The sequence below is a fragment of the Mus caroli genome, unplaced genomic scaffold (genome assembly GCF_978045245.1).
Source record: "Mus caroli unplaced genomic scaffold, Mus_caroli_1 scaffold_6, whole genome shotgun sequence".
Lineage (NCBI taxonomy): Eukaryota > Metazoa > Chordata > Mammalia > Rodentia > Muridae > Mus > Mus caroli.
The window spans coordinates 75672970-75745058 of NW_028227261.1; positions in this window are offsets into that span (position 1 = coordinate 75672970).

Here is a 72089-nt window from a genome sequence, read left to right on the forward strand (position 1 = left end):
TTTGAATTGCATAATGCAAAGCTTTGGGTGTTGAGACAGGTAAGAATACAGGTAGGAATGATATAAACTTAGTTTGGAAAAAATGTAAAATGATGCCTGTAATTTCAATGAACAATTTAATAACAATAGTTTTATAAAATGACTATCAAAAATATAATGTTTATCCTTTCCAAATGATAAAAATATTTCAATATTGATTTTAAGTTTATATATTGTTATAATTTGATTGAAAAACTAACATAAACTAAACTCATTTTTTCTAAAGTAATTATTAAAGATCTAGAAATGTCCTGAGGCTGAAATAAGATATATTTGGTGTAAAGTACCATGAAATGTGAGCATGTTGAACTGAATGTCCACTGTTTAATGGTAACAATATGCCAAAGGTAAAAGGATATACAAACACATGCGACTGAAAACATCCTAGAAGACCGTAAGACTGCTGCTATTTTTTTTACTCGGGATAAGTAATGTTTTGTTGTTGGTATACTTCCAACTTTGCTTAAAATTAAAATTTACTAAACTGAGAGAAAATTAATAATCAAATCCTTATTTTCAAAGTATAGTGAATCAAAATCAGGCTTTCTTTTTTTAAAAACATTCTTTTTTTTTTTTTTTTTTTTAGCTCTGCATGTGTTGGGGCCTCTTTCCAGCCCGTGTATGATCCTTGGTTTGTGGCTCAGCTTCTTTGAGAATCAGCTTTTTTTTTTTTTTTCCTTTTATCCAGTCTCTGCTCCATCACTGCATTTGTTTTAGACAGGAGAAATTTTGGTTGGAAAATTTAGTTGATGAGTTGGTGTACTTAACCCTTTACTGGGGTCCTGGTTGGATACAAAAGGTGGTTGGTTTCTTCAGGTTCTGTGGTCCACTTTTAGGCATCTAGGTTAAGGTTATTTACATTGACTCCAGTGAGCCTCCTCTGTCCTATGTCTCTGGAATTTCTCCCCTCCCAATTTCACTAGACAGTAGCATCTTTATTTATTTATTTATTTATTTATTTATTTATTTATTTATTTATTTATTTATTTATTTTTATTAGATATTTTCTTCATTTGCATTTCAAATGCTATCTCAAAAGTTCTCTATACCCTCCCCCCGCCCTGTTCCCCTACCCACTCACTCCCACTTCTTGGCTGTGGTGTTCTCCAGTACTGGGGCATATAAAGTTTGCAAGACCAAAAGGCCTCTCTTCCCAATGATGGCCGACTAGGCCATCTTCTGCTACATATGCAGCTAGAAACAGGAGCGCTGGGGGTACTGATTAGCATCTTTCTATTTATTCCCATGGTACTCTGGACCTCTCTCTTGTCTCTCCCCTCATCTGATCCTGGCTTCCCTTTCCATTCCATCCTTCCCTAGTTACCTACCTCAGCTTATGAATATTTGTCTCCCCTTCTAAGTGTGATTCAAGCATCCATCTTGCTGGGACCTTCATTCTTCTTTAATTTCTTTTGATCTGTGGTGGGTATCGTGGAAATTTTGTACTCTATGACTAATATCCACTTATCACTGAGTACATACCATGAATGTCCTTTTGGGTCTGGATTACCTCACTCAGGATATTTTCTAGTTTCCTCCATTTGCCCGCAAATTTATGTTCTTGTTTTTAATAGCTAGATAGTATTCCATTGTGTAAATGAACTACATTTTCTGTATCCATTCTTGGTTAATTGACATCTGGGTTGTTTTCTGTTTATGGCTATTATGATTAAAGATGCTATGAACATAGAACACTTTTCCTTGGGATATGGTAGACTTTCTTTTGGGTATATGCTCAAGAGTGGTATAGCTGGGTCTTTTGGTAGAACTATTCTAATTTTCTGATAAACCATTGTGCTAGTTTGACTTTCAGAGTGGTTATATAAGTTTGAATTTCCAGCAGAAATAGAGGAGTGCTAACCCATCACCACATCCTTGTCAGCATGGACTGTCAGGTTTTGATCTTAGACATTCTTATTGATGTAAGGTGGAATCTCATGGTTGTCTTGATTTTCATTCCACTGATGACTAAGGATGCTTTGAATTTTCTTTTTAGTTCTGTGCCAAATTTTTTAATTAGGTTATTTGGTTTGTTAGAGTTTAACTTCTAGAGATCTTTATATATTGTGGATATTGGTACTCTCTCAGTATAGATTGGGTTCATGAAGAACTTTTCCCAATCTATAGGCAGCTGTTTTCTCTTCTTGACAGTAAGTATCCTTTCTATTACAGAAACTTTTCAGTTTCATGAGATTCCTTTTATCAATTGTTGATCTTACAGGCTGAGCACTTGATGTTATGTTCAGAAAACTATCTCCTGTACCAATGAATTCAAGGCTCTTTCCTATTATCTCTTCTACTAGGTTCAGTGTATCTGGTTTTTGATTGAGGTTCTTGATCCACTTAAACTTAGGTTTTGTGCTGGGTGCTAAAATATGGACATATTTCTATTCCTCTACAAGCAGATATCAAGTTAGACTAGCACCATTTGTTGAACATGCTTTCCCTATTCTATAGTATGACTTTAGCTTTTTGTCAAAAATTAGTATCCATAAGTGTGTGTGTGTGTGTGTGTGTGTGTGTGTGTGTGTGTGCACGCGCGCACATGTGTGTGAGTTAGTGTTTATTTCTGGGTCTTTAATTCTATTTCATTGATTGACCTGTTAGTGTACCAATACCATGCAGGTTTTTATCAGTATTGCTCTGCAGTACAGCTTGGATCTAGGGATGGTGATTCCTCCAGAGGTTCCTTTATTGTTCAGAATTATTATAACTATCCTGGAACTTTTTCTTTTCAGTATGAAGTTGTGAATTGCTCTTTCCATGTCTGTGAAGAATTTTGTTGGAATTTTGATGGGGACTGCATTAAATCTAGAGATTGCTTTTGGTAAGATAGTCATTTTCACTATGTTGATCCTACTGATCCATGAGAATGGGAGATCTTTCGATCTTCTGCTTTCTTCTTTAATTTCCTTTTTTCACGGACAGAAAATTCTTGTACAAATCTATTATGTGATTCATTAGAGTTGCACCATGATATTTTATATTATTTGGGGGCTATTGTGAAGGACGTTGTTTCCCTAATTTCTTCCCACACCATTCACCATTTCTATAAAGGGGGGATATTTCTTTTTTGATTCAGTCTTATATCTAGACACTTTGATGAAATTGTATATCAGCTTTAGGAGTTCTCTAGTAGAATTTTGCAGGACACTTATGCATATTATCATATCTCCTGGTAATAGTAATACCTTGACTTCTACATTTCCAATTTGTATTTCTTTGATTTCCTTTTGCTGTCCTATGGCTCTTGGTAGATCTTCGAGAACTATATTGAGTACATAGGGAGAGTGGGCATTCTTGTCTTTTCTCTGATTTTAATGGAATTGCTTTAAGCTTTCTGCTATTTAATTTGGTGTTGGCTACTGACTTGCTGTATATGGCTTTTATTTTGTTTAGGTATATGCCTTAAATTTCTGATCTCTCCAAGACTTATTTTTTTATTTTTTTTATTACGTATTTTCCTCAATTACATTTCCAATGCTATCCCAAAAGTCCCCCATACCCTACCTCCACTTCCCTACCCACCCATTCCCACTTTTTGGCCCTGGCATTCCCCTGTACTGGGGCATATAAAGTTTGCATGTCCAATGGGCCTCTCTTTCCAGTGATGGCCTACTAGGCCATCTTTTGATACATATGCAGCTAGAGTCAAGCGCTCCGGGGTACTGGTTAGACTTTTAACATGAAAGAATGTTTGATTTTGTTCAGGGATTTTTCTGCATAATTGAGATGTTGATGTGAGTTTTTTCCTTTGTGTTTGGTTATATAGTGGATTACTTTGATGATTTTTTATGTATTAAACCATTCCTCCATCCCTTGGATGAAGCATACTTGGTCCTGCTGAATGATGTTTTCAATGTGTTCTTGCATTAGGCTTCCAAGTATTTTATTGAATATTTTTGAATAGATGTTCATAAGTGAAATTAGTCTTAGCTTCTCTTTGTTGAGCCTTTGTGTGGTTTTGGTATCAGCCTAAATGTGGCCTCATAGCTCTCTGAGAAAATTAAAAATATATATAAATAATTTGGTGAACTAAAGAAATGGCAGAAGACTAAATTAACAAAATCAGAAATTATAAGAAAGACGGAACAGCAGAAATTGAGGAAACTCCAAAAATTTATTTGGTCTTATTTCAAAAGTCTAAAATCCATAAAACTCAAAACCTAACTTAAATGGATGAATTTCTAGACCAATAGCACATACTAAAGTTAAATCAAGATAAGATAAACTATATAAGCAGATTCATAACCCCTAAGCGAATTGAAGTAGCAATTACGTTCCCAAGCAAAATCTAGGTCCAGTAGGTTTTAGTGCAGAATTTTACCAGGCATTCAAAGAAGAGCTAATACCAATACTCCTCAAATTATTTTAGAAAATAGAGATAGAAGCACCACTACTCAATTCATTCTACAAGTCCTGGAATGCAGCTTTTAAACATGAGTAAGCTCTTTCCTCCATTTCTCCTTGGCTGAGGAAGAGCCTAAGCTCAGGAGGCTACTGTATGACAATTGTCTGACATTTTGTCTGTTTGCTGCATGTATTTGTTTCACCCTTCTCTGCTCTGTCCCCCTCCCCTGCCAGGAAAACTATGCTTGTCTTCATGTCTTCATTTTACTTCTGTTTAATTTTAAAGTGTATCAGACATAGGATCATATTTTCAGATGGTTAGGTAAGCTTGGGTGTTGGTCATTTCTAATCCAAATTTATAGTTTGGCTGTTGCTTATAAGATGGCAGGAGTTTGTGGGAGATCATTATACTACTAGGCTATAACTGGGGTCCAGTTTTCTACTTATCGCTATTCAGACCTACCGTTTCCTGGAATACATTTGAAAAGAAACCACCAAATTTTATACCTCTAAATATAGATCATTTTAAAAAGACATTGAACCATTATTATTAATTCTGAACTACAGAATTGTGAATTTCTCATTTTGGTCTTCTAGGATCTGAATTAATCCAGTCTCCCCAATTCATGACCTTTGACTTTCTTTCTTTAACTTACATGGGAAATTTCTCAGTGACACAAATATGAAAGTAACTGAAATGATTCCATACCCACGGGAGGAAGCTACTATAAATCAGGATCCTGGTATATGGATGACAAATCTTTCTGTTGGCAGCAGTAGAGTTTTGATGCTGTCAGGTTCCCCTGAGTAAACGTGTCAGTGAGATAATCTACTAGTTTGCTATAAAATGCAATTGTGAAACCTGATTTTGGACTTTATCCCTAACTGTCTAGCTAACTTCATGTATCAGTTATGCACGTGAGAATTTTATAAATGGATTTCTCTCTTTTCTTTTTATCCTTTATTTAATTCTTATAATCCATCACCTCATTGTGCTTTAAGATTTATTTATTTTATAATCAAGTTAATGAGAAATAGACTTGTTCTATATTTATGAAACTGGAGACTTACTCAGAGATCAACACATAGCATATCCCTCAGGCCTGAAGGGATATTTTAATGGAAACAGCTTAGGCTGTCAGTAATGATGTGTACTACAGTGGTAGAAGTTATCAGCATGCCTTGTGCAGCTATTCACCATAAAGAATGCCAACAGCTTCCCTTTGAACAACTCTTTACTGAATACCAAAACAGAAACTTCAAGCTCAGAGCCTCCAGGTTCCCACTGACAATAACAGCTCAACCTCTGAGACCATGGGAGCAAATACTCTAAGGAGCACCTCCTTTTCTTTTCCCAGTTGCTGCATAAGTACTCGTTTCTAATGTGCGGAAACATGTACCGACTCTTGTCCAAGTAACTCCTTCCATAATTCTTTTTACATCCACATAAACTGTTACATTGTGAGTGGGATCAAATTTGTAATGGTGACTAAAACTAAAAGAATAGAAAACAAAGAAAAAAGTATTACACACTCTTTTTTCACCCACACAAGCTGTCATGTCCCATGTGTGGGACCTACTGACTTAATATCTGGTCGTAACATTTTGAAGTCTGGACTATCTGAGCACAAATATATAGTTGCCCTTACTCCACTTTCCACTTGATATAGGTGTATTTTACATTGTGAGTTTAAAAGAATTTAAATGAAAGCTAAAAAACTCCCACAAGCTTTTCATCTCAGATTCTCCTGGTTGAGGTCAAGAGTATGAAAACTTTGGCCACTTAGGAAAATTCACAGCCTGTCTCCCAGTGTGCAAAGGCCACATGAAGTCTACTGACATGAGAAATCCTTGTAAAATTTACACAGTTTAGAAATAATTAAAACATTTCATAATCACAGTTTTGACTACTAATAATTGTCACTTAAAGCAATCTTCTGAATATAACCTAAATGGGTCTTCTTTCATAATGAGTACAGAAAAACACAGTTGCAAGGACTAATCGTCTTAGAAACAAAGTTGAAGAATAACAGGCAGAAAACTTCTTAACTGGTAATAAAATTTGATTTTCAATTCTGCATTGTGTAATTTTAGTAATCATGTTCATAAGAAATATGAAATCATCTTGTTTCACATGAAGGTGTCTTATAAAGTGCTGAATCATATCATACATACTTAAATTGTTGGTAACTTCATGTCAGGAACTCTGGCTTTTTCTCTACTTTAAGATAGACTCTGTAGTTCATCCTCTTAGGACAAACTGTATCTCAGTCTAACTAAAAGAAATTTGGTAGAGCCCCACCTCCAGTTGTTGGGAGAACCACATGAAGACTGATCCGTACATCTGCTACATATGTGAAAGAAGCCTTGCTCCACCCCAGGTATGTTCTTTGTTTGGTGGCTCAGTCTCTGAGAGCTCCCATGAATGCATCCAGATTAGGTGACTCTGTTGATCTTCCTGTAGGGTTCTAATCTGCTTCAGTGGTTTTAATCCTTCCCCCCAACTCTTCCATAACAGTCCCTGACATCTGTACAAAGTTTGACTGTGGGTCTCTGCATCTATCAGCCAGCTGCTGGGTAGAGTCTTTGAGAGGACAGTTATGTCTACAGGTATAACAACTGGAGCAGAGGCTCTCCTAAAGCATCCTCCCTAAAGCTGACTCTGGTTTCTATTGCCCAAGAGGACCGACTTATCTCAGTGGAAAGAATGCTTCTAATGCCTCAGTGGAAGAGAATGCTTCTAATCTGAAAGAGACTTGATTGACCAGGTTCTGTGTATACCTAGGGGATGACCAACCCTGTCAGATGTGAGGGTAAGAGAGGATAGATTGCCAGACACTTTAAGGAGAGCACCGGGAGGCAGGTCAGCATATGGAACATAAATAAATAAATAAATAAATAAATAAATAAATAAATAAATAAATACGTTTAAATTTTAAAAATTGGACAGAGGCATAAGGTAGTTTCTTAGGACAATGTGACCGCAGTTCTACAGATACAAATCTCAGGAGGGTCAAAGATTTGTGGATCTCTACATAACTCTGAGAAAATAGTTTATTTTCTTTGTAACTTTTAAAATTATGATTCTTGGCTTCGGAAATTCTCACAAACCAATGATTAAATTCATAAAATGACCTGAAATAAATTAGTTTTTTTTTTCTTTTTAGTACAACTATAGTGGTTAAGTATCGCTATTATTGTGAATTTTCTTTCCTTTTTTTTTTAACAAGAACTTACTATTTTCATTTTCTTTTTTTCTTTTTAGATATGTACCCCACTTTTAGTTTTATTAGATATATTCTTTATTTACATTCAAATGTTATCCCTTTTCCTAATTCCTCCTCGCAAAGCCCCTATCCCCTCTCCTCCTGTCCTCCGCTCCCCAACCCACCTATTCCTGCTTCCTGGTCCTGGCATTCCCCTATACTGTGACACAGTACCAAGGGCCTCTCCTCCCAATGTTAACAAACTAGGTTAGTTCATATTGTTGTTCCTACTATGGGGCTGCAAACCCCTTCAGCTCCTTGGGTACTTTCTCTAGCTCCTTCATTGGGGACTATCCCAAGCTACTGAGCTACCGTTCTCGCCAGCAAGAACACACTCGGGACAACCGGAATATTCTGCAGCAAAAGCTTTATTGCTTCTTCAAGAGGGAAGACCCTGACCCTGGAAAATGCGGTCGCTTATATAGCCCTCAGCCATGGCGTTTCAGCACCTGATGTGGCGTGTCAGCTCCTGATTTGTTGCTCGCCCATCACCCCACTACTACGCCCTGAGATAGGCAGTGACCATGAGTAAGTACACTCTTGCACCTGCATACAAGGCTTGTTTACTAGTTAGGCACAGCGGAGGCCAGCGCCATCTTATAATGGCGATTGCTCGCGGCTCGCAATTGCTCGCAGCATGGCTCTCCACAGGGGACCATGTGCTCTGTCCAGTGGATGATTGTGAGCATCCACCTCTGTACTTATCAGGCACTGGCAGAACCTTTCAGGACACAGCTTTATCAGGCTCCTGTCAGCAAGCTCTAATTGGCATCTGCAATAGTGTCTGAGTTTGGTGGTTGTTTATGGGATGGATCCCTAGGTGGGGCAGTCTCTGGATGGTCATTCCTTCAGTCTCTACTCCAAACTTTGTCTCTGTAACTTCTTCCATGGGTATTTTGTTCCACCTTCTAAGAAGGATCAAAGTATCCACACTTTGGTCTTTCTTCTTCTTGAGTTTCATGTGTTTTGCAAATTGTATCTTGGGAATTCTGAGCTTCTGGGCTAATATCCACTTATCAGTGAGTGCATATCATGTGTGAGTGTGTGTGTGTTTTTTTTTTTTTTTGTTTTTTTTTGGTTTTTTTTTTTGTGATTTGGTTACCTCACTTAGGATGATATCCTCCAGGTCCATCCATTTGTCTAAGAATTTCATGAATTCATTGTTTTTAATAGCTACATAGTACTCCATTGTGTAAGTGTACCATATTTTCTGTATCCATTCCTCTGTTGATGAACATCTGGGTTCTTTCCAGCTTCTGGCTATTATAAATAAGCTGCTATGAACATAGTGGAGCATGTGTCCTTTTTACATGTTGGAGCATCTTCTGGGTATATATCAAGGAGTGATAGTACTGGATCTTCCAGTAGTACTATGTCACTGTCAATAACACAAAAAGGCAACCAACATATTGGAAAAAAATCTTTACCAATCCTAAATCTGATAGAGGGCTCATATCCAAAATATACAAAGAACTCATTAAGTTAGACTCCAGAAAACCAAATAACCCTATTAAAAATGGGGTACAGAGCTAAACAAAGAATTCTCACCTGAGGAGTAATGAATGGCTAAGAAATGAACACCTAAAAAATGTTCAACATCCTTATTCATCAGGGAAATGCAAATCAAAACAATCCTGAGGTTCCACCTCACACCAGTCAGAATGGCTAAGATCAAATACGCAGATGCTGGTGAGGATGTGGAGCAAGAGGAACACTCTTCCATTGCTGATGGGATTATAAGCTGATACAACCACTCTGGAAATCAGTTTGGCAGTTCCTCAGAAAATTGGACATAGTTTGTGAATTTTCATAAGTACAAATAAGTATGATTCCTAACAATTACCATTATAATAAAATGATAGACTCTGGTGAGGAAGCTCACCAGAGGTAAGGTACTTACTGCTGTGACTGATACCCAATTGAGTCCTCCGCATCCACATAGTGGATGGAGAGAAGCTATTCCTGTGAGTGATTCCCTGATATCCTCTGAACTCAATAGATAGCTGGCTGCATAAGGAATACTGATGAGTTCTCCTACTGCAGAACACACTATCACTAACAGATTAAGATGCTCCAATTCAAACACTTTGTCAAGCCTTGGGCATATCCTATGTGTTGGCATCTGAATTCTCATAACAGATTTCCACACTGGCTATTGGATTGGTTTACACAGTAGGAACTGGATTGTCTAGTATTGAAAATCTGGAAAGAATAAGAACATAGCAGCCACTATAAGCAATACACTGGAAGCATCAAGAGCTCCAATCTAGTGTTAAACTTCTGGAATATCTTTTGATGTTGGTGAGCTATGTGGGAAGGTTGATGAAGCTGTTGTCTTCTATCAATGGAAGATGATATCTTTAGTATGGAAGCAAAGACAAACAGATGGTACTTTTCGTTTTTCCTTGTATCTGTCTATGTCTGGGCTGTACATTAGGAAGTACCACCTACTCTGATGGAATGTACTTCCCTACACTTTTAATGTTTGAAAACATCCTCAACAGACTTGTTCAGAGATGTGTCTGTTAGTTGGTTCCATATCCCATGAAGTTGTCAATCACTATTAACCATCACAGGTTCATCTTTTGCAAACCTGATATCACCTTTTTTTATGTCATACTTAATTTCAAAAATAAAGATAATGAAGTTCACAAAGAAGATTAACACACAGGACAAACTTACTCTGTAAAGCTGTGGGTCTATGTCTGAATATGGATATTTATGACAAATCCGTTTGTAGGTCCCAATGATAAAGGCAGAAAAGATTATATAACAATTTTTAAAAGAACTATCCCTAGGGCTTATTTGAATATTACTGTTTTTGGATTGTTACTTTTTCTTACCAGGCAATACTTATATATGTATTTACTTATGTATGTGACAATAATAAAGGACAAATGGGCATGAATTTGAGAGAGAGAAGGGGTGGAGAACAATGACAACATGAGAGAGGTTGGAGAGGGGAAATGTCATCTTTCAATTAAAAAACAAGCAAAATACGTAAAAGATAGAACAGCAGATATTTAAATAATTGCATAGATCATTTGAGAGATTTTTTTTAACATGCTGCATGAACTAAATGTGTAATCATCATCATTAATATTGTGAAATTTTTCTCCAGTGTGATATTTTTGCTGGTTGGGATTTCAGATGGTGATTAGTCCATGAAAGCTAGTCACCTTACCTCATTAAAGGTACGTCTGAGAGTTTCTTTATTTTTCCATCATGTGAGGAATAAATTAAGATGTCCCTCTATGAGGTAGGTAGCAAGTTCCCACCAGATTCTTCTGGTATCTTGATCTTGGATATTCCAGTTTCCATAAATGAGAAAAGTAAACCCTTTCAGTGTGTGTTATTTTTAAATCAAGCCTAAATGTACATATAATATAGATATCATAGGGATATAGTGTTATAGTCTTCATCTCATCAAATTTCTAAAGAAAGTTATATAAAATATCTGATCATAAACATTGATATTCTGAACAAATACAATATCCCTTAAAGAAATCTTGGCCTGTCAGGAAGTATATTATAATGCCCAATAACACATATGCAGTCTAAATTACATAACTGATTTTGGAAGGGGGAATAATCTAATAGGTATCCACAACAAAAAATGAAAGTATCGTATGTTTAAAATTTAGAGACACAAAATGAACTAATGTCCCATGATATTTTGTATATTTAAAATTACTCATCTCCACTAGGATTATTCTTATCTGTTTTTTATTGAAATATAAATAAAATAAAAGTAAAAACAAACCAAATAAAGTGTAAAGCAAAGAAGGTGAAAAGACATATAGAAATGAATATATAGTAAAATGTTCATTATTGCATTTGATACTCAGCTTATGTAATATTGGTCTTATTTTGGTTAGTGAATCTAAAGAGTCCAGCCTGAGCTCAGGTGGTTACAGTGCTCTAGGCATCTGATGAGAAAGACAGGGGATTCTTCCAACTTTCTTTCAGGATAAAATGTAAATGACATAAGGACCATCCAATAAATACTATCTTCAAAACATTTTATCATCTTTCAATAAAGACACATTCACATTTTTCCTTTTTGTTATTAACCATTGAGTGACTCTAAATTAAACCACAGCAGATATCAAGTATTTGTATACTCATTATTCTAATATTTGCTTTTTTTCACATTGCAAAGGTCATTAAATGTTTCATGGAATAAATGTATTTCACTGAAAACCCAGAGCTAATGCAACATCCAACACATGTATGCCCTCTCATTTTTAAGGAAAATATAAAATGTACATTCCTTTTCATACATTTTTGACTTCTAAACTCTGAGAAAAATTTAGTTTACGATTATTTTTGTGGCATACAGTTCTCAGACCTTGCATGGTTGTTGCGGTTATTCACAGTAGATAATCACAAAAGATATTTTTAAAAAAATCCTTGTGGAAAGATAAATTCACAGGTCAAAAGAGTGACTGACGGTGTGTTACAATAGCAGCTTACACATTAACACAGGGTATGATTACAGTGCTGCACAGGAGGCCTTTACTCTTCACAGAGTACGTGGGCAGTTAATCAATAGATGAGGAAGGAGATGCTTCTTTGGTGGTATTGCCAACTATAAGTTTTCCATGAACCTATAACCCCAATCTAACTCAACAGGACGGACTTAAGTGAAATCATTTTCTTCATCTGTTGTTGATGTTCTATCTGGAATGAATAGTCATTCATTCATGTCTCTTGAGAAACAGTTTTTTCAAAACTTACTTCCCAGACAGGAACAGAAAAAAGTAAAAAGTAAGATTGAGAGTAGCAGTTGCATTGCCTTTGCTGGAGTGATGAAATTGGTAATGGAAAACAAGGTATTTGAGGGTAGGTGGGGAATAGGAGGGCTTCAAAGGTTGGCCATATTCCTCTGTGATATGTGACCTATTCTGTAAGTTATGAGGATCCCTATAAAATGGCAGACGGAATGTAAATAAAGAAAATATCTAATAACAATAAATAAAAACTGGCAGACATGAAAATCTAATAGCTGAAAGGAACTGGTACACTATGAGCTCATAAAAGGCTTTGTCAATTGTGTGGCTTTTGCTTTAATCAGAACGATAGGCAGTTGAGACTCAACTGTCCTCTTACAAAGAACTTATTCTTGTTAGGGTGTAATTCCAATCAGAAAAGCACATGAGGGCACAGTCTCTCATACTAGTTTATTGTTTATTAGCAGTAGAAAAGGAGGAGAGGAAGTTTTGACTTGCCGTTTCTTGAAGTGGGCAGGGTTTAAGTTAAAAACATTTTAAATTAGTGTTTTGCTAGAGAATACGTGCCAGACTCTCAAAACCATGTGAAGAATCAATGATGAGAAAGAGAATGTGGTATAAATATTGAAAAAAATATCTCTATACTTCAGATTTGGTAAAGAAGATGGAAAAATTCCATGATTTACTATGCAAATTGCAGCCTTAATAATGAAAGAAACAGGGAAAAAATGTTAAACATGGAATGGGCTGCTTCATTGATTCCATTGGGAAAGACTTAAGTACTGAGATATCTTCAAAACCTGGGTTCATAGGCTATAAGACATGAGAACAGATGGGATTAGTTTTAGTTCTGTGAAAGCGAGAAGACTCAGTAACTTAGCTACAATATTCTCTGCCTGAACACATTAAAACTATGTTTAAACTTAGAAGGAAGATCTCTTATATGTATAGATAAAAGTTTTTTTTTTTTTTAAGCTACAAAGACCCAGTGTCTGTGTTGAGTTACCTCTAAGTGTTTCTGTTCAGAGAAGGTCTTGAAGCTACCAAAAATACAATCCCTTGTCATCATATTTTTCTGTGTACTAGATGAAAATAGCCTATTGATGAGGAGTACATACTTTGGTATAAATCATGAACAAATATATCAGGCCTAAAGTATGCAATTTTTCTGTGATGTCTTTTTTTTTTTACTAACTAAAAGATGCTATTGGTGTTGCAGAAGGAGAATTACCCTGCTTAATTATGTACATTGTATGTTATACTTGACATACAAGGTAAGATGTACCAACCGTTGAAATAATGGCACAGTTACAACGGATTTAAGAGGATCTCAAGTCTCTGATACACAAAAGGGGACTCCTGTTTGATACAATAACAAAACTGTGGCTAAGAAAGCCATAGAACTTGTTTATTCTAAATGGATGAAATATGCTAATAAAATTTTAAAATTGTTTATGTTTGCATGGTATTATCATTCATGGAGAGAAATGTTGCTTGAGGTAACTGAAGTCAATGATTTAAAAATCATTGACAATTAAACCCTCAGTCTTAAATAGCATATCAATATTATCCCTTTCAATGCTAAATGAACATTTGGGGAAAGTAGGTAGAATGAATGTAAGAGCAGGAAGAAGAGTATAGAGTGTTATAAGACCCAATATTTCAAGCAGTAATTGCTACTGCTATCTTGAATTTATGGTTATGTAAGAAATACCAACCCTACACAAGGTTTAGCCCCTAGTCATTCTCTTATTGAAAGGAAGGGGGGTTCATAGGTTGTCTCATAAGGCTATCCGTGAGATCTACCCCTTATTAAACATATAGAAGCAGTTAAAGTTTGCTTATTTCTGGAGAGGAAGATTCTTCTTTGATGATATAATCTTCCATAAAGTGTAAATAATTGCTCATCCATGATTCCATAGATAAACACATTTATAATTATGAGTTCACCCAGATAGACTTGGGTGGAATAAATTTTCGGTCTGTTACTGGTACCCTGTATAAGATGAATAGGTAATTATATCCCTAAGAAAAACTGTTGTGCAAAAATTTTAAATCATATTAAAATTTCCTTTAAAAATCTGTAATTATATGAACACCATAAAAAAATTCACAAACGTTTCAAAAAAACCCATTTTACTAACAACTTATATTTAATGTTTGGTTTTTTTTTTTTTAACTCAAGGCATTTCTGACTAAAATATTCTCTAACGTTACCTCAAATGCTAAACACATCTAATTGGATATGGTATGAAATTTATTATTCTTTGATTTCTATATAAATTACAGAATGTTTACTTTCATTTTGTTTGTATTAAGTCATTTATCTCTTCAAAAAATTCCAAAAATTTAGGGACAAATCTGTAGGACAGAGGTACATTGCAGAACTTGGGTATAAAATGTTAAATATTGAGGGTTTGTGAACATCTTATTGTATTTCCACAGTGTCCACAAATATGTTTCAGAAAAATAAAAAATGAAGCAAAATCTAGTCATAAATTAAAATAAAAATGAGTTTGTATTGACAGTATCTTTAACAACTCAGAAAACTCATTTTCAATACATACCAGAGATAACCTGAAGATCAAGTTTATAGTAGTGAGAAATAATGATATATTCTGCATCCATAAGCTTGTCTGAACAGTCGTATGATCTTGGTAACATTGAGCTCTAACCAAAATTTAAGATTCTACTTTTATAATTCAGAATTTTTCATCATGGAAGACTTCTTTTAATGTCATGGCTTCCATTGATAAATAGGAAATATCAAAAACTAAATGAAAAAAATCAAATACTTCACATACAAATTCATTCTTACTAGTGTTATACATTCTGGAAATTTTCACATGCTTCATACAGAATTATCATAAAATTCTCTTAGATAACTAATTTGGGTTGTCTTCATCACTCCAAAGATGAAAGAATCACAATATGTATTTCTATGTCTTAAACTGAGAAGGTGATAGACTGACACTCAAGTATTTCCAGGCATCCTGAACCATATTTTTACCTGCAAGAACAGATGGGAATTCCAATTCTCAATATATACGCCAAACTCATAATGTAATTTAAGCTTAATGTTTTATTCCAAAAAAAATGTGTATTTTCCCACAGGAAGCAGTAAAGTCTGAGGGGAAAATAAAAATAACATAGTAATGGTCTCAATGTACAAATAGCTTGTGAATAAGCTGGATTCTGAGCTCACATTATGAGTAACTGCATCCCACCTTCCCTGCTGCAAATTTCAAAATTTCTCACATCCAAAGTCATAAATCTCTGCAAATTGATGCTGCATTAGTTTTATTTAACTTTTGGCTCTCTTCTCATTGTAGCTGTAGTTTGAAACTGCTACACATAGACTATTGATTTTTAAGGAGAAGGAATGAATAGTTGAAAGTAAAGTCAGTGAAAGTGTCTGATACCACCTTTAGCAATAACAGCATGTCTACTGCTTGCTGGATTCTTCCAGTGTAAGAAAACTATTTAAACATACATTTAATTCACTTATAGATTTTGAGGAGACCAAAATGTCACCTGTGTAGCCAACTCTGGAATCCAATTTATGATTCAACAGCTTCAATCTTATGATTTCTAGAATTGTGGTAATGAACAACCATTCCCAATTTTATTTCCCAGAAAGTAAGTCATTCAGTATCAATCTAAAGTAAGCATTTAGCCTCATTTTACATATACGAAAATTACATTTTTTCATATGTGATCTACAGTCAGGATATAAACACTCTGAGTTAATGAAGGTTCATGGTGCAGATAACCACCCTTAAAATTTTTTATAGTCCTATAAAGTACATCTGTGAAGTAACATGGGCTACAGTTCACTTCATGGTACTACTTTCATTAAATATTTATGTTGTAGTTATACCTATTGATACTTAAGAGTCCACAGTCATTTATTCTCTGTGATTTGACCAGTCGTCGTTCCTATAACTGCCTGCATCTGCTGCAAAAAGAAACAACTTTTATAGTAAGTGGAAGCTACACTTACCTTGGGGTATAAAAGTAAATATTCATATTGCAGTTAAAAATTATATTGATTTAAGGAGATGGAACTTACAGGTTCTCCTTTCCATTCTGAAATCTCAAGCCATGAGTAGTTAACTATGTTTAGAGTTCCAGGAAAAAAAAAAAAAGAATCCCTCCAATTGATCAGGTCTTAAGTCCAGTTTGACAGTTCTTGGCTATCTTCAAGATATAAGACTACTGCCATACCACTGGGTATATCTTGCTGTTCTTGAATAGGTTTTATATCTGGGTAGACTATTGATTGCTTTTCACTCTTGGCAGATTCTATAGCACCTTCTCATTCTGTGAGAGGTATTCTTTGGAAAGGGGCTTCTAGGTATATCACAGTCCAATTACTCTAAATCATGTGCCTTTAGATTACTCACTCACACATGCACACACACACACACACACACACACAGAGAGAGAGAGAGAGAGAGAGAGAGAGAGAGAGAGAGAGAGAGAGAGAGAGGGAGATACAGAGACAGAGAGACAGAGAGAGACAGGGGCAGAGACAGAGACAGATAGAGACCTAGATACAGAGAAACAGACAGAGACACAGAGACACAGAGACACAGAGATGCAGAAAAACAGAAAGACAGATCCCGAAAGACAGAGAGAGACAGAGAATAACTGATATGTATTTTTAGAAAGCTTTTAACATTTATGGCCTTTCAGCACTATAAATGTTATGTAAATCTCTCCCTTCTCTTCCTCCTTTTATCCTCTCCCTTTCCCAGTTTACATTCATATCAGCACATGTACTAATATTTAATTTTAAGATTATGAAAATAAGGAAAAGTAGACATGTATAGATGAGCTAACTGACTATACATTTCATTTCTATTTTTTCCATGGTAAGTGTTGAAGTCTGGAACTTTAACATCTTCTATGACTGAATTCTAGTCTTGTTATTTTTCTTAGGTCCAGGTTTTCATACATTGATGTTTAATTTCTCCCTAAAAATCTTAATACTTATGAAATAATTTAAGAGATGATTATTTTCAGACAGGTAGATCTCTGTGAGTTTGAGGTAGATGGATTTCTGTTCAGCTTGATCTACTAAGCAAGGTTTAGCTGTTACATAGTGAAAATAACACTCAAAAAAATCTTTTTGACTGATGGTTCTATTCTGGTTATTTCTGTTAATATAATACCAAGGCTATTGGCTTACCTTCTGTGTCTAATATACTGTTAACCACTTTTCACCTCACATATTGTATTTTTTTCTCTTGGAAAGGAATTCATATCTCACAAACACACCACACACACACACTCACACACAATCAAAACCACACATGTACACCAAAACAGATATACTGTGCCTCTTCTTAAATTTAGAACATAAGGAACATAGAGTCATAATAACTCTATCTAAGGTAGGCAGTGGTGATGCACACCTTTAACTCCAGCACTTAGGAGGCAGAGGCAAGTGGATTTCTGAGTTCGAGGCCAGCCTGGTCTATAGAGTAGTGCCAGGACAGTCAGGGCTATAGAGAGAAACCCTGTCTCAAAAAAAAAAAAAAACCCAAATAATAATAATGATAATCTAAGGTATTCCCTTCTAATTCCAACAACTGTGATAGTTATGTTGATTTTAATTTATTAGAGTCCAGGTTTCCTTTTGGATCTTTAGAAGTCTGATTAATTTGTAGAGTTAGTCAACACTGGGGATTTTATTTCTCTGCATACTAGATACTAGGAGTATTCTATAGAAAACTTTCAGGTTTTTTGTGAATAAGTTTCAGGTAAAAAGACTTATCTTTAGGGTCCTGATATTTTAAAATATTAGACAATTCCCAAACACTATGCACTCTAGGCAAACAGAAGGCCAGACCCCATGGAGTATGTTCCCTAAGGCTCTAAAAATATTTCAAGTCTGTCTGGTAGAATTAACCCTGTTCTTGGCTCTATTCCTGCCCCCTAAGGGCACATGTATCACTATTCTCTAATATTTGAGATGACTTCCACTGGCCTATGAATTTCCTAACCCTTATTCAATATCATTTTCTTCTGCTGAGGTGCCCTGATCTAGAGAGACCTTTATTTTCAGTTCCTTACTTTCCTCAGATTCCTTCTTGAAGGATAAATATTTTGACTGCTCTAGATTATTGCCTTCAGTTTCCCTCCTCACTTTATGTACCAGGCCGCCCCTTGTTTTCCTTTCCACATTGAATCCTCTCTCACTATGCTAACCCGTGAACATAATAGCATAATCTCTACTGCTTTTTTTCACATCATCTAAGAAACATTTATTATGTCTGATATTATTAAAGATTACTATTACAGATACATACATATGTGGCCTGTTTTAGCTGGTTTAACCATGACCGTGCAATCCCACCTGGTAAGAAACTAGAATTCTTTAAAAATAAATAAATCATTTTTCATGCAAATTTAAAGTATGAAAGAACTCATTCTGACATTTTAAAATTTCATAATAAATCAACTAAAATTTATCCAGGCTATAAAATGTACTTAGTAAGTTATGGCTTAGTTTGTATTCCTTTTATCATTTATGAACATTCATGGACATCTACAAATGTTTATACAAAGGAGAAGAAATGAGAGGTGACATTAGACAATGGCATTAACATATCACAAGATATTTTTAAAATTTAATAGGAGTACAAGATTTAGCATGTTGATAGTCATAATCAATTCTAAATTAAATTAATGATGCTGTGCAGTTGAGACCTATGGTTTTCTGACTTTTTTTTAAGACAGGGTTGCTCTGTGTTACAGACCTAGCTGTCCTTCAACTCACTTCTTATACCAGGATGGCTTCAGACTCATAAAGATCCACCTGTCTCTGACTATGGAGAGCTGTGATCAGAGGCATGCACCACGACTGCCTTGCTTAGTTGGTACACTTTAGAACTGGGTACGGGGGTTGGGGTTTAGCTCAGTGGTAACTAGAACCCGGCAAAAGTGGCTGAAGTATACTGCTCACTATCAGGTAAAATGAGGTACATGAGTAATCCATGGATACCCAGGTCTCCTATAAGTCAATCACATCTTAAATAGATGCTATGTATGTTACACAAAATTTCAAGTTAGTGCTTGATGGATCTGTCGAAATTCAGTTCTTCACTTTTTAGGCAGACTGTAGTGATCACAGTCTCAAAAGCCAATTTTAAAAAGCAATTAGAGGACACAAGACAGAGCGAGCTGAGCAAGCAAGCTCAAGACATGCCTGCTGCACTCCATCTCCATTAGTGATCCTTCCATAGGCCAAAAGCTCGGACTACCCAAAATACAATACACAGACCACATGAAGCTCAAGAAGAAGGACGAACACAGTGCTGATTCTTTGGTCCTTCTTAGAAGGGGGAATAAAATACAGAAGCAAATATGGAGACAAAATGTGGAACAGAGACTGAAGGAAAGATCATCCAGAGATTTCCCCACCTGAGGATCAATCCCATATAAAGTCACCAAACCCAGACACTATTGTGGATGCCAAGAAGTGCTTGCTGACAGGAACCTGATATAGCTGTCTCCTGAGAGGCTCTGCCATAGCCTGACAAAGAGGTGGATGCTCTCAAGCAACCATTGGAATGAGCACAGGGTCCCTAATGGAGGAGCTAGAGAAAGGACGCTAGGAGCTGAAGGGGTTTGCAGCCCCATAGGAAGAACAAAAATATCAACCAACCAGACCCCCCAGAGCTCCCAGGATCTAAACCACCAACCAGAGTAGTCATGGAGAGACCCATGTCTCCAGCTGCATATGTAGCAGAGAATGGTCTAATCAGGCATCAATGGGAGGAGTGGCCTTTGCTCCTGTGAAGGCTCAATGCTCCAGTGAGTGTAGGGGAATGCCAGGGCTGGGGGGCAGGAATGGGTGGGTGCGGGTGGAACACCCTCCCTGAAGGAGGAGGAGGAGGAATAGGATAGGGGATTCCTGAGGGGGAGACCTGGGAAGGGGAAAACAATTGAAACGTAAATAAAGAAAATATCCAATAAAAAAGAAATAGAAAAAAATACTGGCAAAAAAACCAAAAAACAAAAAACCCCCTCATTTTTGCTAAAATATGCCCTTTAAATCACTCCCTCTTCACCTCACATAGACTTTGCATGAGAATACAATAGTTTACATTTGTTGAGTCATCAATTAGTTTCACAGCAATACATAGCTGACTTGAGCTAAGAGAGAATGCCATCTTACAAAAGTGTAATTTTTATCATGGATAAAGTGACAGGATTAGTATGCAAAAGTGTGAAATATATTTATAATTAGTAAAAGTAATGGATCAAGATCTTTACACTGAAGATCATACAGAATTAGAAATGTTTTTATTTGCTTTTCTATGGAGAAAATGGCTAAAAAAACCTCTATACTCTTCTGGGAATTTTTATTTCACACTTCACAAAGTTTTTTTGGTAACATGCGCAATGTCATGACATTATTTACATTGTCAGTGCAAGATGCCACTGCCATATATCTATCACAGTTTCTGCTAAGTGTTGGACATCACTCGTGTTTGTTAATTGGGAAAGTGATAATGTTATCATTCTTGAGAGAGATCTTGTTTCTCTGGGAAAGCAATATTGACATTAGTCATTTTATCGAGTTGACTGTACACAATATAAAATTATTCTTAGAATGTTTTAAATAAACCTTATTTATTTTGATGCATATCAAAAGTTTGCAATTAATTAACTATAATACACTTAATGTCATGCAGATTGGATCTCTGTGATGCTAATTGGCCCTTCAATTTTTATTACAACTATGCCACTTGATAATTGAGGCATGATTTTAGACACAGATGCAAATAAAATCACATAGAGTACAAGAATCAGCTAGATTCTTCCATACAAGATGTTTTAAAACATCTTATTTGGCTTACTCCCTAAACTTAAATACTATTATGTGTTATAGTATCACACATCTAATTTCAAATGAAGCAATATTTGAAATAATTTGTATTAATACGTCTCTCTTTTAAAATCAAGTAAGGGAGAATTGGTTAAAAAACTGAACTTTGAACATTTGAACTCAGTGGACTGTTTTGCTTCCCATTTTTATCATTAATTTGCTTTAACTGTCATTAATTCCCACTGAAACTCATATGTAGAAGAGCACTCCCCAATGTGGTAGTATAGAGAGTTCATGGGACTATCAAGCAATAATTAAGTAACGGCGTTACACTTTGTAGAGAAATTAGTATAAGACCCAAATGAGATTGATTAGTTCTCGTAAGAGTTGACCAATATAATGTGAGCCAGGCATATCTTCCCTTTTTAACTTATGCTCTCCTTCATCCTTCCTAGTTAGGCCTTTGGCCATTCTTTATCTATGTTATAATATAGAACCCTCACAAGAATTTAACTAGGTATTAGTGCCATCATTTCAGACATCCATAACTGTGAGCTAAACCATATGTTTTTGTTAAAAATACCTCATCTCAGATACTTTGTTTTAGCAATAGAAAAATTTTATAGTCAAGAAAAAATGAGAGAGTAAAATTATATATGATAAAGATATTCAGTAAAGGAAGGTAGGTTAAATTTAAGTTGTTAGAATATGCTTGCCTGAATATATTACTAGAGTTTCCATTCCTGTGGTAATGTACCATGACCAATATCAACTTTGAGAGGATGGAATAAAAGGGATTATTTCTGTCATAACTCTATCTCTGAGGGAAATGAGGGCATGAACTGAGGATAGTAGACTGAAAGGGGGAAATGGAACTCTTTATTGGCTTGTTCTTAATGCCTTCTTGAGCCTGTGAGCCTCCTTTCTTACAACATATTACAACTTTCCCACAGTTGGCATCACTCACAGTAGGCTGGGCCCTCCCATAGCAATCATTATTCACAAAAATGCCCAACATACTTGGCTATACACCAATATTATGAAAGCATTTTCTCAAATAATGTCCTTTGTTCCTTAGTGAGTCTAGTTTGTTCCTAGTGTTAATGAACCTTTAGTCAGAACAACTGACCTCTTGACAACTTGACCCACAAACACATTACAGTTAAACCAAAGCCTTTCCTTTCTTGTTCCTTCCCAGCGTGTTATATTCATATTAATATGACAATTTAATATTTACTCTCATATTTACTCTCTCATTTCTCCTATTTTAAGAACTCCCAGTCTTTAAAAGTTCAATTTCTTTCAAAATATCAAAAATCTATTTCTAAGTTCAAAGGCTTTCCTAAATTCCAAAGGTTCTCTGAAATTTCAAAGTTCTATAAAGTAACTACAGTTCTCTAAAATATACCATCTTTCTTAAGTCCTGTTAAATTCTGTAAAATCCCAAACTCTATGAAATTCCAAAGTGTCTCGAAGTTGTAAAGTCTCTTAACTCTGGGCTACTATAGAATAAAAAATAAATTGGATACTATTCTCATTCCAAGAGGGAAGTACAAGTACACACTCACAATCAAGTCAACACAAAATCAAAGCCCAACAGTGTGAAGCACAGGAATTGTAGGATTCTCTCTGGATCTTATAATTTCTCTCATAGTGCTCAAACAGCCATCTACATAAGACACAGCTTGTCTCCTAGGCGCAACCCAGCTTTAATCCCAAGGTGTTCCTGTTCTTAGCAGTGATCTCATGGTACTAAAATCTTCAACATTCTTGGTTTCTACTAAAAATGTGCTTCAATTTCACCAAAAAACTCATGTGGGCTTTTAGGGGATTCTAATTCTGCCACATGCTGCCATTCCTGAACTTTTCTCCAGGCCTCCTTTGTCCCTGAGGCTTCAATTGTACCTGAGGCTGCCCCTTTGCCAATGACTCCGCCCCAATAAACACTGAAAAGCTTTAGTTTCTTTCCATGCCTCTTTCATGTCTTCACAACCATTACCATCTAGAAAAATCTTAAACATCACCAACTTCAGCTGCCAGAATAAGGTCTACCATAATCACATCTGAACCACAGCTTTTGTGTGTTGATCCTAAAGAAACAATTCCATGAACATTTTAACTCAGTGATGATGTTCTTAATCATAGCTGACATTTTGTCCCCAGTTAACAAGTATCAATTTTCTCAACACTACAAAGTTGTCACTTTACTGGTATTGGCCATTTGTATTTTACCAGAACCATGTCTTCAGCCACAAGTGACCAGAAGCACATATTCAGAATTCAAAACATTGTATGGTGCAGGAAAAGTCTTTAAGCACGCTAATCTACCCCCCCTAAAAATTCAAATTTCCACTTCCATCATCTGTATTACTCTCAGCAAAAACAATGGAGAAAGAGTTTAGAGTTCCCATTCATTGCTGATCTCTTATTCCTATGGGTCTTCTATTATTTTCAGCTTGGTTTAGAGTTTGTCTATCTTCTTTATCACCTAAAAAACCAGAGCTTTTTGTTCCTTCATTGTTTTCTTCAAAATTTCACTAATTTCCTTGCTGTTTATATTCACTTAGTGTTGTCTGCTTTTTTGGATTTGTTTATTTGTCCTTACTTTTCTAAGATATTAAGTTGCACTTTTAGATTACTTTTTTCGATTTTTTAAATTTTTAGAGTAAGCAATCTCACTACAAACATCAATTAAAACAGACTTAGGTATAACCCCCAAATTTTGTACTTTCTTTTTTCTTTTCTTTGTTTCTCTATTCTTTATCCTCCCTCCCTCCCTCCCTCCATCCCTCCCTCCCTCCCACCCTCTCTTCCTTCCTTCCTTCCTTCCTTCCTTCCTTCCTTCCTTCCTTCCTTCCTTCCTGTTTATCATTTTCTTTTTGATTCTAGGATCTCTTCTGTTTCTCCAATGGCATATTTTTTTATGTGTGTATTGTTTAGTTTACAAGTATTTGAGTCGTTTCTAAGTTTTTCTTGCTATTAAATACTAGCTTTATTTTACTGTAGCTTGATAAGTGTCAAGGCTTACTTTTTATAGACTTATTACTTATTATTATGCTTAGTAATATTTTAAGTGACTTATTATTACACTTTTTTAATACTTATTCTGTAACACAGACTGTGTTTTATCTTAGAAACTGTTTTAAGGGATTCTGAGATGCATACAGATTTCATTTCTGTTGCCATATGACTTTGTAGATATCCAATAGATCCATTTGTTCTATGGTTTGATTTAACCTTGATTTTTCTTTGTTAGATTTTGGTTTGAATGACCTATGCAAGTACAGCAGCGGTTTTTGCAATCATCCAACATTATTTAAACAGGTTTCTCTGACACTTAATGATCACCTATTTTGGCCTGTGACACTGTAGGCCCAAGCATTGAGTTTATATATTTTTGTAGTTTTATAAGCTATCTTTTGTGTTAATATGCAGTAGTTGCTATCAATACTAGCTACTATTATCCTCTATGTTAATGCAGATCAACTGAATGATGCAAGTTTTGTTTGAGCTTCATTTTCCATGACAGTTTGACTTTATCCATTACCCTCTGTCAGTGAGTTACATTAGAAAGAGATATATTTCTCGGAGATAATAGATCATGGAGAAAACAAAAGTCTCTCTGCAACTGAGTTGAAGTTATTTATATTTCTGACATTTACTATGCAATGTTTACTAATTTGCTTAGTTTACTGGCTATATTTTAGGTGGCTATATAGAATATTTTTCTTTTCTATCAGTATTAGAGGGTTTGTTTTTTAACAGTTTTGGATATAAAGGATTCCTATTTCATTCTTCTGTCTTCATTGGTTTTGCTCATAATAGCACTTCTTACCTATGCTGTTATAAATTAAACATTTGTCATCTATTCATAATATTCCTTTAAACATCATACTGCCATGCCAGTTTATTTTATGGTATCTTTAGTTTGTGCTTATTTTGAAATGCTTTAATTTTGTTGTTAATTTAAAAATATATTCTGAATATAATACTCTTGGCTGTCAGTTACTTACACTTAGGGCTTAAATATGGTTATGTGCTTCTGTGATTTGTAGCTCTATTCAAGAAAGGCCTAAAGTTATTTTGATGTGCTTGTCTGTGTCATGAGAGTCAACACTGGAACAGAATGCTATTTCCACCCTTATTGAGAATTACTTAAAATTCTTCATATATACTTTACTATTTTCATTTAAAAATAAATCTTGCTCTTACTTAACAGCAATAGCAATTACTGCAGTAAAAATATTTTGAGATTATTGTTGCATTTGTTGAAAATATCAAACTCTCAATAACTTTTAATTCTTGTTTTAATTCAATTTGAAACATTTACTTCTAAACATCAAATTATTCATACATTTATGTGCTATAGTTTCATTGGCTGTATACTTTATTGCTTTCATTTGTCTCAGCTCCACCTTCTTTCCTATGCCTTGTTGGCTTTTGCCTTTTGCCAGTACCTGAGTGTGATGGTGCTTGTGGATTTTGTTTTTCTCATTTATGTGTAGCTGTAGTATTTCTGCAGAGGAGTCCTCCTTCTCTGATATTCTTTCTTCTGTTTGGTTGAATTTATAGATGATCTCTCTCTCGATCTCTCTCTCTCTCACTCTCACTCTGTGTGTGTGTGTGTGTGTGTGTGTGTGTGTGTGTGTGTGTGTGTGTGTGTGTGCATGTGGTGGTATTAATTGATTTATACAGTTTTTCATTTCTAAGATTTCTACTTAGTCAAAAATTTCTGGATTTTTGCTATACTGTATTTTTTTCTTCCATATTGGTAAAACATTGAGCTCTCGTTTTTTTATACATGTTCTTGATTTTTTTTCCTGCATCATCAACCATCCTCTCAAAATCTGACTAAATTGTCTTCTTATTTGTATTTCTTTTGTTATCGTGGATCGTTTTTATTAGACTTTTTCCATTATTTATATTATTGGAATCCAGAATATATTAGAATACTTTTGCTTTGTGTTTCAAGCAAATTGTGTTTTGTGCAGTATTTTATATATCTGTTCAGTTAGACATCTCTTTTGACTTGCTGGCTCTGTGCATAGTCACTGTTGGAAGAGTTATAAGTGTCCTCTCTCTGACTACAGATATGTAGCTTGAGCTGTTTTCAGTGCATCCATTTGTGTGAATCATCTGTTCTTCCCTCTGCATGTCTCAGGCATCCTGTCACTGACTTTTGAAGCTCTTCCTCTCTTTTTCTGTTGGGAATAGAGTTTGATTTTACTTACTATGACTCTTGCTTCCACGTTGTTAAATAGAGAAACTCTCTACTCTGTCAACTTGTCTCCTGTGGTTTATTATCTCAAAAACACACAAACAAACCAAAACCACTTTTTGTTTTGTTTTTGTTTTTGTTTTTCGATATTTGAGTGTTTTGCCTGCCTATGTGTGCGTGTTACCCCATACATGCCTGGCATTCTAGGGAGACCAGGGAAGACTATAAGAATTCCTCAATCTGAGTGACAGATGGGTACAATCCACTAGATTGATGCTGAACCAGACTCGGGGTCTTATGAAAGAACAGCCAAAGGCTTTAACCACTGAGCAATATATTTGGCTTTAATATTATCAATTTTGTGGTGGATTTCTTTTTTATTCCTTCAGTGGTAGAGTTAAAACCAGGTCTCTTGTCATGAGAGTCAACACTGGAAAAGAAGAATGCTATTTCTATCCTTATTGGGGATTTCTTAAAATTCTTCATATATGCTCTACAATTTTCATTTAAAAATAAATCTTGCTTTTACATAACATCAATGGCAATTACTGCAGACAAAAATATTTTGAGATTATTGTTGTATCTGTTGAAAAATATCAAACTCTCAAGAATTAGTATATTTATTGGAACCACCCCTAATGTTACAAACTTCATACTCATCACAGCACTTTTTTCAAAGACTTGAATGTTTAATTAACTCCCTGATTCTCCATATGCAATATTTTACACACACACACACAAATGAAATTGCTAACTACTTCAGTTTATTTCCTTAATGGTGTAATTATATGTAGCCTTGAAATACTCCAGTCATCATCTTTCACTTTTCCTTATTGGATCATTTTTATAGCACATCACAGTTTCTGATTAGTACCTTTGATATATATGTTCTCTCCACACAAACTATAACATCAGAATCCCAAGAACAGATTCAACACATTTCTGATTCATTACTGTTGTGCCAAGCAGAATAAATCAGGACCTATTCCAAGTTAAGGTTTCCTTACCATCAGTTTTTCATCTCTGAAGAAAACATTCGTTTCAGCAGGTGGCCACCTAAGCATCAGTGCAACACCATCTTTGCAAAGGATACACCAGGAAACTTTGCCCATATTGTAAAATTGTGTTAGTATAAGAACAAGAAAGAAACCTTAGTCTAGAAAGTAGAGTGATTGTGAAACAGTGTCATTTTATCTGTGAGCTGCAGAAGCAAAGGCCACCCATTTTGCACAAATTGTTTTGATGTGCCTAGAACAGGCACATGCGAAAGGAATGGCTTTTTCCTAGTCCTTTTTTTGGTTTTTGTTTTTTTGTGAAGCTGAATCAATATCAGAATAACTGAATGTCTATAGTTCTAACACTAGACATTCATCTTCTCCCAAAGATCCTAGTACCACCCCTCAAGTGTTTGCATTCATATTGGTGTCTGTCTGTCACGAGGGAACTATGTATCAGCCATATGTGTCTTACCCTTGTTTCCTTGTGTTTCTCCAGGTAGTAAACTGGTGGCTGTGTCTTGCAGTTATATCATCCAAGTATATAAGAGTACCTACATCCAAGAGACCCATTTCCTGACTCTTGTTTTGTTTTGTTTTGTTTTGTTTTGTTTTGTTTTGTTTTGTTTTGTTTTGTTTTGTTTTGTTGTGTTTTGTTTTGTTTTGTTTTGTAAGACAGGGTTTCTCAGTGTAGCCCTGGCTGTCCTGGAACTCACTCTGTAGACCAGGCTGCTCTCCAACTCAGAAATCCACCTGCCTCTGCCTCCCAAGTGCTGGTATTAAAGAAGTGTGCCACCACTGCCCTGTCCATTACCTGACTCTTGAAAGCAATAATAACTCACACAGAGTAAGCACAGAAGGCACACAGGAAACTCTAGGTTTGTGTGTGAATTTTGCCTAGGTCCTGGCAGGTAGAAGCAAACACTCTCTTTGGAATAGTGTGATAGATTCTATGTATCTAAAATCCATCAAGGAAAACACAATGGTGTAGACAGAAAGTCTGTCTTTAGGAAAATCACCAGCCCACAATACAGCTCATTTACTCCAGGCTTGATGCACACAGCAAAGGAGGACATGAATTCTATAGCAATTTTTTAAATTTTATTTAATTTTATTTTATTATTGTTGTTGCACAGGAAATAAAGTATATGCTTCCAGTAATTGAGAAGGTAGTAGAATTAATGACTGAATAAAGGGATTAAATTATTCCACTTCAGCTCAAAACTTTGTGAAGTTTTAGTTGGTAAGAATAATTGACTTCCTTAAGGCACCTTGCTGGGTGTGTCTGCTTCTGGGGACTAGGTAGTTTTGAGATCAACAGTTTTACCTTCCACAAGCCATCAACCCTTCAGCAGTTGTTTCAGATTCTGATCTCCTTAAGAAGTTAGAAAGAAACCCACATATGTATGTCTACATTTCTGCATTAACAAGACAGCAAAAGTCAGTGAGAGAAGATCTTACATAAGAAATGGATTTGATATGCAAATGAGACTAAGATAAAAACAAAGATACAAGGGACAAGAACAAAGTCAGTGAGACTGCTTAGTACATTAGAGGGCATTTCACATAGAACTTCCTTTTTTATTAGGTATTTATTTCATTTACATTTCCAATGCTATCTCAAGTCCCCCACCCGCTCCCCCACCCACTCCCCCACCCAGCCACTCCCACTTCTTGGCCCTGGCATTCCCCTGTACTGAGGCAGATAAAGTTTGCATGAACAATGGGCCTCTCTTTCCATTGTTGGCGGATTAGGCCATCTTCTGATACATATGCAGCTAGAGACATGAGCTCCTGGGTACTGGTTAGTTCATATTGTTGTTCCACCTATAGGGTTGCAGATCCCTTTAGCTCCTTGGTTACTTTCTCTAGCTCCTCCATTGGGGGCCCTGTGATCCATCCAATAGTTGACTGTGGGCATCCACTTCTGTGTTTGCTAGGCCCCAACATTTTCTCACAAGAGACAGCTATATCTGGGTCCTTTCAGCAAAAACTTGCTATTGTATGCAATGGTGTCAGCGTTTGGAGGCTGATTATGGGATGGATCGCCGGGTATGGCAGTCTCTAGATGGTCCATCCTTTTGTCTCAGCTCCAAACTGTGTCTCTGTAACTCCTTCCATGGGTGTTTTGTTCCCAATTCTAAGAAGGGGCAAAGTGTCCACACGTTGGTCTTCCTTCTTCTTGAGTTTCATGTTTTTAGCAAATTGTATCTCATATCTTGGGTATTCTAAGTTTCTGGGCTAATATCCACTTATCAGTGAGTACATATTGTGTGAATTCTTTTGTGACTGGGTTACCTCACTCAGGATTGAAAGACCCACAACGTGAGGACTCCCTCACGTTCTGACTCAGGAGAGGCGACACCCCAAAATCACCCACAAGAAACGGTCTTGCTGCAACTTGCAAGAGGATTTTTATTCGAGAGCGTTCTCGGGCCCATGGTCATACACCACGCAGGGGTAGAGGACCATGGCGCCCCGAGTAGTTGAGTAAGGGGGTATTTAAAGGAAGAAACCACAATTCATGGAGGTGGGGAGGGTGTTGTTGGAAAATACCAAAAATACCAGTTAAGAGTCACAAGGAAGTATAAAGTCACAAGTGTCAGGTTATCTCTCAAGACAGTTTCTAAGAGCCCCTAACAATCTAAGAGCCCCTAAAGATAGCACATTTGCATTGCAGGTTCCAGTAATGGTCAGGGTGCCATTCTTTGAATTGAACCCAGGAAGCGGGTAGGTGGAGGAAGGAATGTCGCTATCTGTTTTATGACCAGTACCTGGAGCACTAAGCCACAAAGGCTACACTCCCAAGCCTGGGCCCAAAAGCCTCGAATTTTGTTTTTACTTTGCTATACTTTTTTAATACTTCTTCAGGATGATGCTCTCCAGGTTCATCCATTTGCCTAGGAATTTCATAAATTCATTGTTTTTAATAGCTGAGTAGTATTTCATTGTGTAAATGTACCACATTTTCTGTATCCATTCCTCTGTTGAGGGGCATCTGGGTTCTTTCCAGGCTGCTATGAACATAGTGCTGTTAAAGGCTAGGCTCGCAACCAAAAATGTAAGAGTCACATAGAACTTCTTAAGGAAAACAAGCAGGATGCTGTACAGGATATCACAGGGTGGATGGACTGATGGAGTTTAATGTATTTTATATTTGTAATAAAAGTGTAGAAAGTGCCTCAAAGAAATAGAATCATGCTACTAGCCTTTACAACTCACAAATAATAGTGACCTTTCAGAAAACATAATAATAGAATCCAAAAAGATGTAATAGTAAGAAAACAATTTATTCCCAAGACAAGGTCAAAGTCTTAGTCATGAAGAAAAAAAAAAAAAAAAAAAACCAACCAACAACAAAAACATCCCAGGGTTATTTGCTTAGTAACAATGCAAATCATTCAGCAATATCAAATGAAGAATTACCTTAATGAATTAGGCACATACAGTACACAAAATGGAATCAGGATCAGACTCAAGCAATAATAAAAATGATATTAATTTTTGCAGCCTTGTCCCAACAGTTATGCATTCTTAGATATGTTTATTAAGTAATTTCATAATTACACAAGCATCACAGAATATATCCACTATAACCTAGATACTATATTGTATTGCACATCTAGGCTCTCCACCATGGCCTATTGCTGTGCCTGCTTTGTCTCTAGCATATTTCTTGTTACAGATCTGCTATGCTCAGCAGGGGTCCTTCCTAGAAACCAAAGAAGCACTTCCAAATGTGTTTCAGTTTATTTGTAGCAATAATTGGAGACTTCCTATTAGTAAGAAATGAAATATTTTGAATCTTTCCAAACACCCAGATCTTGAAGTAAATTTTGTATTGCCACTCAATGTGGTCCTTTCTTTTTTTTTTATTTTATTTATTTATTTATTTATTATATTTTTTATTACATCTTTTCCTCAATTACATTTCCAATGCTATCCCAAAGTCCCCCATTCCCTCCTCCCAACTTCCCTACCCACCCATTCCCAATTTTTTTTGGCCCTGGCATTCCCCTGTACTGGGGCATATAAAGTTTGCATGTCCAATGGGCCTCTCTTTCCAGTGATGTCCAACTAGGCCATCTTTTGATATATATGCAGCTAGAGTCAAGAGCTCCGGGGTACTGGTTAGTTCATAATGTTGTTCCACCCATAGGGTTGAGGATTCCTTCAGCTCCTTGGGTACTTTCTCCAGCTCCTCCATTGGGGGCCATGTGATCCATTCACTAGCTGACTGTGAGCATCCACTTCTGTGTTTGCCAGGCCCCAGCATAGTCTCACAAGAGACAGCTATATCTGGATCCTTTCAGCAAAATCTTGCTAGTGAATGCAATGGTGTCAGCGTTTGGATGCTGATCATGGGATGGATCTCTGGATATGGCAGTCTCTAGATGGTCCATCCTTTCGTCACAGCTCCAAACTTTAAAACAGATTTTGTTTGTTTGTTTGTTTCAATATAATCAAAATGATACTTACAGAGAGGTTTCTTTGGAAGTCATAGATGGTAGAATGGCCTTTAATGACTTTATTTCATTTTCAATCTAGGTCAGAAAAATGTTTGACTAGGTCTAATTTAGGCCTTCCTGCCTGATGGTGTTTTCTCTCCCTCTTTCTTTTCTTTTCTTTTCTTTTTCTTTTCTTTTCTTTTCTTTTCTTTTCTTTTCTTTTCTTTTCTTTTCTTTTCTCTTCTCTTCTCTTCTCTTCTCTTCTCTTCTCTTCTCTTCTCTTCTCTTCTCTTCCTTTCCTTTCCTTTCCTTTCCTTTTTTCTTTCTTTCTTTCTTTCTTTCTTTCTTTCTTTCTTTCTTTCTTTCTTTCTTTCTTTCTTTCTTTCCTTTGTCGTCCTTGAAGTAGATCCCATAGCTGATACTGTCACTATGTTCAATTCATTCAAGATGATTGGTAAAGGGAATAGTTTTTAATTACTTTCAAATTATTTAATTGTGGTGCTTTTGCCACTAGTACTGCAAAGACCTGAAAGATGGATTGTGCTACAGTCTTCTTGCACCTTCTTTCATCACCAGATGAGAGTGTTTTTTTTTTTTTTTAGCTTCATCACAATCTTATGGAAATCTATTTACTGATGGAAATGTCATCATATCATTCAGAACAATATATTGTGTGTGTTTGGTGTGTAAAGGGGGTGTTTAGAAGCAAAGAAAATTACATAATGGCAAAATGGTCAGGATAATCCCCATTCTTTAATCCTTACCAAATAAAGTAAATAGATAAAATATTGCCCTGTAGATTCAATTACTAAAAAACAATAAAAAAATAACATTATGTTGAGATTGAATGAAAGTAGAATTTGAACATCCCTAATAAACAGTTTAGAATTAACTTGCAACTTGGATCAGATAGGCAAAACATCTGTTCTCAAAATTCTATTTCACTGGAACATGGGGAGAGTTCATGTCAATAAAAATTGACAGTGCTGAAGGTGCTACCAAAGAAAGCTCTTATAAACAGAATCTTTTGTGATGTAATTGTTTTATATAGACTGGAAATTGAGGACAATATTAAGCAATTGTTAAAATTTATGCTAAATCCTGGTTTTCGTTTACCTTAAGTGGCTTAAGTTCCTGAATGCTTTCTTTATAGTATCCCTTTGTGCTTTGGTTAGTCTATATAGTTTCAGAGGCAGAAAATAGAAAATCACGAAGGACAAAAGAGAAAATGAGTCACTAAGGAAGCTGACACCTCATTAGATTTAAAAAATGCACCCTACTTTTCCATGAATATCATTAAAGTCCCAGGAAGACTAAAAGGTCCTATCAAATTCCAGAAGGTAGAAACAAGCAAAATTGCTCTGCTAGTTCAGAAATGTGCACTCTACCAGAGCAGAATCAGAATGAATTTTGCAGCCTCATAGGCCACCTTGTATTTTTTAAACAGAAAGTGGTTGCTCATATATTAAGACACTTGACTTCATTAGTATCATGGAAATGTTCCAAATAAAGCCATTCCAGTCCATGAAACAGAGACTGAGGAATGCCACTTGTATCAAAAATTAAGGTAGAAGCCTCCATTATCTGCCTACTCTATGAGGAGAAAGAAAGGAGATATGGAAACATGAATGTATTAGAAAGTCATATAGTAGACAAAGAATCCCTAGTCATAAGGCAGTTAATATTTATTAATGAAATAATTGGTTGTTTGGAGAAATACAGTAAAATGGATACACATTCATTTGTATATAAATATAATTCAAAACTAGAAAACACAAGTAAGGAAAACAAGTGGATATGAGATATGGAGACAATAAGATTCAGGTAAGTAAGATGGTTCAGGGGTCAGGGAGAAGTACTGGCTACCATGATGTCAACTTGATTCCAAAACCCATGGGTTGGAAGGAAAGGACTGATTACTGAAGTTGTCCTGTGACTGACTCCTACATATGCACACACACACACACACACACACACACACACAGAAAAAAAAAATAAAAGAAAAGAAAATATTTTCATTATGTGATGCCTGGGCCTGGTCAGACCGTCAATAATCTTTTATTCATGGTGGCTTCGAAGCTAGAGAAAATGGTGACATGGTTAATGAAGTTTTTGCTCTGATGAGAGTATTGAATGAAGAAACATATTTTAGTATCATTTAAAAATTATAAGTTGTCAAGGATGTTTCTTTGGGGGAATCATTTTGATTTAGTTTGGGTGGTTTTGTTTTGCTTCTCACAAAATCAGCCCCATCTCTTGCTCATCTGTTACTACTGGTTTATTGTGCTGACAAACCTTGGCTCAAAAGAGTTGACATGAATATCAATGCTCCTTTCAAAAATAAATTTATGAGAAATAAAAATAAATAATTACAAATAATTATATTTAACCATGGGTTTATATGGTATGCAATTGTATGATCCCACATTCCAATTATAGACAGGTTTATAAAGGCCATGCAATAGGCACCTTAGACACACCAGACTTAATATTTTATAAATCAACCCAAAGTTGATCACAGTAACTTGGTGTTCAGGATATGAAATCTTCAGCCATGATAACTCAACAATATGGTGTGTGCCAAAGGGAGACTATGTAAAGAAAATTTGATCTAAAAATATCATTTAATATAGTACACAAAAGCACATGATCTTGGAATTTTATAAAGATATCCAGTGGTTTTCATAAGATATTTGAGCTGGAGAGATATTATGTTACTTGGTATAAAGGAGAATCTAAAGAAATAAATCTGTATATTCTCACTTACAAGTAAGACACACAGGAATATAGTAAAATTGGATTCCATGGTGTGGTGGTGAAAGGAATGGAGAGATTATGGTTAAAGGGTCCAAAACTTCAGCAAATGATGCTTTAGCCTTGAAGAAGATAGATATTCAATGTTCTAGGAGAGTAAGTCTTACATATTTTATCCATATACCTCAAAATATGCTAACTGTTTAAGAAATGGGATTGCTCATGGGTCTGATGAATAATCTACATATACTGTTGTACTTCTTAAATATATTCACTTTTAGTTACTTATCCAGTAATAAAGTTGGCATATATATATATATATATATATATATATATATATATATATATATAACATTTATTATAATTTGTGTTGGGAACAAAATAAAGGGGAAAAAGATGTCCAACTCCCCGCCAGAATTGCACTATTCTCTGCTCAGTCAGGCATGGGAGGGCTGCTACCTACCCTATCCACTCATCCCTGGGTGGGTATTCCTCTATCCCACTCTTCAAGGGGTGGACAAGGGCAGCCCTGCCTGGGGACTCTTCCCCTTCCCTGGTGCTAGTTTGCTAAAGCTACCAGGATTATAGAAGAGAGGGAATGGGGATGAAGTTCCCAACACTGACCAGAGTACACAGTGGAACTTGAAGGAGCAGAGCAGAGACTCTCTATTCTTTAAGAGCTTTATTATAGAAATGCAGGGGGAAAGGGAGAAGGGAGAGAGAGAGAGAGAGAGAGAGAGAGAGAGAGAGAGAGAGAGAGAGAGAGAGAGAGAGAGGAGAGGAGCGGAGGGGAGGGGAGGGGAGGGGAGGGGAGGGGAGGGGAGGGGAGGGGAGGGGAGGAGAGGAGAGGAGAGGAGAGGAGAGGAGAGGAGAGGAGAGGAGAGGAGAGGAGAGGAGAGGAGAGGAGAGGAGAGGAGAGGAGAGGAGAGGAGAGGAGAGAGGAGAAAAGACAAAGAGAGAGGGAAAGAAGTGAGAGAAGTGGGATGTAAATGGACAAAGGAATAAGAGAGCAAGGTGGAGGTTGAGCAACCCTTTTTATGGTCTTCATTGTTGCTAGGTAACTGGGGAGGAGTTTAACCTGAAGTTAAGAAGCTTGGGCCATTGCTTACTTGATTACTGAGCATGCTTCTCTTGTGGGAGGTGGTACCTTAAGCAGAGTTCCAGGAGCATGAGGGGGTGAATGCCAAACTTGTCATGTAGGTAAATTATGACCATCAGGGTTCAGACCTCAGCTCGACTGGAGAACAGCATTCAATTCCCCACAAATTTGTGTATTTAGTATATTTAAAATTTACATATTGAAACTCAATCAATAATCTAAAGCAAATTAGGTGAAGAACTGTTGGGGCCCAAAAGCCCCTGGCATCTCAGTTTCCATTTTGTCCCTGGGCCATCATCTATTAACTAACAGTCTGTTGTTTCTTCCACTTTCTTGCTTTTTTTCCCTGTAATTGACTCAGGACATTTTACAATAGGGAGTTTTGTGGACTTTTACAATGGGGACATTCCCTTCCAGACATTTTACATGTCCCTCACAACTGTTTTATGTCAAGTCCATGTTTTTGTTTTGTGGTTTGATTGGTTGTTGTTCTGTGTTTCATGTTCATAAGAAAAAAAAAACATTAAAACTTTATCTGCTGATTTTTTAGCTCTTGATTTAGTTTTAACTCATTTTAAATAAAAGAGAAAAGGAAAAAAAATAAAAAAACAGTCTCAATTGGACTTTGGAGCCCTGCTCCTGTAGTTAGGTGTCTAGTACAGCTGGAGAATCCCTGACAGGAGCTTCTCTCAAAAGCCTCTATGAAAGCAGACAGCAGCTTCTTAAGTTCTACTGTAAGGGGACTGATGGTCACTTTTCCTAGAAAGATCTCTGTGACTGCGATTATTGGGTTCAGTAGGTGATAAGGTGCTCCTCTCTTGAAATTACAGCTAGAAAAATTAATTTTTGTCTGGTTTAAACATGTAAATGTATGCAGTCACTTCATTTTTGTTTCTGATTGGTTTTGAAAGTATAAATGTTATTGGTTATGATTAAAAATTTGTAACATTGGTAACAGAAAGTTGGCTCAAAACTGGTAACTCCTGGTTGGAGTACTTCAGAACTAAAACACATAGTATGAGCCAACCCAGGGAAATAGGTCTCTAAAGATACTTCTAAATTGGGTAATATTTAATGTAATTCTTATACTAGAAAACAGACTTATAGAGGACAGGATTGAGGGCTGTGTCTGTGATGTATTGGAGGCTGCATCAGCTTGCGTTGGTGTGCAGGAATGGGCAGCCAAACTTTGTAACATGGGGAAAATTTACTTGGTGTTTTGGGAGAGTCTGGATTTTTAGATGTTGAGTTTTGCTTTCCAAAGTTCTGGCATGTTCTGTGCTGCCATCTCAGAATGAACCAGGCTCATTAACTGCAGTTCAAAAGTAGGGAAACACTTAATTTTGTAATGTGAAAATAATGCTTTTGGTGTTGATTTTAAAGACAGCAGATTTTTTTTTACCCTGTTAAAATTGGGTTTTGCTTCAAAAAATTGTGGTTGTAATCTGGTGTTATAAGAGAACCTTTAAGAAATTATAGTTGAGTTGCTAGTGTTCTATTGGCTGCTATTTGCAGTTTTATTATAGGCTCATAATTTTTAGATTGAAAAGATCAACTTTGGGAAGGTCATGAAACACTTTCCCCTCCAGAAAGGAGAGGCTCATTAACATTCCTCAGACCACAGAGTGGGAACTGACCTGTATGTGGGGACATATTCCACAGGACATTTGCCCACCTTCAGACAAGGGAAGTCCTTATCACCTCAATCCCTAAAGATCAATCAGTTTAAAGGATGCACTGTTCCACCAATCATATTGTACCTAGTTGCTGATGCTCTATTCTGTACCTGGAAACCATATAAAAACTCACAGAAATGGCACCAGGAACTGCTGCCTCTCCTTTGGGTCTGGGACAACCCCAGTGCAGTGGAACAATAAATTCCTCTTGCTTTAGCATTGGTCATGGCTCCACATGGTTCACTCAAAGGGTCCCCAGTAAGCTAAAGCTCTCCTGAGTCTAAAAGATCACCCATATTTGTAATTTAGATGGTTCCTAGACTAATATAAGTTAATAAACAGCTGTAACTGAAAGACCCACAACGTGAGGACTCCCCCACGTTCTGACTCAGGAGAGGCGACACCCCAAATTCACCCACAAGAAAAGGTCTTGCTGCAACTTGCAAGAGGATTTTTATTCAAGAGCGCTCTGGGCCCACGGTCATACCCCACACAAGGGTAGAGGACTGTGGTGCCCCGAGTAGCTGAGTAAGCGGGTATTTAAAGGAAGAAACCACAACTTAAGGAAGTGGGGAGGGCGTTGTTGGAAAATACCAAAGGTACCAGTTAAGAGTCACAAGGAAGTGCAAAGTCACAAGTGTTACAAGGACTACCTGGTAATTGTTCCTGTTAACTCTCAACACAGTTTCTAGAGCTCCTAACAAAAGCACATTTGCATAGTGGGTTCCAGAGTTGGTCAGGGTGACTTTCTTTGAATGAACACTCTTTGAACCCAGGAAGCAGGTGGGTGGAGGAAGGAATGTCACTATCAAGGTATGATTAGCACACCTTAGAGCCATGAGTCACAAAGGTCACATTCCCAAGCCTCGACCTAAAGGCCTAGAATTTTGTTACTTCTTCATAACTAGTATGGGCCTGCTGCCCCTTTTTACACAAACTTTATTGGATATAGTGGTAGAAGCAAATTTAACACCCCCAAGATTGGAAAGGCAATTTCAGAGGGAATTTATCTGGTATCAAACAAGTTCCTGATGAACTGTTTCAGGAATATGGAGATAGGTTGCTACAAGCAGCTAGTAGAATTTTTGGAGACCCTCAAGCAGGAATTCCTTTTATTACAGAACTGTTTTAATGAGAATGTTAATCTGCCATTCTGCCATCTGGCCATACAAAGCAAAGACAGACTTACCAGGATACATTTAACTTTGTGCAGCAATTGGACCCTCCTACAATCAAGGTCTGGTTATAGCTGCTGCCTTGCAGGGGACTACAGTGCAAACAATGATTTCACAGTGCTGAGGTGATAAGGAAAGTTTTAAGTATGAGCACATAAATCTTTTTAGAAAAGACTGTCCAAAAATTAGAGGCATAGACAGACAATAGAATAGCTCCCCTGGAATCTGTCCTCACTGCTGGAGGGATAGTCATTGGCTAGGCCTCAGACAAAAGGCTCAGATTAGGAAATATTTACATTTGAGTTAATGCTAAACTCGGAGCAGCCTCAGTTAGGTTTTTGTGACACTGCTTTTGTTTTGCAAACCCTGCCTAGGGGAAGTTTTGGGGGGCCTAGCCTCTGGGGACCTGGGAATTACTCTTAGACCAAGACAGCATTATTACAGATCTATCAATCAAGGTGTTGTTCAAAACAATGCTTAAACTTAAGATTTATGAAAGGTTAATGAGACAATGGAACTTGTAGACGAATTAGAATCTGGCTGCCCTACTCCATATAGAATCATTTTGGATTTAGAGGATTGTTCTTTATTCCCTTGCATCCTGATGATTGTAAAGAATTTGCTTTTAGTGTGTTTCCTTGTAATTTTAAAGAACACATGAAGCAGTATCACTGGAAAGGCTTGCTTCAAGGAATGGCTAGTAGCCTAACAATGTGTAAAAAATAAAAAATAAAAAATTGTCTCTGATTCAATGCAAGAAGTTAGGACTTTAATTCTTTTCGTGTATATTCATAACATTTTATTAACTGATCCTTCTGAAAGTAAATTTACTACAAACCTTTGCTCTTACACTATAAGCTTACAAGCTTTAAAATTTTGGGGGAGTAGTTGTTGCTCCAGAAAACATTCAAAGGCAATATCTTTTTCAACATTGGGCCTCAGTTATACACAAGAAAAATTGTGGCACAGAAAATTCAAGAAAGAAAAGATGATTTGCTTACTTCAAATTATTTTCAAAAGCTTCCAGGAAATGTTTTTTGGCTAAGATCTCACATTAAGCTCACCATAGTAGGACTTAAGCCATTTTGGATGTTATCAATGGAGATGCAAATTAAGCGGGTAGAGAGAAATACCTTTGCAGTGAAAAAAATATAATATAAATGCAAAATTCTAGGCCTTTAGGCCCAGACTTGAGAATGTGACCTCTATGACTCAATGCTCCAAGGTATGCTAATCATAAAACAGATAGCAACATTCCTTCACCCACCTGGCTTCCTGGGTTCAAGGAGTGTTCATTCAAAGAAAGTCACCCTGACCCACCCTGACCATTGCTGGAACCTGCTATGCAGATGTGTTATTGCTAGAGGCTCATTGTTACTGTCTTGACTTTCCACTTCCTTGTGATCTTAACTGGTATTTTTTTGGTATTTTCCAACAACGCCCTCCCACCTCCTTGAGTTGTGGTTTCTTGCTTTAAATACCCCCTTACCCAGCGCCATGGTCCTCTACCCCTGTGTGGTGTATTACTGTGGGCCTGAGAGCGCTCTTGAATTAAAAGTCCTCTTGCAGTTTGCAGCAAGACCATTTCTCGTGAGTGATTTGGGGTGTCGCCTCTCCAAGTCAGAACATGTGTGAGTCCTCACATTGTGGGTCTTTCAGCAGAAAGTAGAGGAAGCTTCTGTAATCAACTGTTATCAATTATATTCAATTGTAACCAAATGTTAGTTATTGTTACTCAATGTGTCCACAGAAATTCTTTGGCAAAAGAGAGGATTAATATGGATTCATCTTTTCTCATCTCCAGGTAAGGTTTTAACATCCTGTTATGAAGCTATTGTGGTGTTAGTAAAAAAAGTTGTAGGAGAGAATCATGAAAGTATTTTGGAATGAATGTCTTAAAAACCCGATGAAACATCTATTCCTTGTTTCAAAGAGCAAGTAAATTGGTTATTAAAGAATACTGATATTTGGCATATTGCATAGCAAACTTCTTAGGCAAAATTTATAATCACTATCCAAAAGATAAGTTGTTAAAATTTGCTTCAATGTATGCTTTTGAATTTCCTCTAAATTTATTCATGTAACCCATAAGGAGTGCATCTACTGTATTTAAAAGCATCCCTTCTATGGGAGAGAAGTAAATGTGATTGTATCACATGTTTATTCTTTTGAGTTTCCTCCTGCTTCAGCACAGATAATTGAACTACATGCTGTAGCAACTATTTTTGAAATGTTAAAAAAAATCAAGCTTTAATATGTATATTGATAGCATATGATCTCACTCTTCACATTATCAAAATATTAATGGCTTGAGATAATAATTTGATAATTTTAAAGAATTTGCATGTCAAATTTTAAAGACTTGCTCTTAGTGTCCTCAGTTTCTACCTGTTCCACATAATGGTGTTAATTATCAAGGACTTATACTTAATCAATTATCGCAAATTGATACTCACATTTCTGATTTTAGAAAAGTAAAATATGTACAAGTGACTATTGACACCTTTCAGGCTTTCTAGTTGCAACTGCTTTAACAGGAGAAGCAACTAAAAATGTAATTAGCTATTGTCTGCATTAATTTTTTTATACATATGCTTGGTGTTCCAAATCAGATTAAAACAGATAATGGATCTGGCTATTACAGTCAAGCATTTGAGATGTTTTATCAACAATTTACCATTACCCATATTACTGGGATTCCTTATAATCCTCTAGGACAAAGTATTGATATAAAGGTATTATGAAACTTTAAAACAATATCGTCATATTATAAAAAAGGAGGAGTTATATCCCTGTACACCACAAATTTATTTAAATCATGTTCTTTTTATTTTAAAATTTTTAAGAATTTGGAAACCAAGGAACTCTCTGAGTATCTATGGAACCCTACAACCAGGCATACTAATGCCTACGTGAAATGGAAGGATCCACATACTGGCACATGGACTGAACAGATTTTTAATATGGCTAAGAGGGCATGTTTGTGTTTTTTCCCAAGGATGCTGAAGAAGCATGCTAGCTCCCAGAGTGATTGGTGAGACATAGTGATGAGCTTTCAGAGTACCCTGACAACCATGACTGGGAAGCTGCTTTGGACATATGTTCCTAACCCACCTTTGCTTGCTTATAACCCGGATTGGACAAGCTACCTTGCTTCAAGCTTTTAGACCTAGCAGCACAGAGAACATGAAGACTGGAAATCGCATTCAAAAACTTAATCAAAAAGAGTTACAATGACTCTTCTCTTTCCTTTAATGTGATCAGTCATTTTGACTCAAGCATGGACTGTCTAGAATCTAATCCAATATTAGAAATAGCAGTCTTCATTGGAAGGCTGATTCTGGACATTTTTTAGAGACATTTGAAAGTTTGCTGCAGTTCTCTATGATGATATGTAAGCAATACATAAAATTGGGACAGGATCTGGATTTCAAACAAATGTTAGTGCATGTGTTAAGGCTCCAAATCTGTTATTGCTTGGTCATGTTGAAATTACTTTGTTTGTTCCACAGTATTTAATGTAAGCTGTATTGATTGTACAGTTCTTAATCGTGTTAGTGTGTTGAAACGTGGCATGTGTGTTATGGTGGTCCATCAACCAGGGTTTGTTTTATTGCCTGTGCATATTACAGGACCTTGGTATTCTGAAAGAAGCTTGTAGGTTCTGGAAGAAGAGACATCAGGAACTCTTCGATCACACCGTGTGGAGCACCTGAAATGGGATTCTGCCCTACCTTCTCCCCTTCTTTGGCTCAGTGCTTGGCTTACTAATTTTACTATCGCTAGGACCTATTCACTCTAATAAAATTATGACCTTTATTAAGGGACAAATACATGCATTTAAGGCCCAACCCTTGCAGATTCATTACCACCGGCTGGCAATGTCAGATCTGGGAGATGGTTTTGATGACATTCTTATCAACAGCCCTGAAAATAAGCCAGGTCATGCTTGGCCCTTCACTGTTCCATTGTGATGGAATGGCTAGCCAGTGATGGGCAACTGAGAGGAGGAAGCCACCCTTAGTATGAATGGCAACCTCAGACAGGGAACCCAGCTAAGATTATTTCCCACCCCAACCCCCCCAACCCCATAATGGGTAAGACCATTCTGGGCATGACTGTCCTTACAAACTTTCTGATCTAAGATAGGCAATCTCCTTGGAGTCTCTAGGACCAAGCTGATTTAGACATTGCCACTCTAAGTACACCCTGTTTCTGTATACAAAATAGAGGGACCTGTTGAGGCCTAAAGACTCCTGGCATCTCAGTCTCCATCTTGTCCCTGGGCCATCATCTATTAACTAACCACCTTTTGTTTCTTCCACTATCTTGATCTGTTCCCATAGTTGACTAGGGACATTTTAAGATAGGGGGCTTTCTGGATTTTTACAATAGGGACTTTCCTTTCCAGACTTTTTACAATGTGGACATTCCATTTATGTTAATGTGTAACCAAGCAGTAATACCAGATTGTCCTGTGTGCCTGAGCCAATACTGTTTGTGGTTTTCAGTTTTATATGTCCTCTGTTTCCCAAGAATAAATGAGACTTGAACAGAGTTTTTGTCTTGTATCCTTCATTCATGTCTTCTGATCCCAAATTTGTTGTTGTTGCTCCCTTCCCTGAGACCCCTGTTGCTTAAGTCCTGCAGGTCTGTGCAAAGAATGGTTTTGAACTGTGCTTAAGTTATTTTATAGATTCTTTGTTAAATGATATACATGGCTGAGCATTTATATTTTGAGATAAATGCTTTTAGCATAGTGCACATGAAGACTGGAGCATATAGTTAAACCCTACCTATCAAAAATGTTTACAATAACAACAATGCCTAAAAAGAAATCTGAATTATGAAAACTGAAACCATGTCTACAGTTGAAATAAGTTGGCTTTCTCTAAATTCAGCCATCAACTGGAATGGAAAATAAAATCAGTGCCAGTACTGAAAATTAGTTTTAGATCAAATGTTATTTTTAAATGTATTTTTCAAATAACTTTCTTTCCTTCACAGACTGATAGAGAAGAGAATAAAACCTGTAGACCAATAAGGAATAACTTATGGAATCATCACCCTTAGGGAAGCAGAAGTGAGAGTAAAGTGACTTTTTACTTCCTTTTGGTGCTGCATGCTTTTTTAAAAAAAAAATGCCAAAGCAGTTTCATTTAGCCAGTTGATTTTAAATTGTACCTGGAGGCTGACTTTGTAGAACTTCTTTGATTTCTTATGGTCCTGCAGTTTTAGGAGTATGATAAATGGCACAAAGATTATAAATAGTATACAGGAACATCTAGCCTCAAAACAGGGAGCAGCTTAGATACTGACTAGAAATGTATTAACAGTCAGTCCAGTTAAAATTTCACTTGTGTATCTAACATGACAATTGGTTTAATGGAACATTACCTGAATACTCCTATCATAGATCTTCATTACTTAAATGTTCTAAATCTCTTTCTTTCCCTTTGCAAGTAATGTATAACCCATATAGAGAAAGATACCTTTTGGTGTCTATTATCTTAACGCCTTAGCAATACATCTCCCAGTACACCTTCATAACTCTTCTGAAAGCATGGGACACACACACACAGGCAGAAGGATTGCTACCCAGGTTACTAAACATTAAAGAGAAAATATAAAACCTATCAATGGGGTTGATTGTGAAATATGGGAGTTGTGTGATTTCCATCAAGGAACTAGCAGCATGAGTATGTTTCTAATGTGATCCAAAGCATTCAGCATGTTACATATGGAAATCAGGAAATCACCCAGAATGTGCCATTAAAAAAAATAGAAAAAAAGAAAAGAAAATTTTGCTCCTTAAAACTTAACAAGGACTCTGTTGGTCTTCAATTGTAAAATATTGTCTCCTTTGAATCAAGTCTACGTTACCATTTTCTCTATTTTTAGAGAAACAGTAGGGATGCAAGTGATGTCAGTACTGGATGCAATTTCTTTCATTATAAGTGAAATCACTCCTGCTGAGCCTGAGGACTCTTCAGCACATTTGCTTTCCCTGAGAGAGCAATAATTGATTATTCCAAACCCTAACATTGCCACACAGGACAAGGAGACAGTCTCCAGATATACCTGCAATGCTTTTGCTAACTTTAGCTTTTCAAAAGATGATATAGATTTCATAAATACGTTATTACAGTGTGCGTTCAGAAGAAGAAGACGCACACAAAAGGCTGAAAAGGGAATCATTTCAACCTCAAGCAGAAAGCTATTATTATCTCCATCCAGGATTCCAATTAAAGAATATCCAAGAGAAAACAACGGTAGTGGAGATATTATCCAGCATTTCAAATTAGCTTTCAAGAACTGCATGTTTAAAAAGTAAAAATAAGGACAAAAAGTCACATCTTAAAAATTCCAGAGTTTTTTTTTTTCAATATTAGCTAATATAAGTAAAATGAAGCTGAGAACAGGATGTCCTTAAGGTGATAACACCAAATTATTTTGCTCTTAAATGTAATGAAACCATATGTAGCTTTTCATTTTGTATCACCAAAATAAAAGGAGGGAACCAAAAGCACAGGGCACAATACAATGTTTGGCTTTTATGTGGTTCAATGGACAGATACTAAAGTGACATTCTTAAGTAGTTGTCAAATACTAGGCATTGAGGATTTTTGTAAGTGAAGGTACAATTAAAAATGTTTAGGACGGCTAATAATCTTAAGCAATTGTAATTGCAGACAACTATAGAAATGATGACCGTGTTTAAGAGATTTGTATATGTTAAATATCAAGCCACTTCTTTAGTTCTTTCAGAAATCCTCCAAGTAATCATCAAAAAAAGAGTACTATGAAATTTTCAGGAAGATTCTCATGTAACAGAGCTAACAGCCTCACAGAAGCAAGGTCAGAGTCAGCAGTGTTAGCCTTACTATAAAATTCCTTTTGAGTGTTAAGCTGATTTTAAACATAAGAGTGTTTGTATAAAGGCCAAGATGCACTTTCATAATGAATTGAAGAACATCACTGCCCTGTGAAGGAGCTCATGGTTGTTATTCCTGTTTTAAAAAGATTCCAGAGATTTTAGCCAGGTTAAATTGACTTGAAAGATGTACCCATATTTACTGATAAACCACTCTTCTTAATCTTTGGCTTGAAAGCCACTATATATTAAAGACAAACTAGATTCATTCTTGTTCATGATTAAACTTCTGTTTCTAAAGGACTGGGCTATTCCCCACCTGTAGCATTAAGTACAAATGGTTCTATACTACCTGTTCCAGGAGACAGCAACCATGCCTTTGTTTCAAAAGTTGTTATGACTACTTTGCAAATATGCCTCTGCTTCAGGAGTTATTTTGACCCTCTTGCAGAATGACCTTTGTTCCAAAATATCATTATGAATACCAGTTGCTATGGCCACCTTGTTATGTGGTCTGTAACCCTGTCTTTTTTTTTTTTGGCCAAAACCCTGTTCTGAAATCTCGTTTCCCTCAGCTCCAAGACCTTTACCTTCCATGCTTGATGTGTATTGTTTTGTCTTCTTGACCCTTTGAGAACTGCTATTTTCTGAAGAGCAAATGAAGGAGGTGTAGACCTAGGTTAGAGGAAAGATGAGGAGGGGAGGCTGTAGTGTTGAAGGGATGAGAAATAGTTCTTGAAATTGTATGACAGAAGAAAATTTTCAATAAATAAAAAAATCTTTCCCATTTAATCCACACGTCATGGGGAGGCAGCCCCTACACATCAATTTTTTCTTTAAAGCTGCTTTAATTAATTTGGCCATGATAGTTTGGGTTGGTGGCCTTTCTCCTCATATCTTTGGAATTAAATTTAGGTCACTTGAACAAGATATTTAGGCTTTCCCAAACCAAATGTACCATTGTTTCTAACAGTCTTTCACATCTGGAACAGAGGCACTCTGTTTTTTCTTATTCTACCTAGTATTCTTCCGAAGAACTGGATTAAATAGCATATATAAGCAAAAACAAGAAATAAAAGGTATAAGTTTTCTAATAACAAATAAGTATAGACTTGCTTACATTTAGATAATGTATTTTATTTATTTGTTTGTTTGTTTGTTTTTGGTTTTTGGAGACAGGGTTTCTCTATATAGCCTTGGCTGTCCTGGAACTCACTTTGTAGACCAGGCTGGCCTGGAACTCAGAAATCCACCTGCCTCTGCCTCCCAAGTGCTGGGATTAAAGGCATGCTCCACCACGCCCGGCTAATAATGTATTTTATAATTAAGATAGAATATCCTTTTACTGGTAACAGTTTATTACTCAACTTATGTAAATATTTAATCTAATTTTATAATGACAGGAATTTCAAAACTCCTTATAATTTTAAATAGTATTCAAGTTGACTATAGTGGACTTATTTTACCATTTAATTGAAAATTAGTATATCAGAAAAATTGTCTTAATTTTTTAAAAATGGAACACACTTAAACTTCAAAGTGAGGAAGGCATGTTGTTGACATATGCATTAAGCTCTGGTTTCTTGGTAAATATCTTTAATTTAAAAGTGCAATTGTTTTTCCTGAATTTTTATACTTATGCCTTCACTGTTTACATGAAAATTAAATGAGAAACTGTTATCTTCCACATTAACAACGGTTCTGAGTCTAATCTCAATGTCACTCAATATTTAACCAATATCATAGATTGTATCAATAATGTATAAGTTAAAACAACCTTACAGGTTGTGGAGGGGGCTTAGTCAGTAAAGTACTTGAAATGCAAAACCTTACCTTTAAATTCTTCTCACTTGTAAAAATATAGCTCAACATGTCATCGTGTGCCTGCAGTCCTAGTGCTGGTTAGGCATAGATGGAAAGGTTCAGGCATCACTGCAGTTTTCTGATCAACTAGTTTGCAACTCACTGATCTTTGGGTACAGCAAAAACCCCTTTCTCAAAATAAGGTTCATAATGATTGATGAAAGCCCAAGATGTCAAACTCTTGCCTGACTGCCTCACACATATGAACACACAAGCATGCTGTGTAGACTTGTATAGAGAAAGCAAGAGGAAGATAGAGAGGAAAGGAGAAGTGAGAGAGAGAAAGATAGAGACACAGACAGACACATAAAGATACAGAGAGAAAAAGGGAGGGGTGCTTGCACCTGCCCATAAACATACTCACATCACTCTAAAATTATACTTAAACTTTTATTTGGTCAAATATGGCCAGTTGGGTCATTCTCTACTCAAATGCTCTTTTTTTTCCAGGAGGGTCACATAAAACCATTGATATACTTGACAGGTTAACTACTGAAGGGGTTGATCATCTATTACATGATGAGACAGGAAGATGTGTGGTATGGAGAATGTGACAGGACATATAAACTTTTCCTTGTAGAGCAAAGAGGTGATATTCTATGACAGCAGATAAAAGACTGGTAACAGTAGAAGCACCGACCCATATCAGGTAGGGAGGGAAATTAGCTATTAGTGTAAGAAGTTTTTAAGTAGGTAAATCCTTGAATGCCAAATCCCAGTAATGTACTCTAACAGGCTGAACGTTCTAGAAGATACAGATTGGAAAATATCATGAACCTCAGCTTTTAAACAACAGAGAATAATTAGTGGAATAGAAACAAGTGAAGTTTTGTCTACATTTCTCTATGGTGCCCCACCTATACACAGGAGAAGTTTCATAGTTCCAAGTCCACCATCTTCAACATAAAAACCTAAGCAGTTTACATAGTCTACTCAAAATCCTGATGACTACATTAAGCAAAGTAGAATGTAGGACTGGGTATAGATGCCCTTATCCAAGATGGGGACAGAACTGTGAAAGCTTTCAGATTTCTGAGAAATGTAACAACTTTGTGCAGAGCACATGGTGCTGAGGGGAACAATGCCAGAAGTGATCATGAGGACCATCATATGAGTGACACCTTGGGTATGAGGTGTCACTGTACATATTTAGACCGCTGAATATATTAAGGTCATAATACTAGCATCTGTTTCAACCAAAGATGATTGGAGTTGTCTACATAGCAGCCCAGACCCAAAAGATGATTACCACTAGCTAGCTTAGCAGCAAATCACACATTACCAAAAGGCTTGTAGGCAGCCATTCCCCTCTCCCAGGAAGTAATGACTATAGACTAGAAGGCTGTAATTCCACATGGGGAGACATTATAATCTTCCATGACACACAGAGGTTGACCCAGCATGAAGTAGCCAGAGTTTTGGATCACAACACTGACAATGTTGACAGTGACAGTCTCTTTTAGGTCAACAGCTACCTCTGAGTGTGACTGGCCATCCAAGTAACAGGGAAGCAGCAGAAAGGATGTGAGTCCATGCAGGAAGCAGAGAAAGAGATTTGAAACTGCACCTTTCAGTTCTTCTGTAAGAAGGCTGATAATAGCTCTGAACTTAAGCAGCAGTCGCATCTGTTTCTTCACTGTCACATGCATGAGGTCTGCCTTCAAGCAGTACCATCCATCAAAGCTACATTTAGTCTCTTCCATTCTCATGAAATAAACATAATTCCTGCCTGGCAAAACCAAATACTAACAAACAAAAAATAAATTGTGCAAAGAGGAATGAAATGTTGAAAATGTAGCAATGCTATAGTGGTGCTGTTATACATCTTGAAAGGAACCTTAAAAGTAAATAAATCTGTCAGAAGAGGGAGGCACAAATTGAAGCTTAGTGAAAACTGTCACTCCCTGGCATATACCCAAAACATGTTTCAACATCACACAAAGACACTTGCTCAACCAAGGTCATAGCAGATTTATTCCTAATAGTCAGAAACTGGAATCAATCTAGATGTCCCTGAATTAAGAATGGATAAGGAAAATATGACATATCTATACAATGGAATACTATTCAGTTATTAAAAGCAAAGCCATAATGAATTTTGCAGGCAAATGGGTGGAACTTGATAATATCACCCCTGAGTGAGGTAACACAGTCTCAAGAGAACATGCATGGTTATGTACGCACTTACAAGTGGATTTTAGTCATAAAATACAGATATGGTGGAAATACAGTCTATATTTCCAAAGAAGCTAAACAAGAAGGAAGGCACAAATGTGTACGCTTGAATTTCATTTAAAAGGGAGAATAAAATATTCATAAGAGGAAAATGGAAGGAGGAAACTTGGAGAAAGAAGGAAAGGGGACAGGAATCGGGGCTTCATCATGAGGTGTAGGGAAGGACAAGAGAGATGGCGATGAAAATGAACACAAATCTGCAACAGACTGGAGTGAAGAGGCAGGGGTATCTAGATGAGGCAGAGACCTAGGATAAGGTAGACTACTAAGAATCATGTGGAGGTGGTATTACCTGTGACTCACAAATCTGGGGATTTGGAACCTGAAGAGGCCACCTCTTGTAGTCCAATAGGAACTCCAGTGAAATAATAGAGACACCAACATCTCTCACAACTTTCAACTGAAAATTTATCCAGTCTACAAGTGATGCATCGGGGAAGGAACAGCAACTGAGGAATTGGACAGCAAATAACCGGACCAACTTGAGAGTGATCACATGGGCAAGAACCCATACTTAACACTATGAATAATACTCTGTTATCATTGTAGACATCCACATGTTGTCCTCTGAGAGGCTTCACATAGCAGCTGATTCAGATATAGGCACCCACATCCAAACAGTGGATGGAGCTTGGGGACTCCTTTGCGAGAATAGGAGGAAGATTATGGGCCACAAAGGGGGCTAGGAATTCCACAGGAAGACCAACAGAGTAAAGTAACCAAGACCTCTTGGGCTTTCAGAGTCTGAGCCATCAACTAAAGAAGTTACACAGACTGGACAGATGTCTCCTCACATATATGTAATAGATGTGAAGTTTGATCATCAATGTGTTTGAAAAACTGGAGTGGGGCTACCCCAAAAGCTCTTGCCTCTTCTGTGAGATACATTCTTCTGGATGGTTTGCCTTGTCTGTCCCCTGCCTAGGGGAGATGAAGCCCCTAGCCTCACTTGAAGTACCAGAGTAGGGAGATACCCACGGGGATTCACACCTGTTCATAGCAGAAGGTGAAAGGGGATAGTAGAAGAAATGTAGAAGGAAGTGACAGGGAAGGAAGGCACTGAACAGGATGTAAAATGAGTAAGTGAAAAATAAAATTAAATTAAAAAGAAGTTGAAATTTATAAAGCATGAAGATGTTTTCTTGGTAAGCAGACATGTGCAATAAAAAACCCAAGTTGATTTTGGTATTATTATTTGAGAAGCCATCTTACATTGAACCAAAATCTTAAGTCAAATAAGATGTAGAAAATATTTATTATTCTATTGTTGTAAAATACATGAAATTTATGCAAATGTGCATTTTTGTTCTCAATGTAAGATTTTCTATCAATGCAAACTGAATGACATTATTACTGATATTGATTATGAATTATAATTTTTGAGAAATTTATTTTTATATTAAACAAATGCCTTTTATAGTTTCTTTTATGTTTTTTATTTTGTGTTTATCTGCAGAAATTAACATGTCTTATACTAAAGTGATTGCAAATAAAAAACATAAATCATTTTATTATAATTTAAATTTTGTGGTATACTTAGTGATTAATATAAAATATTAATATACTTATATATAATATTAATTGATATTTTATATGAACATGAAAAGACATTTGTTTAATTATTTCATATTTTATTCAATACCATCATATTCATTAATGGAATCTTGTTAGAAAATAGTGTATGTTACCACATAAAACTCAAAAAGCTTAAAGAAGTTTGGGATAATTTCAGTAAAAGATCTGTAGATTCGCTCAAAAGTCATCTTGCAATGAAAAATGAAGCTAGAAATATAAGATGTTATGTGTAAGAAGATAAAGCTAAATTCATCAGATCCAGTGGTAAACATGTTTACCTGACCCCTTTAAGCAAATCATTGATGATCAGGATTACCATAGTCGAAGCTGCTATATCCAGAGCATAATATACATATAACAATTGCACAAAACAGACAGGACTGTGGAGTACAATAGGTTTTTTTTTAAATCTACAAAATGCCATTCTTTATAAAAACAAGATTCAGTTGCCAATACTATAGCATTTATCTTCCCTAATGTAAAATCAATATTTCATTGTAAACTCATTACAATGGACATTAAGTAACAAAAACATCCTGTCTTTTCCAGTGATTCAGAAATAAAAGGCTGCTAGAGAAGAAGTCAGCTACAGTCAAATGTTAATTGGTTAGCTGAAATTTATCATTTTTATCACATGAGTCATTTATTTGATGACTCTATTTTAATATTAGTTTGCTAATTTGCAGAAACACATAGATTCAGATCAAATACCGAATCTGGTAAAGAAATACACTAGAAATTCATCTGGATTTGAATATTTGGAGAAATAAAAATTCATGTGCTTCTATATGACAGAAACTGAGGACTGAGGACATGACTTAACTGATAAGATTGCTTGCTCCCCAAGCAATCTGGGTAAAATCTTCAGCATCCATTTGCCTGTAACTCCAGCATAATAAAGGAAGAGATGGGAGCATCCTGCGACTTGATGCCTGTCAGCTTATCTCCAGTTTCAGTAAGACTCTGACTCAAGGGAATAAAGGCAGATATTAACAGAACAGAATACCAGATGTCCATTTCAGCTTTCAGTATGTGCATATCAATATAGGAAATTGCATTCTTTTCATGCATATCTCTCTTACACACACACACACACACACACACACACACACACACAAACAGAAGCACACAAACACACAATAGATTTACCAAAAATTATAGAATTCTTCATTAAAATAAGTGAGTCTAAGAGCAATGGAAACTACCATTGCTTACAAACCCACTTTTCTGTTTTCTACCTCAATCACCATTTATGTTTTTGTTGATCTTAGTGGATTTGCTAAAATTATCAAACCTGAAAGTTTTATTTAAAGTGGAAAAAAATAAAATGGAATATTCAATTAAATATGAACACATGCTTAAATTTATATACTACTACTTAAAGTAAAATTTGAAAAATATAATATGCTCTGAAATTTGAAAATTGTAACATTCAACATATATTTTCATTGTAGACAACATACTCTAAGAGCAAGCCATTTTTACTATAAAATTGTTTCATAAAGAATTCTTGTGCTACAATTCTTGATGTCTGCAGTACTACTTAAGTACTGTATATATTATAGTTTTTATAGTTACATGTCTACCGTAGTTATCAAAAGATATAGATGTCAGCTAGGTTGCCTTTCTTCCTAAATATTCTTGAGGTGATATTTTTCTTTTTACTCTCTGGATCCCATCTGCTGTCATTGGCTTGGATATTCTTCTATTTCAGAAGCTAGCCACCTTTGCATCTTTCTGACTCTTTGACAGTCACATGGTCCTAAAACTACATTCAGGAAAAAACTTAAATTCACCTGTGTTCATCAGTATTATTACCCATTTCACTCATAAATGCATCTACACAATACCTATAGAAGGCATTTCAGATACTACTCTACTTTTCATATATTGTAATTCACTATAAAGTAGGTGTGTGGCTAGTGAAAAGGGTTATGGCAAATATGATAACACTGAAAAGCACTTTGCTTCCTTTCACTATGGAGGGAGAAGGGAATAATATTCTGATAGTTTGATTATCAAACTAACACTAATAGCTTTCAAGGACTGAGCGTAAATCAAACAAAATTCTAGTTGGATGGGACTCTGGAAACACAGTCCATATTACACCTTCCAATAACAAGTATAAGAAAGTGATACAAAGACAAATGGATATTTTTTATAAGAAAATCTATCAGAGTAGCATTACATCAAAATAATCGCTATGAAACAGAAACCACATCTTTATTATGGAAACTATAGACTAATTATTTCAGGCATATTCCTGGTATAAAAGTTTCAAGTGCTTTTTTCGTTGCAAAAAGACTGTTAAAAATATAATTGATATTTCTCTGTCTTAGTCTGGGCACCTTTGTTTCTGAAAACTATAATAGAAGGTTGTGTCATAACCAGAACTATGAGTTTATGTATTGATTTTTGATGTTTTTGCAGGCATAGAACTAAGGTGTACATCGGAAGCTGTGTGCATCTGAAATGGTTTTTAAGACTGGGTGGCAGAAAAGATGTATTACTTCCTTTCAGAAATGTATTTGGAAAAAGAATGTGATTTCTTCTCATTTTAAGTGATGCATAGTAGTATGTATCTAGGACAGTTTCAGAAGGGAGAAAGGTTATTTAGCCTGCATTTGACTTTTAATGTAAGTTTAATAAAAATTTAAGTTTTTAAGCCACAAAACCTGATGGGTTAACTTAGTATTACATCATACTTTACCTCTTTCTCACTACTCAAGGAATAGTGGCTGTTTTACTTAACATAGTACTTACTCCATTATATGTAACTGCTAATGATAAATTTATGCAAGCAATTATTATTCAATAGCCTGCTATACTTTTTCCTTTGTTTTCTATCTTGTATATGACATTATTTTAACACAGATACGACATTAGCCACCAGCCTCTATTCGAGATAATAAATCACCCCAACTGTATGATAAAACTTTTCCTTAACTCACTGATACTTTTAACTATGACTTTCATTTTGGAAACTTCAACTAATTCCAGAGAAAATGTTCATTCTTTCATCCATATTAATGTTACAGTGGCCAGATCACAACACCTATTTCATCGATAGCTATAGAGCAGCACACAGGGATGAGGAAACAAAGATGGTATTGGTAATAAAAGGGATTTTATTCTCTCCAGACCTGGAATGCTTTCTTTTGTCAGATCGTGTGCTTTTTCTCTGGCATATTTTTTGACATTTGGGAAATAAAAGGAAATCTTGTATCTGGGGAGCTAAATGACATTGATAAACTTGGGAGACTTGACTGCCATTTCCCCAATTTGAAAAACTTTTCCTTTCCAACACAGAAAATTAAGTTGTTAGAAATGAAAAGCAAACTTAAAAGAACACTTCTTCAAAGGAAAAATGTTTTATATTTAAAAATAAGAAGAATCACAAGAAATTCAGGTTCATAAAAGTACTGAGAGAAAAAGTTTTCTTTTTTTCTTTCTTATATAAACAAATATGAGTCTTCTCCTAAGGTATAATTAACTGAGATGGAAAAAGAGCACTGAACCAGATGGGAAGTAGGTCAGCTCATTTGAGGCTCTGGCTGCATGAGCTCTGACAGCTAGCTGAATATTTCTCTCTATATAGGAGATATACAGGTTCCAGTGATTTATTGGTCTTTCTTTCCCTAATGCCTCTTATATAAAAACACAGAAAAGAAAATCTATATTTTTTCCATCTCGCTTAGAAACAACCTACATAGGGGATTGAATATAATTATGAAGTGCTATGTGCTGTGCTCACGTGCAGTGAAAACATTCTTAATTACATTCAAACACAAGGAAATATGATGGGTGAGATAAAATAGTATTTTACAGATGCTATATTTTATACAGTGTTTACTTTACATTTGTATCTTCATTAATAATTGATAGTTAAAGTTAAATGTAGCTTTATAATTCACTGAACACCGATACACATCTGACACTCAGAAATACTGGCATGTTTCCTATGTAAAAACGCACCCTTTAGCATTGTCAGCAATGAAATTCTAGGCAAAGTTGAAATAATACTTTCATAGAAGCAAATTCTACCATGATTGATCCACTAGCACTATCTGTCCCCTTTGGAGGACATCAGAAACAACTCATCACATGCACACCCCTCAGTCAAGATAAGCTTTGAGGTTGGCTGAAGTCTTTTTTTTTTTTTTTTTTTTTTTTTGGTTTTTCGAGACAGGGTTTCTCTGTGTAGCCCTGGCTGTCCTGGCACTCACTTTGTAGACCAGGCTGGCCTCGAACTCAGATATCCGCCTGTCTCTGCCTCTCAAGTGCTGGGATTAAAAGTGTGTGCCACCACCGCCCGGCATGAATTCTTAAGCTTCTTTTCCAATAGGCAAAACGAACTCAGGAGCTAAAATATATTTTAAAACTCTTTCTTTATTTTTAAATTTTTAATTTTTTTATTTTATGATTTTTTTATTAGATATTTTCTTTATATACATTTCAAATGCTATCCCGAAGCCTCTGCCTCTATCATGAGTATCTTGCCTGATGACTGTCTTTCTGTTCACAAATCAATTTTAAACCTGTTCATAAGCATATCTCCTTTCTAATATCACTGTGTTTTCTGGAAAACATGGTTTTGTAATATGGTATGTGTAATATATGTTCCTGGAATATATGTGTAATACATGTTTCTGGAATACATGGTTTGTAATATGATATGTTTAATATATATTCCTCTTCTAGCTTAAAAACAACTAAAATAGGTCACTGAGCATGATTATAAAATGTACTCCATTGTGCTCTAGTACACTAAAAACATTAATAATTACATTCAAACATAATGAAACACTGTGGATGAAATATAAGTATACATAAACACACAGATATATTCCTGAACAAGTAGTTTAATATTTAGTGAGCCTTTGAAAACTTAGTACATAACCCATAGAAACCATATTTGCATATAGAATTCTAAAATATTTTCATATTAAATTATATGACTGTGTTGTCTAGCCTCAGTTGAACAAGAAATGATTTTGTACTGTAGAAGTAAAGCATAATCAAATAATATTTACTTAGAATTATGATAATTTTTAGGATTAAATAAAATCTGTGTTCATTATCTTGGACAGAGTACTGAAATCCTTACGTGCTTTTGTTAGTTAATAGTATTTTTTAAAAGAAACTTTATATATTGTTTGATTTTCCTCTTGGATCTTGTGACCTTGTCTCACTCCATCATTCTTAGAAACATTGCTTTAGCGAAGAATTCTGACAAATATGTGATTTTCACGAGACAATAGATGTTACATGAGTTTCTAACTTTTCAATGCAGTTCTTGAACAGTTGTTCAAAGTGGACTTTCAATAAAACCATATAATACTACTCATCTATTTAAACTCATTCTTCTTTTATATGTCTTTTTGAAATTCTTGAATAAAATACTTGAAGATTCCCTTACACATCCTCAGCTGTACCTACACACCCTCTATTGAATGCTTCAGTCATATTGAATGCTTTTAATAGCCTGAGGCTTCCTACCCACTCTCATGCTTGATCCTTTTGGCTTCTGGGGCCTTTCATCCTGCCTGTGGGATATCTTGATTTATATTTCACCTAATTGAATTTCAAAACTTAATAAATGTACTCATTCAAGTATTTCTTGATTCTTCAGACTGACTTGTTCATCCCATTTTCATATGCTTCCATAGTATTCTGAGAAGTTCTCTATTATACTATATATTAAGCAGCAGTTCACTCATTAAGAATGATAATTTGGTGATTTCAAAGTCTAATGTATAGTGAAAAGAAAGGAATGAAAATCATGACAGAAGGTAAATAAATTAGCAAAATGTCAGAAATTAAAAATAAAATAAAATAAGTATGGGAAATAACCTATGCTAAACTGGCTTGGATTATATCAGAAATGTGAATCAATATAATGTTAATCTTTGTGGACATCTTTTTTTTCTTCTAAATCAACCATCATGGCAAATTACTATGGCAAATGAATCTTAGCAAATGAATTGATGTCATGGTTAGAAAATAGAATCAAGACAGCAACCTACAACATGATCTTCTGTGTTCATAGCAGCCTTATTTGTAACAGCCAGAAGCTTGTGACAATTCAGATGTTTCTCAACAGAGGAATAGATACAGAAAATGTGGTTCATTTACACAAGGAATACTATTCAGCTATTGAAAACGAGGCCGATATGAAATTTGCAGACAATTGGATGAATCTAGAAAATATCATCCTCAGTGAGGTAACCCATACCCAAAAGAACATGGACAGAATACCTGTGATATCTCACAGACCACAGGCAGCTTAAAAAGAATGAAGCCCCAAGTGTGGATACTTCAATACCACTTACAGGGGGAACACACTCATCGTGGCAGGCAGAAGGAGGGAGGGAGGGAGAGAGGGAGGGAGAGATCTGATGGAAGAAGGAATGGGGAGTTGAAAAAGGGTATATTATCAACTATGGGGAGATAGGAGAAAGTCCAGACTGCCAGGAGAATGAATAGAAATATGCAGCAGTGAGGGTTGAGGGACAGAGGGAACCTTTAGAAAATCCCAGAGACCTGGATGTGAGAGTCTCCCAGAACTCAATGTGGATGACCTTACCTGAAATGCCCAACAGTGGGGTGATGGGATGTGAAAAAATCTACAGTAGCTAGACATGGTTCCAGTTGAGGCATGGGGCCACCAACACTACTTCAACATTTTTGACCTAGAATTGTGCCTGTCTAAAGAAAACATAGGGACAAAAATGGAATTGAGACTGAAGGAAAGGTCATCCAGTGACTTGTCTAACTTGACATCCCTCCCATGTGCAGGCACCAAATCCTTATAGATAGTTGACCCATCCAGCAGGTCCAGTTATTCGAGGGTCTTGAGGGGACTTTCTCATTAGAACCAAATGGGGGGAGGGAGAGACGGACACCAAGTGTGAGGAACGACATGGAGACCAGTCTCATTAGCATCAAGGTGTCACTGTATTCAGCAAGACTAAAGGCTTAAATGGACAAGCAAAAGGGGACATACTTTTCAGCAGGAGGGATGGGGCAGTAGAAATGCACAGGTAAAAGGGGAAGTACAAGTACTTCTCAGCAGGAGGGGTGGGGCAGTGGAAAATTTTCTTTTGGCAGCTACACAGGGAAGCAGGAACTTGGTGGTATCAGGGTACATCTTGTGGTCAGGACATCTGGCGCTGACTTAGGGCTGGAACATTCTGTGGTTGTTCTCTGGAGCGGTGTGTCAGTGGCCCGCTTTTGACCCCCTTTTTTTCTTGTGTGGGAGAGGCTCAATTCAGAGATCAGGACAATTGTATTGTCTTAATAGCTCCCAACAGACAGTAGGCTAGCATGGCTGTCCTCTGAGAGGCTCTGCCAGTAGCTGACTAAGATAGATGCATATTAAGCCAATCCTTGAAATGAGTTCGGAACCCTTATGGAAGAATTGGGAGAAAGATAGAAAGAGCTGAAAGGGATTGCAACCCCATAGGTAGATCAACAGTGTCAACTAACCCAGACCTCTCAGAGCTCCCAGAGACTAAGCTACCAATCTAAGAGCAAACATGGACTGACCCATGATTCCAGGCACATACATGTCAGAGGACTGCCTTGTCTAGCCTCAGTGGTAGAGGATGTGCTTACACCAGTAGAAACTTGATGCCCCAGGGAAACTGGATGATGGCTGGGTTTGGAGAGGTGAGGGGGGGGGGCTCACTGGGTGGGGGAGCATCTTCTTAGTAGCAAAGGAAAGGAGAGATGTGTTGAAGAACTTGGGAATAGGAACGGGCTCAACATTTGGAGTGTAAATAAATAAAATTATTTAATAAAAAGTTTAAAAACAAATGAAATGTGCATATTCACTTAAGAATGCTGTGTCATTGCCTCTCAGTGCTAATTTTGTTAATTCTTATAACCTCAAGCATTATACCCTGGAAAGAATACAGGTAAGTTTGAAGAGGGGAACTTGAAACTTAAATATAAAACATATCATTAAATACTTGTAAGTCTTAGATGATGAGTTAGCCTAGCAGGTATAAGCACATGTTACCTAAGCATGAGAACTCAGCATAAGGGGAGTACTCACTCAGTAATCTTCTCCATGACCTCATGTATAATGCACGCGCACAGACACACATACACATACACACACACACATACGTATACACACATGCATGAATGTCAAAATATATGTTAAAATTCATAATTTTTTTTATTTGTTTATATGTAAGTACACTGTAGCTGTCTTCAGACACTCCAGAAGAGGAAGTCAGATCTCATTACGGATGGTTGTGAGCCACCATGTGGTTGCTGGGATTTGAACTCCGGACCTTCGGAAGAGCAGTCGGGTGCTCTTACCCACTAAGCCATCTCACCAGCCCAAATTCATAAATTTTAATACCATATCAATTTTATTAGCTTCTTTAAAACTATATCCTTATAATTCTAAGTGACTTGTGTTTAACTCATGCTGAAGAAAGATTTAATTAGTGTGCAAATATAAGCAATATATCTCAAGACAGTGTCAATAAATGTTTCAAGTAGATTTACCCTTAAAAATCTTTCAAAAATCTTTCAAACAAGGACTACATGTCCCTAAAATGCATGTGAAGAAAAATAGAGATATAATTATACATATTCAGCATTTCAGAGAATTTACAGGGTCTCATTGACAAGTGAAAAATCTGCAAAATTAACTTAAAATTTTCATCTGGCCTTGTTCTTTGAAGGAATTCATTCTCTCATAATTTTCCAGAGGTCTCATAAATTGTGTTGTTGAGGTTAAAAATGTGACACATTTACTACTTTTGCTACTGAGAATAATGTTTTGAAAAGTCACTTTTAGAAACTTGTTCTATATATATTGCATCTTCCAAGAGATTTAATATCTAAACAGTCCATAAAAGTTGGATTGTCTGCTCAAAATATTTGTAATACAGTATAATTCTAATATTAGATTATGACCCGTATAGTAGATGCACAATTTTTCTATCTCAAAACACTGAATAGATCATATGGCCGAGCTATCTTTCCTGTACCTGAAAGATCCAACATCCTATGGGTGGTTGCTAAGGTCACATGACCTACAGGAGAACCTAATGCTGACATTTCCTCTAGCCTTTATAACTTCTAACTGTATTCTATTTTCTTTATACCCATATATTAATGTAGCACCTAACTGTCATCAAATAACTTTTGCAAGAAGATGGAGACCATTACACAAAAAATATTATTCATCAAAATGCAGAGAAAAAAAATGACTTGTCCCCATCCACAATTGATACAACTATAATACAATGTCCATACCAATGTCTCGGGGAAGATTGAGAGATGGGGGGGCAGGGCAGACATCTGCTATGAATTGGTATCTTCTGAGAGGAAAGCATCACCCCAAAATCTTAGCAACATGGAAAACATCACCCAAACTCTCAGCAACCTGAGTACTTAAATAGAATCAGCTGGCACTCCCATGCTCATGGATTGAAATTTCACAAGGGCCTGACATTAGATGAAGATCTATAGGCAGTCACTGTGTTCCAAGGAAGAGAAAGAATCAGTTTTCTCCCTGGTGATATACCTTCAAATGGGTCTGAACATTGAGTATGTGTGTGGAATAACAGGATGGCTGGGGCAGGGGAAAGGGAGGAGTGGAAATAATGTGACTGCTAATATGTGTAGTACTCATGAATACATTTTCAAAATATATAAAAATGAAAAAAAAATATTAACCCATAGGTCAAATACAGTTCATTACTTGTTTTTAAAAGTAAATTCAATTAGTTCATAACCATGCCCACTTATTTCTCTTGTATTTGTCTTTTCACTGTGGTGAGATAGTAGAATAATTGGGGCAGAGACTGTATGACCCAAAGCACCTGAACTATTTTCTATTTGGCATTACTTACAAAATTTTGCTGACCACTGCTGAAACTTGCAAGAAATACTTGACCTAATTACTTTTAAAAGGTCTTCTCAAGCCACAACTTTTTGCTAATATAGATGTTCATATATTTTAATATGTATATGTCCAAACAGATCGAGATACACAGAAAAATATATTCATATATAAGTGTGAATGTCTCATTTAAAAAGTCTAGTTATATATGGATTTCTTCCACAAAATAAAAGATCTTCAGTGTTCTTCTGTACCACATATTAAAAAAGCTTGACCTGAGGATTTCATTGCACTTTTAATTATACCAAGAAACTTCAACCTAATACATAATGTAAATGAACTTCAAAATATCTTACAGATATGTTTTTATACATGCTTATATTAATTATATAAAATAGCTAATTCCATTGCTTAATTTTCTGGCAGGTATGTGACCTGTTTTATATCTTACGGCTTTCCACATTTTTGTAATATCACTGCAACAGTAATAGCAGGAAAAGGACATACTTCTCAATAAAAATTGGAGTAAGAAGCTTCCGAGGTAGTAACAAGTGATAGTCACAAGGCGGGGTCTAGGAAAAGAGTTTTGCAGAGAAAGAACTCAAGGGAAAATCACAGATTCTCTGCTAGTTCTCAGTTAAACATAAAACATCTCATCTGTGTGAAGTCACTTCCCACAACTTGGAAAAATGTAAACCCTAGAGGTTGAAGTGAAGAATATCTTCAGCATACTGACTGTAGTGCTTTCTGGCTACTCTTCAGTCATAAGACTGAAAACATCAAAAACTCATTAATGTTGAGAAAAACATTCGGATGATTAGCATAACTGTAGAAAGTAACCAATCCCAAATTAAAACTTTGACTATATGCTAGTTACTTTCAAGTCACTGTGACAACAACATCAGGCAGAGATTACTTAAAAGAAGAAACATTTTGGCTCAAGATTTTTAGAGCATACGAGTAGGTGACATATGTTAGATAAACTTTTATCATGGTGGTAAGATCATGTGGCAGGATGTATTCACATTGTGATAGGAGAGGAAGGATAGAGAGACAACAAAAGCAAAAATTATATTCAAAGTCCTCCCACTAGTTAACTGTATTCATAAACTAAATTACACAATCTACTGCTTCCACAATCACTGAAGCCAGGCAGAGAGAAGGACCAATAATTTAACACAATGACCTATAGGGAACATTTCTTATTCAAACCATTACACCCTAACCTCAAATACCTATAAGCAGTAGTCAAAGCAGTAAGGTAATTTAATGTAAGTCATCTGTGAATCAAAAGTAAGTTTAAGAATGGTTGAATTAGGGAAAAGCTTGAAGAAACTGAGGTGGAGGTTGACCATGTAGAAGGACCAGCACTCTCAACTAACTTGGACTCCCGAGACCTCTCAGACATTAGGACACCAACCAGGTCCAGAATACACCATCTATGAGACCAACAACACATATACAGCAGAGGACTGCCAGATCTGGACTCAGTCAGAGAAGATGCACCCAAGCTACATGAGACTGGAGGCCCCAGGGAGTGGGGAGGTTAGATGGGGTGGGGGTTTCAGGGGTGGGGACATCTTCATGGAGACAGATGGAGGAGGTATCAGATGTGGAACAGTCAGAGGGTGGACTGTGTGGGGGATAAAATCTGGGCTATAAAAATATTAAAGAAAATTAAAGAAACAGAATGTTTAAATAAATGCAACAATGCCATTCTAGGTTACTTTTAAAGCACACACACACACACACAAAACCAACCAACCAACCAAACAAACAAACAAACAAACAAAAAACCAAACAAAGAAACAAGCAAAACAAAACAATTAACTTTAGAAAAAGAAGAAATAACAAAGCATAAAAATAAAAAAAAATAACCTGAAATTAATATAGATGCCAGGTATGGCAATATAACCCTAGAATCCGGGTACTTTGGAAATGGAAGCAGGAAGATAAGAAATTGAAGGTAAGCCTTAATTATCATATTAGTTTGAAGTCATTCTGAGCTAAATAAAACTACTTCAAAAGAGAAAATGATGTAGACAACTATATGATAGAATTAGATTATGTGAAAACTGAATAATAACTATAAATATCAACAAAAATATTCATATATATGATATAAATGAATGTCAAATGAAAATTATATAACTGACAAAATATGTTTAATGATGTAAGAGGACCCCACTCTGTGGCTTAGAGTTCTGTGGGGTACAGTACAGTTCACCATAGCTAGAAAGTTATTGTGGAAAATAAGGAGATGCTAATTACATTACACCAACAGTTGGAAAGCACACATAAGTCCTTCTGTGCAGCTCACTTTATTATTCTTTTTACTTATTTAATTATATGTTCCTTGGTGACATATTTTTTGCATGTATGGGTATGGAATAGACATATGACTGCTGCCCAAGGAGGACAGAAGCGGTGGTCAAATCCCTCTTGGTCTAAAGATAAAAATAGTTGTGAACTTCTATATTGGTCCTGGGAATTGAAACTGGTCTTCTAAAAGAGCAGCCAGTGCTCTTGACTACTGAAAAATCATTGCTCCAGCCACAGATCACATTATTTTTATTCAGTCCAGGACTCTACACCATGCAATAACAACATCCACATTTAAAGTGTATTTTCCCATTGCAGTTTTCCAATTCTCATAATTTCTTATAGGCATATGTGACAGCAGCTTTTCTACCATTCCCCAGTTCCTGAATAACAGCTTGGAGGCTTATTACTTTTGAACAAATGTCCAGGTCTTAAACTAGGCTGGTTCTCTGACTAGCTAATAACTTACATTAACCTATTTATTCTATATCTGCCACATAACTAGTTACCTCTCTTCAGTTTAATATGTGCAACTTACTCTGTGTCTAAGCAGAGAATCTCTCCAAGAGTTACTCTCTCTTCGGGATGCTCCACCTTCTATTCTACCCTTTCCTATAGGCCACTGACTTTACAGACAGATGATGCTTCCACATCGTACATAAGAGATGCCCTCCTTTTTTCCCATTGTGATTCTAAACTTAGTGAGTTAACAGTAAAGTATGTTCATTATATTATTCCTGTAGAAAACTGAAAAATAGTCTATTCATACAACATAGAGGACTGACAACAGATCAATGTAAGAATACCACTGAAATTCAATCCACATTGGTAAACTCATGAGTTTTATTGGAGCTAATTATAGGACTATGAAAAAAAAGCGAATTACAGAAATAAAAATCACTTAAAGACACCAGCATCAACAATGTCCACTACAGCATGGGTAAAACCTCATAAAAGCTTGAAACATGAAGTACTGTGCAACATGTGGAGGTAGCTCACCAGGTTCAATATCTCTTTTACAGGTATCTCAATTTATTTGAGCCAATTCCAGGCTGTTTAGTTTACCTAGACTTCTTCCACAGAGATCAGCTTCTCTGTTGATGTCTTTCTTCAGTGCTCATTGCTTAATTATTTTTGGGAGGAGAGGAGCCTAGTGCATCTGATCAGTTTCAGGGACTTTCTTAATTCATTGAGTTCGTTATTTCCTGAGTGTAAGGACTTTCACTGCAGTTCAGAATGTTTCACATCCCTTTAAAAATCCTTATTTTACCTCCCTTTAACATCTAAAAGAGCTTCCAATTTAGAAACTCTTGTTTCCCTTCCCAGACAACATCTTCATTAGTTGTAATAGCAAGAAGTGGGAAACAACCCAGATGCCCTCAAAGGATAGATACAGAAAATGTGGTTCATCCACACAATTCAGCTATTAAAAACAAGGACATCATAAATTTTGCATGCATACGGATGGAACTAGAAAATGTCATTCTGAGTGAAGTAACTTAGATCTAAATGAATTTGCAAGGCGTGTATTCACTAACAAGTGGATATTAGCCAAAAAAGTACAGAATACTTAGAATACAACATAAAGACCATAAGAAGTGAAACAAGCAGAAAGGCCCAAGTGAGAAGGCTTCAATCATACTTAGAAGGGGGAAGGAGATAATCATGTGAGGCAGAGGGAGGGAAAGGAAAAGGAGGACCGGATCCTATAAGGTGGTCTTTCTGGGGAAAGAAGCCCAGAGGGTCAAAAGAATGAATAGAAATAAGCAGCCTCAGGGGGTGGGAGGTGGGGGAATCCCCTAGAAAGTATCAGAGACCCAGCAGGTGAGAGACATTCAGGAATCATTTGCTTTATCCAAAATACCTGACATTGGGGATAGGGAACTTGAAGCATCCACCTCCAGTAGATATTTGGAACCCCTAAATTTGAATCAGGGGAAAGATTGAAGAAGCTGAAAGAGAGAGAAACCCCTTAGGAAGATCAGCAGTTTCAACTAACCCATACCCCAGGAAGCTCCCAGAGACTGAGCCACCAACCAGAAGGACAAGGACTGGTCTGAGGCACCTGGCACATATATAGCAGAGTTGTGTATGGTTTGGTCTCAGTGGGAGAAGATGTACATTATTAATGTCAGGTTTGAGGCCCCAAGGAAGGGGGATTCCAGGGGGATGGAGCACTCTCTCTGAGGCAAGTGGAGGAGGAATGGGATGAGGAACTGTGGGAGGGGAGGATGAGGGTGGGCAATGACTGAAATGTAAATAAAATAACTTTAAAAAATGAAACAAAATCTGTAATATTCTTTTCAAATAATATCCTGTTGTTTTATCACACCTTTTTCATGGTGTTTCATAAAGAAATTCACTACACATTTTCTTCCTGAGAAAACTGCCATGCAGCATCGTGAACTATCACAGCTTCATTCCTTTTACTTTGATATAAAAATGTATCATTTTAAAGGTATAAAATTTTGACCATTGTTTCTTAGGCTCAAGGCCATCTAAAACATTGAATTCAACTTCAAAAATGCATATAGTATTTATCAGTTCCAGGAAAGTATACAACTCCAAAGTTGGGGGAAAATATTGGCATGCACAGTACAAATATATGGAGCAGCTGTATATTTCAAAACGAAGATTGTGGGCATAACAAAATTGATACGATTAAATTAAGACCAAACTTTAGTAAGGTAGATATCAAGTTCTGGAGCTCTGTCTTCTGCATCTAGAGCTTATGATACAGTTATCTAGGCTCAAACAACCCATGTTCTCTATTATTTTCATTTGAAACACACATAGTCTATATCTTAGAATAGTTCCATTCTACCAGATTTCTGGAATTTTCCTTAGAACACATCCAAATATATGGACTTCCTGATGTTCTTGTACATCTTTGGTACTCCATTATAACTGTGTCTTCAGAGCTTCATGAAGAAGGCTATCTGATACTTGTTTCAGGAATATTACTCTACCACACATTTTTTTTTTTTTTATTTTACCTCAGAAGCATCTTAAAGTCATGCCATAAGCGATAAGGACCAGCTGATTAGTTCTTTCCTACTTTCAAAGCTGATACTATGAGCTCAATATTACCAAGCTTTGTTTTGTATAATCCCTAGCAACCTTAGGCCATATTTGCATTGTCATTCAGAGGCTGACCCAGGGGATACACTTATTATATAGTTTTTAAACATTGAAGTTCGATGGCATTCTTAGTTTAGGCTCTATCTTTTAAATAAATGTTCATTTTCATAAGATGTAGCACTTGATGGATAAACTTTTTCTTTTGGTATACCACTACAATTGTCCCATTCAAAGGACCAGTTTCTCCTTAATAATGTCAGCATCTTAAAATTTCAAATGGAGTGTCATTAGCATACTCCTTGTCTTTTTTGTAACTTTAAATTTGTTTACACAACGTTTTCCCACCAACTTAACCTTTTTTTTTTTATCTTCACAGTCAATGTTTTATGTTTTCTTACTGTATGTATGGAGAAGCAAAGTTAGAAGGTACTATATAAAATCAATATGAGGCAAGGAAAGATGAGGGAACAGACAAGGTACTGACTATATGTAATTATATGTAAGAAAAATCTTGAAGTCTCTATAGAGAATCACAGGCCAACATAAATTTACAAGCTTGGGTAGTTACAGAGGAAAAATATAGAATACTGAATGAGGTTGAAATTCTTTTATGGCCTGAGCTTCATAATTCTTATTGGTTACCAGCAAGTAGTCAGCTGAATGCCAAATGGTAGGATAACTTCTTTCAGGGATGGACAATACTTGGACTCCATAAGGCAGAGAAGTCTGGAATATAGAAATATATGTTATCTGAGTTCGAGGGGTGACAGTAGTTTCATTATATTTAGGATGTGGTAGTTTAAACCTGATTGGCCCTGCAGGCTCATGATTTCATTGCATTCCACATTTGGTGAAACTATTTGAGATGTATTAGGACAGAACTGAGAAAGATGTCTTAGTATGTGAAATATGGGTATGGTTGTTACTGGTCTGGCAATGCTTTTAGAGGAATGCACACAATTTTGAAACTATGGACTAGAAAACTAAGTTCAATGCTGTAAGTAGATCTTAAAGAGCTATCCTAATATATTATAAGACAATAGTGTTGAGGTCAATGAAAACTACAGAAGGCAAAACCAAGAGGTTTCTGACGGGACAATATTTGCAACTGGAATAAAGATCTTATGTGTGATATTTTGATAAAGACTGTGGCTGCCTTTTGTCCTTTTCATAAGAAACTGTGTAAGGATAAAATGATGAGTTCTGGACTAATTTAATTGGCATAGAATCTTTCAAGATAGTCTAATATTAGTTCCATTGTTTAAATATTAGTCATCACTCTTGTGCTGGTTTACAAAGAAAAAATTGAAACAGGGCAGAAAGAAATACAAATGTACATTTTGAGGAGAGAAAGAACACTAGGAATTTAATTTTAAAGCCAAGGCTTGTGCTGAAATACATAAAAGATGTATATCAAATGGAATAGAGCTAGGGAATATTGCTCTTTGGTTTAGACCTCAGTAACTTAATGTTGCTACTTACAAAAGAAAAATGGTCCAGGGTTTTCCTCCACTGAGATAGTAACTATAAAGAAAAGCATATGCAAATGTAATTCAAGATGGAAGTCACATTCCATTCCAAGTAGACAACCAAATTCGGCAGCACCAGCAATGTGATTTTGGTTTAGAGTTGTAAAAGATGTATATATAAAGAAATTGTGGGATCTTCCTAAACAATTAAGGGAAGTAGCCAAGCCCAGGCATGGAGTTCCTTAGAAGTCATTGAATAATTGAAAGTGAAGTCTGGATTGTTTGTAGATTCCAAGAAATTGGAGATGATGGAGTCATAGTATATTGGAGAATCAGCAGGCTTCCATTTTAGGCATAATATTCATCTTATACTAAAGATATTCCTGTTTATATTTAACACTTCTGTTTCTCAGTGATTGCGCTATGCCCCACTTTTAACCTTAACTACAATGGTTCTCTACAGCTTATTGGGAACTGTTTCAAAAAAGGTTGCTTATAATGATCTTGCAATCCTTCCTTTGTTTCAAAGGTTTATATGACCACCTTTGCCTAACTTGTTATAAATACCTTGCAAACATGTCTTTTTTTCAGGAGGTTTATAAGACCTAACTTACCCAGCAAAATCCCCCATTTGGAAATACTCTACCCCTGATCTATAGAAAACTTGTCTTCCTCACATCCCATGCTAATGTCACAAACTCTTAGTGGGAGACAGCACATGACAGTTTTTTAGATAATTTGCCCATGATGGTTCAGGTTTGTAGTCTTTGTACTTTCATATTTTGGATTAACAACAACTGGCAAAGAGAGTTGTATTCAGGTAGTGGAAAGAGCCAAAGGGAAAAAAAAAAAGAGAAAAAGACAGGAAGAATGTGGGGGGGGGAGGGGAGATTGTAGTCAGTGAAACTAAAAGGGAAGTTCCATCTAAGCCCTTCAGCACCTGACATAAAAGTATATGCTGTGGAGTTTGTCGTGCTGCATTTCAGTCCTGCTTTAGTGTGGTTTTTCCCTTTTCTGGAGTGGTCTTTGGTCCCTGGCTCAAGAAGATATAGAGAGCAGAAGCAGAATGCATGGTCCAAACAGCCATGAGTATGCTGGAAGGACTTTTGGATATTGATGTAGTGAAACAACTGGACTTTATTGTTCCAGCTCTAGGATATATAAGGGTATCCCATCCCGCGGGATTAAGTTATTCGTGGGTGTGAGAGGGACCGCAAACCTGTAAGGAAATGGGATTGGAAGAGAAAGCGAAGCTGAAGACCAAGCAAAGTTGTCAAGGTCTCCGTCTATTAGACTGAGACCCCTGGTTTTAAAGCATATATCGCAGGGAATAGGGGAGGGGTCGAGGGGGAATTTAACAAAGAACAAAGAAATGGGCATCTGCTGACATGAGGGCCAAAGTCAGGCGCCAGGCAGCAGGCACTCTGCATCTTATCTCCGGAACATAGATCCTCCTTGACAGCCTTGGGGTGTCAGGACAGGCTCAGGTGTAACTCATGTCCTTGGATGGCATGGGAGTCAGGAAGAGATAGGAAAGAGGGGACTATAATTCAGCTTTTACAGCCTCAGGTGCCAGGAAGGGAATAGGGAGGAGGGAGTGATAACCAGCTCCTAGCACGAGGCCATTTGGCCTGTCAGGGAGATTGTGATGGGCTCACTTTCTCATGGGATGGTCTCTGACATAAGGGCTTTTAAGAGTACTGGTAGAGTAGGGCCACAGGCCTCACCCGGCCGGATCAGCGCCAGGGTAGCAGGAGCGCAGGATTGCCTGACACCCGCCAGCTACCCAGGACCCCCGCTGCAGGATTTTGGGACTGCTGGTGAGTGGAACACAGCTTCTGCTCCAGTCCAATCACGCGGGACCTGAGACTGCTCTGGTTGGGGAGAGAGAAATCCGGCCTACATAGGGCCACAACCCTCTTCCGGTCAGAAAAGCACCTGGGCAGCTGGGGCGCAGGGTCTGCTGACACTCGCCAGCTACCCACAACACCCGCCACAGGATCTTAAGACTTCTGGAGAGTGGAGCACAGCTTCTGCTCCAATCCAATTGCGCGGGACCTGAGACTGCATTAGTTAGGGAAGCAGAAACCGGCCTGAGTAGGACCACAGGCCTCATCCGGCTGGATCAGCGCCGGGGTAGCGGGAGCGCAGGGTTGCCTGACACCCGCCAGCTACCCAGGAACCCCGCCACAGGATTTTGGGACTGCTGGTGAGTGGAACACAGCTTCTGCTCCAATCCAATTGCGCGGGACCTGAGACTGCATTAGTTAGGGAAGCAGAAACAGGCCTGAGTAGGGCCACAGGCCTCACCCAGCCAGATCAGCGCCAGGGTAGCGGGAGCGCAGGGTTGCCTGACACCCTCCAGCTACCCAGGAACCCCGCCACAGGATTTTGGGACTGCTGGTGAGTGGAACACAGCTTCTGCTCCAGTCCAATCACGCGGGACCTGAGACTGCTCTGGTTGGGGAGAGAGAAATCCGGCCTACATAGGGCCACAACCCTCTTCCGGTCAGAAAAGCACCTGGGCAGCTGGGGCGCAGGGTCGGCTGACACTCACCAGCTACCCACAACACCCACCACAGGATCTTAAGACTTCTGGAGAGTGGAACACAGCTTCTGCTCCAATCCAATTGCACGCGGGACCAGAGACTGCATTAGTTAGGGAAGCAGAAAAACGGCCTGAGTAGGACCACAGGCCTCTTCCGGCTGGACCAGCACCGGGGTACCATCAGCTACCCACGACCCCCGCCGCAGGATTTAGAGACTGCTGGTGAGTGGAACACAGCTTCTGCTCCAATCTTTAAATAGTGACAACGATAACAACTAACCCCAGAGATTACCAGATGGCGAAAGGTAAACGTAATAATCTTACTAACAGGAACCAAGACCACTCACCATCATCAGAACCCAGCACCCCCACTTCGCCCAGTCCAGGGCACACCAACACACCGGAAAAGCTAGACACGGATTTAAAAGCATATCTCCTGATGATGATAGAGGACTTCAAGAAGGACTTTAATAACACACTTAAAGAAATGCAGGAGAACACTGATAAAAAGGCAGAAGACAATAAAGAGGAAGCACAAAAATCCCTTAAAGAATTGCAGGAGAACACTGCTAAAGAGTTACAAATCCTTAAAGAAAAACATGATAACATAATCAAACAGGTAGAAGTCCTTACAGAAAAACAGGAAAACACATCCAAACAGATGATGGAAATGAACAAAACCATACTAGACCTAAAAAGGGAAGTAGACACAATAAAGAAAACCCAAAATGAGGCAACACTGGAGATAGAAACCCTAGGAAAGAAATCTGGAACCATAGATACGAGCATCAGCAACAGAATACAAGAGATGGAAGAGAGAATCTCAGGTGCAGAAGATTCCATAGAGAACATCAGCACAACAATCAAGGAAAATGTAAAATGCAAAAAGATCCTAACTCAAAACATCCAAGAAATACAGGACATAATGAGAAGACCAAACCTACGGATAATAGGAGTGGATGAGAATGAAGATTTTCAACTCAAAGGACCAGCAAACATCTTCAACAAAATTATAGAAGAAAACTTCCCAAATCTAAAGAAAGAGATGCCAATGAACATACAAGAAGCCTACAGAACTCCAAATAGACTGGACCAGAAAAGAAATACCTCCCGACACATAATAATCAGAGCAACAAATGCTCTAAATAAAGATAGAATACTAAAAGCAGTAAGAGAAAAAGGCCAAGTAACATATAAAGGCAAGCCTATCAGAATTACACCAGACTTTTCACCAGAGACTATGAAAGCCAGAAGATCCTGGACGGATGTTATACAGACACTAAAAGAACACAAATTCCAGCCCAGGCTACTATACCCAGCCAAACTCTCAATTAACATAGATGGAGAAACCAAAGTATTCCACGACAAAACCAAATTCACACATTATCTCTCCACGAATCCAGCCCTTCAAAGGATAATAACAGAAAAAAACCAATACAAGGACAGGAACCACGCCCTAGAAACAACAAGAAGGTAATCCCTCAACAAACCTAAAAGAAGACAGCCACAAGAACAAAATGCCAACTTTAACATCAAAAATAACAGGAAACAACAATTACTTTTCCTTAATATCTCTTAATATCAATGGACTCAACTCCCCGATAAAAAGACATAGACTAACAAACTGGCTACACAAACAAGACCCAACATTTTGCTGCT